The 72,089-nt window shown below is 40.6% G+C and overlaps 2 protein-coding genes and 1 pseudogene across 3 annotated transcripts; 2 read left to right on the top strand and 1 right to left on the bottom strand.

The window, feature by feature from the left end:
• Nucleotides 1-7,123: 7,123 nt before the first annotated feature.
• LOC143602866 (uncharacterized) lies at nucleotides 7,124-11,707 on the top strand. Its single transcript, XM_077079842.1, has 8 exons — nucleotides 7,124-7,294; nucleotides 8,035-8,140; nucleotides 8,252-8,376; nucleotides 8,470-8,528; nucleotides 8,602-8,700; nucleotides 9,233-9,723; nucleotides 11,165-11,377; nucleotides 11,458-11,707. Exons 1-8 carry the CDS (start codon nucleotides 7,161-7,163, stop codon nucleotides 11,569-11,571), a joined length of 1,341 nt encoding a protein of 446 aa, XP_076935957.1. The 5' UTR covers nucleotides 7,124-7,160; the 3' UTR covers nucleotides 11,572-11,707.
• Nucleotides 11,708-27,561: 15,854 nt separating this feature from the next.
• On the top strand, nucleotides 27,562-48,955 carry LOC143602868 (cytochrome P450 Tp4149 pseudogene; annotated as a pseudogene). The gene is made up of 3 exons (XR_013147932.1): nucleotides 27,562-27,923; nucleotides 28,784-29,117; nucleotides 48,326-48,955. The product of XR_013147932.1 is annotated as a cytochrome P450 Tp4149 pseudogene (transcript).
• A 7,333-nt stretch (nucleotides 48,956-56,288) lies between these two features.
• On the bottom strand, nucleotides 56,289-59,969 carry LOC143602867 (protein neprosin-like). The gene is made up of 7 exons (XM_077079843.1): nucleotides 59,546-59,969; nucleotides 59,370-59,456; nucleotides 59,068-59,280; nucleotides 58,595-58,759; nucleotides 58,447-58,500; nucleotides 57,866-58,012; nucleotides 56,289-56,816 (listed from the first exon to the last, which is right to left on the bottom strand). The coding sequence occupies exons 1-7, from the start codon at nucleotides 59,792-59,794 to the stop codon at nucleotides 56,439-56,441; spliced, it is 1,293 nt and encodes a 430-aa protein (XP_076935958.1). The 5' UTR covers nucleotides 59,795-59,969; the 3' UTR covers nucleotides 56,289-56,438.
• Nucleotides 59,970-72,089: the final 12,120 nt, after the last annotated feature.

The raw sequence follows: 72,089 nt of genomic DNA, 5'->3' as shown, positions 1-72,089 counted from the left end.
TGGAGCCGGCCTCTTGACACCGGTAACCGTCGTTGCCGCTGCCTCTCGGAGGTGACACCTGTAGCCTCCGGAGCGGTGGTCTCTTCACCACCGGGCTTCCCCGCCACCTCTGCATTATCTGACTCCGAGTCAGATAGGACTACGCGGTCGGCCGTAGAGGCCACCTTCTCCTTGCCCTTCGCGACGGCAGCCTTTCTCTTCCGCACCAGTGGAGGACCTTCTGCGGATTCCTCAGAAGAAGAAATGTCATGAACTCCAGCAGCAGGCACAGCTTTGAGAGGTTCAGGGTAGAAGATAGGCTTACCTGGCCGACGGTGGCTCAGGATCTCTTGGCCTGGCGGGTAAACCTCCACGAACCGACCCGCAGTCTGCTCGAGGATGGGCAACTCGTTCTCGTCCAGAGCACGAGTACCCATCCGCGCAGGACCATCTTCCTCCCGCGATTCAGGAGCGACTGAAGATCGTTACCCTCTGAAATCAACAAGAAAGTTAGAAAAAATCGTAGTCAGCAAAAAAGAAACAAGACATACCATAAGGGGTAGAGTTCGAACCATATTCAAGGACGATCGGAACCTTATCCGCATTCGCCGCCTTCCACACCCGGCTCATCCCCAGCATCACCATCGCCGACTCCGGAAAACGGAAAACCGGGGACTGGACCCCGGGATATCTTCGAAAACCATTCCGCTCCTCGTAGTTAAGGGCGGGAAGGTTCGGAAGCGCCTGGCCATTCTTAAACTTCATGGCGATGGGGACGGCGCGAGCGGATATGAAGAAGAACTCTCTTCTCCATGAGCGAAGACTCCGCTCGGTGGTACAAATCTTTAAACCCTTTATACGGGTTGTAAGAGTGTACCACCCCTGGATGCACCTCCAAGTGTAGAAGGTCATCAGACGGTCAACAAAGGGCTCAAGGCCCAGTATCCGCACACCCACTCAAAGTGCCGACCTTGGCAATGGCCATGGGGTGCACCTCTGTCAGGTGCACACCGTGCCTCTCCAGGACACGGTACACAAACTTTGTCAACGGAAACCTAAGGTTTCCGTAGACAAAGAATGCAGCATAAACCCCGATCTTGCCACTAGGGGCATCGTACACAGTATGGTGGGGTTCAGGAAACTCAGGCTCGAGAGACTCGAGCATGAACTTCCTGACGATATACTGGTACAGATCGACAGGAAGAGAACACTGGCATTCGCCAGCAGTCTTCTGATCATCAGTATCATGAGAAGACATGGTGGAAAAAAGAAAAAGATTTCAGAGTAAGGCTTTACTGAACAGAAAAATTTGCCGGAAATTACTTGAGAAGAAGAAGAAAGGTGAAAGTGTGAATTACAGATAACTCTCTTCCCCTTTATATAGTAATCGCAATTAATGCGGTGAATTTAATGCGGAGGAGAGAGAAATCAAAGGTGCAATGAAACTATGACACGTGGCAAAAAGCAGGCTGGGCAACAGCTGTTGAAAGGACGTGTGCCAGTAATTTCGCGGCCACGCGCCAGAAAAATCACGCCCACGCGCCTGAAAAAGCGACTGGAATGACCATGTTCTGTCACGTCACCATAACTTCCTGCACGTCCTGACACAGTCAGAAGAAACTGTCGCGCGACGTTTCAGAGGTTTGGACTGTTCTTATCTTTTCACCAACTCTTCGAATTTCAAAATTCAAAATTCGAAAATATTAAAAAGTAAGCGGGAAAATCCCCCCTTACCTTGGCAAACAAGTAACCGTAAGACGGATGCGGGTACAGTGTTAAGGCGAAACCCTTCACATACCTAGCACCCGCAGGGAATTGAAGCCAAGTATTCCTCGGCAACCAAGTAACTATAAGACGGGGTGCGGGTACAGTGTAAAGGCAAAATCCTTCACATACCTAGCACCCGCAGGGAATTGACGCCAGGAATACCTTGGAAGTAAAGTAACCGTAAGACGAGCGCAGGTACAGTGTTAAGGCAAAACCCTTCACATACCTAGCGCTCCGCTGGGAATTGAAACAAGAAGGATCTTCTGGGCAATGCTTGCGGAAACGGAAATAACATCCCCGCATAGCGGGAGCGTCGAGAACTACGTTGTTTGAAGCTCCAAGATGGAATTGGTGGTCTTAACATAATTGATCACTATGTTCGAACTACCAAAACCTCATGGAAAATACATACAACTGGGACTCAATGCTCCTGACTTGCGAGGAGGTTACAGACCTACCCGCATCATACCCAAAGACCAAGCAGGAAACTCGGGCATTTCTGCAAGTGACAAGGACTTCCCATGGAAAACCTTACAAAACCCTTTTCAAAACCCTTTGCTTAAGTCCAAAAGTTCACCTCACTTTATTAAACACGCATGAGAAGAACATTGGACTGGGGGGGACTTGAAGAGGTAGGTCCCAGCAGAGACCAGTTGGTCCCGCAAGACTCACCTTGAACAGGGTTGTCTGCGCAAAGGCCATCTGCTCCCGCAGGACCCACCATGCTCATAGAATCTTACGCGCAGTACGCAAGCTGTACACGCAGGGAAAGCCTCCCAATGGTGAAGTACCCCGCCTGTTCCCGCAGTTGCGGATACAAGCCATCAGGGAAGGCTACCCGCAGACAGCAGGGCTACACGTACAAGACTAGCTACTTCAGCAGTCACGTGAAGGCAATGAGCAAGGCGGGAACAATCCCGCCCAAATGAGCCAGTCTGATTCTGAAAGATCTTTTGTACCATACCTACCAAGGTATGGATAGGACAGACGATCTGACCAGAACAGCCCATGAGCCAATCACAGGGTGACAGCTCACCGACAACAGTGCGAGGAGGAGCACCCTCTAGTACTGTTTGTCACTATTAGCCGCTGCCTACTCACCAACCCTCACTGTGGAGCAGGCGCAGCCTACAGTTGGTGGAATAGTATTACTGTTGGCCGTAACCTATTCACCAACCAGCATGGCCTGCGTACAATCCACAGTCAGTGGGACGGCATGGTCTACAGTTGGTGGAATAGTGCAGCCGACTTTATTACTGTTGGCTGTAACCTACCCACCAACCAGTATGGCCTGTGCGTAATCCACTGTTGGTTGAACAGGAATACTATTCAGCCGGCTGTACCTTCTAGAAAACCTACCTTCGGCTATAAATACTCCAATATCTTGGAATGGTAAGATCATCTACAATCTCGTATAACTTACTTGATAACTGCTCTTATAGTATTCATATACTTTTATATTCAAAGAGCAATATAGACTGATTCTCACGCCGGAGGGTGGTCACAAGGAGGAACCCCCCCTTCTCAGTGACGAGCTTACGGTGTCTGTTTTGCAGGTTCCCTGAAGTACAACTTACTCTGCTGGACCTAACCTTCGTGGGAAACATTACCTGGCCCCCAGATTACCTATAATCTGCCCGGGGTTACTTAGTGTTTCTTCAAAAGAGTAAATTACATGGTTGATATCGTGTATTTAATTAAAATCTTTGGATTTGGTTTCTAATTGATAAATTTGTGATGTTAACTTGGGACTTCCAAAGGTAATAATGTTATATAGATGTAAACACATCGTTGATAATCCATGTTTCATCGATGTTAAGAAGTAACAGTCTTATCAATGGCGTAAACACATGAGCTAATGGTTTAACGCTCTGTCGAACTTCTGTAGTTGCATTGGTTGCTGGCGGTAAAATCCTATTTTAAGATTGGTAGCAAAGTAGTTACTAGTTTTCGTAAACGTCAACGACGTGCACTTAGACCACCACGTGAACACGTTAGCGAAAACTTGCTTGACGCCGTCAAAAAGTTGATTAAACAGATTGAACTCAAATCACTCAGCCGTGATGGCCACCTGGGGAAATATGAATAATGAACAGCAGTGTGTCGATAGTCGATGCAAATTTTCCAGAGTTCATACTAGTAGATTTGTTAACAATATCTAGAACTCAATATCTAGGTAGCTTTTAGATTGAAATTTAGTTAGTGTTAATCGTGGATTCAAGCACATCATAGAAGTCATTAGTGAAGTTGTCGTTGTTACAGATGTATCCGAACTAATAGAAGTTGTAGCTTTTGATGATCGGGTCCTTTAAAAAGTTAATAATAAGGGGGTGGAAATTACCAATTGGCCTCCGCATAACGAGACATTTTGTTATTTGAAGGACAAAAAATGAAATTGAACTTAAAAAAAAACAAGATATATAAATTGGCTTTGTTTAATTGACAAAAGAATATAATTTAGTCAAATATATGGGTTGTATATAACTCTCTTTTATACATATCCTCATAATCGTGTATGTGTGGGAGAAAAAAACGATAGAGAAGTCGCTTTTCGCTTGCTAAGTTCCTGTTAATTAGAATAATAGTTGATGTTTGAATGGTTGGTTTTCTACACTTATGAACTCACATGTTTTGATGAATATAAATTGGCAAATAACAATTATACATCAACAAAAAATAATGTGAGATTTACATACAAGATTTGTAGACCCCTTTAGAGTTTTGTTGTTTTGCCTCAAAACAGAAAATTGAGAGCCAAAAGTAGCCTTTTAGTAGGTTAATTCAATGATTATGATCATGATACATTGATACCCCAAACCCATTAGCAACATGATATTATAACTTAATGTTAGGATCGTAGGTATATCCAAATTAGATTTTAAGTACTCTCATTATTTTTTTGTTGATAGCAGAACGAAAACTTGCTAAGGATATTAATGAATTGAATATGAATAGTTAAAATAATTACACCAATTAAAACTAAATTAAAGGTACATTATATGATGAACCTTCAATATTGTTACCTTTTGGACATCTACAACAGTTAAGAATTTTGTTTATTGGATAATGACTATGAAACCAAATTTCAATATAAATTATACAGTTTTAAATGGTTTTATGTCATATGATCTACCTATACTATTAAAACAAAACAATTATTTCATGTGTCATTTAACTAAGATGCCAACTAATATTACTATTTATAGAATTTTTAACAAAGTTATAAATATGAATTTAAATGTTGTATTAAAGTTATAGGTTTACAGTTTGGTCTATTAAAACCGGTTAGTAATCCGAAGCGGTTTGGCCCATTGGGCTTTTAAACCGAGTCCGGTTCGTAACTCAAGCTAGTTTGGGATAAAACCTAATTTGTACACGTCAATATGTCACTTGGGCTGTCATAACATGTCGGATATGACACGATGACCTGATTTACTAACATGAACACGACACAATAACTAATCATGCCATTTTTTCAAACACGAACCTGTTTAGTAACATGTTAACCTATTAAGACCTGTTAAGAGACATGTTTAAAGACGCAATGAATAATACATGTGTAATGTAACCAAAATTTTCAAAACGAACATAAAAGTCTTAATTAGTAGATAATCCATAACATATTTGAAACAATCAATCAATCAATCATATCCAGTGAAGTCCCACCAATAGCATAGCTATAAGTAGGGTCTGGGGAGGGTGGGATGTAGGCACATCGTACCTCTATCCACATGGATAAAGAGGTGGCTTCCAGAGAGGCCCTCGGCTCTAAAGTACATATGTATGAAGTAATACAAGAAAATCAGAGTTCAACAGTAATAATAATAACAATAATAATCATGATGATAGTAATAACAATAATAATAATAATAATATTAATACTATTTATGTAGAGAAAATATTATTATGGTGTGTGACTAAAATAAGGTAAATAGAAGCCCTAAGGTATTTCTTTCTCCCTAAAAATCCTTAACCTTAATTCTACTTCTCTAAAAAATCCTATCCTCAACCATGTCCTCGGAGAGGTTTAGGTATATCAAATCATGGTTAATCCTCTCATCCCAAGTCAATTTAGGTCGTCCTCTACCCCTTTTCCCCTCTATAGTGATGTTTTCTACTGATCTAACAGGAGTCGTCGTTTGTCTTCTCTTCACATGTCCAAACCATCTCAATCTCCACTCTCTTATCTTGTCTGCTATGTTCGCTACCCCTAATCTCTCCCGAAACACAACGTTTCTTATTCGGTCTAACCTTGTGTGCCCACACATCCAACGTTGCATTCTCATTTCTGCTACCTCCATCTTCCGCACTTGTGCCTTCTTGATGGCCCAACAATCTTGTCTTCTATGTTCCATATTTGAAACAAAAACCAAAAATCCATAAACATACTAGAAACAAAAGACGACAAATATATAATATATTTGAAACAAAAAAAACCATTAAATTAAATCATAACATACATAAAATATATAATATCGGCATCTGATGGACATTAGTGAAATGTCTTTTGTAAGTATGATTTTAGGTTTAAGACTTTAGGAGTGTATATATATATATATATTTTTAATATAAAAATCTACACATGTTACTAACAGGTTAACAGGTCTTTAACCTGTTAGTAACAGGTCTTTAACCTGTTATGACACAAATTTAAACATGTTTTAAACAGATCAAACATGTTTAAGACACGAAACATGTTAAGCTTAAACCCAAACTTGTTATATCTCGTGTCGTGTCGTGTCGTGTTAACAGGTTTGTGTCTTAAATTGACAGCCCTATATGTAGAGGTGCACAAACTGGGTTTTTCAAATCCCGTGTTCGGGTATGGAACCGGGTTCGGGTATGCACGGGTATTGGAAAATCGGGTATTGGTAATACCCGGGTCGGGTTCCGGTCGGGGTATTGTCTCTAAAAACCATACCCTATGCATCGGGTTCGGGTCGGGTATGGAACCGGGTATTCAAAAATCGAGTATTTTAATACCCTATTGGTCGGGTTTTTTTCCGAGTATTTTTCGGGTATATTGGATTTTTTAAAAGTATGCACTTTTTAGGGGTATTTTTCGGATATTTTTATGGTATTTTTCGGGTATACATCAAGTATTTGAAATACCCTGTTTTGGGTATTAGAAAAACCCGGTTCCGGGTATGAAACCGGTTTGGGTTTTCGGGTATTACTGGGTATAAATCGGGTCCGGTTCGGGTTTTAGTACCGAAATGCATACCCTATCCGTACGCTGCGAGTAGAGTCGGGTATTAAAAAACCGGTTTCGGGTGGATCGGGTTTTTTTGGCACCTCTACCTATATGTCACCATAAGTCAGAATATGCTCAACTACTGAAGCCCAACTCCCGTATGTTTACTTAATTTGGGCCTTCGTATATTTTAAGGGGCCAGTATTTTACATCGTACAAAATGCACACGGAAGCAGCACCGGTTCAAAATTCTCCGACGGCGACGGCGGATGGCGGAGGAGATCTACAAATGGCGGGAACCAACGAAGACTCGTTTCAATGGGACGAACAGTCACAGTTGTATTACCATGCCAGGTTCCAATTCAATTCACCAAATTTTTAGCTTATTTGTTTGTCACCATCAATTCAGTTGCTTGTTTGTTTAGGTTAATCAATTTCATGTTAAATATATTCCTGTTAGATTCATATTTTGAATATTGATATATGGATTTTGGTGATTCGTGTATATGAGTAGGTTAGGGTTTAGATGTGTTTGAATCTTCCGTTTATAAATTAAGTGATGTTTCAATAGACTTTGTTTCGACATCAAAATCGATCTTATTTTGTTGAACATAAGTCAGCAAGTATGCAATAGTTTCAATTCTTCAGATGAGAAGTGATTTATTATAGTTTTCATTATCACTAAACTTTTACATACCATTAAATCATGATGTTGTGATACAACTTTTTAGGTTGTGCATATAGGGATTAAGTTCAGTAGAGAAATCAAGTTATTGCGAGAAGTGTGAGTAGTCAATCCAGCCAATAACAAAAGGATAAACAGAACTAAAGATATATATGAAAAAAGCTTCCAATAACAAAAGTAGCGATGTAAGAGTTGTATGGTAAAAAGAGACATAAATAACGTCAGAAAACAATATATGGACATAAAACAAGAAGACAACGGTCCACATAAAGTGTAGGAGAATTTAAGTCTCTAGGTTATAGCTATGACTATCTGTGCCCTTCCCTAAAATATGTTAACCTTTATCCTACGTCTCCACGAACTCCAATTGGGTAAGTAATGCTAGTGGAGATACTTTGTTTTCTTGCAGTAGTGGATTTTATCATGACTCTGCTGCTGGCTGGTATTATAGCAGCAAAGATGGTCTCTATTACAAATTTGAAAATGGAAATTATGTGTCATGGGAAACTGAGCAAGTGAGTTGAATTCGCCTTTTTAATTGGATTTTCAGTTAGGTTCTTTGTCTGTCATCCAAATTTGTCGATTTGGTAGTTATTTATTTATATTAAGCTATGTTAATGATTCAGGTTGATGTATCCAATGCTGATCAGAGTGTAAGCAATAAGGGTACAGATGAAGTTAAGTTTGAGGACGGTAATATAGAGTGCTCAACGAATGACGAGCCTGAAAATCTACCACCACCTTCTGAATGGTATTACTTTGACTCAGTCATCATTCGTTTATTTTGAATTTTGATTATTTAGCTCTTGTGGTTAATGTCTTTTTTTTTTGTTTATATATTTAGGCTAGAAGACACTCTTATTGAACTTTATCTGTCTGGTTATACCACTCAAACAATAGATGGTTTGTCAAAAATCTTTACATTGCTACGGTTTGACTTTGACCAAGACTTTAAACAGGTTTATGTTTTTTTCAGGTGTAGAGAATGATAATGAAGATGAGCTGGAAGAAGGAGAATGGGTCCCGGATGAGACTCATGAAGTAGTTGATGAATGTGGAGTAACTGCAGATGAAGGTTCTTAATATCCCTCAGTATTTAGACTGTTATTGTGGTTATTATTGCAAATAGATTAACTTTAGTGATTTAGTAAAACAATGTAGCAGGTTAAATGGTTTGAAAGTGTGCATCTTAAATGCTATAACATTTTAGAGTAGATTAATATCTTAATTTATATTATTTTAATCAATTGCATACGTTAGTTATTTATAAAAATCAAGGGAAAGAACAACAAAAGGATTATCCCATTCTATCCCGTATCCCGTATTAAAAGGTTCAAGTATTGAGTCTTGACCTGTTACCCATTTATCCCATTCTATCGATTTTACTGTTTTTCAAGCACGCTCAATGACACTTTTTTTCTCATATAATGGCGATTACACCTAAACATATTGTAACCATTTCTTTATTAGTATTATTCTTAATTTCTTATTATATATATACAAGTTTTAATTCTTTTTTTTCCTTCTTTTTTTGTATTTTGACATCTTATTCTGTAATGCACCGTTAATCATCTATATTTTTTTGTGCCTATTCTATTTTTTTATAGATGCTTTTGGGGAGGAAGAAATGTGGCGTGCACAATACGGTCAACCGATCCATTTAGACAAGGAAATTGAACCTGATTACCCAGTTGTTGACTTGTGGGATTGGTCTACGGTAAAAGAAGCCAAAAGGATAAGAAAACGTCGTATACGCAGATTGGTGGGCCGATTAGTGAAACGGGATGCTAAACTCCATCCGTCAATGCCTTCAAGTGGCTGGGTATTGAAAACCGCCCCAATATGTGAAGTGAATCTTGATCTTGTTAAAGTTAGATCGGGTCGGGTTTACAAGTTAAGAACTCCAAAAGCTGCTTATTTAGCTTCTTTGTCATGTTATGATTCCTCAAACCCGACAAAAGATTGGGGATTTCCGGAACTATCGATGGTCAAAGAAAGTCAAACATTAGTTAAGTCGAGTCAGCAAGTTGAGCCCAAAAGCGTTGGTGTTAATGTTAAAAACAATGGATCTGGAAAGGAAGTTTCTTTAACCGAAAAGGTGAGTTTTATTAGTAAAACTAGATCATAGTTGTAACAATTGGGGTTTTAAATCACATTTAACACATTAATTTAGGCTTGCAAATGAACCGCTCTAACACAAACGGTTAAACAAATGGGGTTTTCTTGTTCATGTTCGTTCGTTAATAGTATAAATGAATGGTTCGCGAAACTAAACGAACACAAATGATCAAAAATAAATGAAGATAGGTGAAATAACATAACATACATAATTGAGCAAACACCATATAAAAGCAAACGTGAACACCAAATTGTTGGATTTAAAATGTTAATAAAACTAGACAAAATAGTGATAATTTAATTTCATAAAACTATACTAAATTGCAATAAGCGTAAGAAATCTAAATGAATGTATAAACGAAGGTAAACAAATAAACGTTAGCAACCTAAACTAAGGGATGGGTGTAAAAAAATTTAATTGAACAGACATTAATTAACGTTCACTGACATAAATGAAAGAACGGGGCATGTGTTCATATTTGCTCGTCTAACTAAACAAGCAAAAGGTTTAGTTCATGTCCGCAAGGTTTAAAAAGGCGGAAACGAGCCTCGAGGCGTTTTCCGTTAGACTCTCGAGGCGTAAGCCTCGAGGCGGACCGAGGCGTAAGCCTCAAAACATTATTAAAAAGTATTAAAAATATTTATATAATCTACAAAAATAGCACTTTAACATAAAATAAACATTATGAATATTGTAAAACCTTATTTAGTAATAAAACAAACATAATAAAATAGTTTAACCACTAATTTAATACAAAACAAACATCATAAAGTAGTTTTTTTGTTGTTGTGTCTGTGTTGCTGTTGCTTGGTGTTGTGAAAGGAGGCACACCAATTAAACCCTAACCATTATAGGGTTAAACGATGATGTTTTTAAGTCCACTTGCAGTAAATGTTGGGCTGGCCCACTAATTAAGTTCACTAAGCACTAAATGGGTGAGAAAAAATGCCCGGAAAATAATCTTTTTGGCATATTTCCGTATTTCACAACTTCTAGTGAGGCTTAAGCCTCACCGCCTCGCCTCGAAGCCTCACCGCCTCACAAAGGTCGAGGCGTAGGTTTCAGTAAACCCTAATGAGGCTAAGCCTCTTATGCGTTTTTCCACCGAGGCTGCCGAGGCGTAAGCCTCGAGGCGCGCCTCAGAAAGCCTTTTTAAACCATGCATGTCCGTTTGCCTATTAAATAAACAAACTTCCCACTGAACGGTTCACTGAATGTTGGTTCGTTTAAAGCCCTATATTAATTATTTTTTGAATTTATAAATTTAATAGTTATTTCTAGAATTCATAAATAGGAAAAGAGTGTTTGTGGGTTGAAAACTAATGTGTTAAGTAGCTATTTAAAAGTAATATTCAGCTATAAGTTAATGATTTATTTGTTTTTATTGATCTTCATGTCTAATCGCTCGTTGTGTTTATAGTGTACATATAGAGACAGAGCTGCAGAGAGAAGAACTTTGCATGGTGGCTTTGGCGTGGGACCTGGACAAAAAAGGTCAACAGAGGATATTGACTCGGGATGTTCGTCTCCTATTTCTGCTACTCCAGAAGAAGCTGCATCTGAGGCTTTGAAAATGTCGTTTGGGGACGGTAGTTACGCGAGAAGAATTCTAGAAAATATGGGTTGGAAAGAAGTAAGCATAAACATTTTCTGCATTTTACAATATTATAATATATATTTTTTGTTTAACATTTTTATTTTCACACACTGCAGGGTGAGGCACTTGGAAGCAGCATGAAGGGTATAACCGAGCCGTTACAGGTAGTAGGGAATAAAGGTGTTTCGGGTTTGGGATGGAATCATAACACTAACTGGAAACACATTTGATTTCAACTATTATCGGGTAGTCACAAAGTGAGTATTAAAAATGTATGTGAAAAATGTCATTTGTTTAGTGTATATATGACAGATTATAATCAAGATTAGTTTTTTTACCAATATAACTAGGATGGTCTATTTACACTCTTATGTTGTCCACATGTTGACAAAACATGCCATATTGTGTTAAAATTTAAAAATGCCATGTTTGACATGACATAAATCTATATATCCTTTTAAATATGCATAGATGAAAACTAAAAACACTATGATTGTGTTAAAAACACTCTGGAAGCAGCATGAAGGGTCTAATTGATTTTTTTTGGCTTTTGATCGTAAGGAGAATACGAGACGATTGATGTCAAACTTAGTTTGAAACGATATTCCAAACAACTTAATTAGTGCTTCAAATTGGGTGTTTGAACTTCCAATTAACAAAATTAGGCAGTTTGTAGCATCGTTTGAAACCAAGTTTTACATCAATCGACTCGTATCAATCTTCTGATCAAAAGCCCTAAATAATCAATTTGAAACTTGGAAAAAAAGTTAGTGTCGTTAAGGTTTTTTAACGGGGACCCACTGAAATCCAATTATTTGAAATGGCTCCATCAACTACACTCATATTAGCAAAAAAAAAAAAAAGGAAAATTGGTTTTAAATAATCCAAAGTATATCCTATTGGTAAATATCAGTCCCAACTTTACACTTGGCTGCTAGCAGTACCAACTATTTGTGTATTTGTTTTTAACGGGCCGCGACTAACGGATGTTAACTCCATTAGTCTTTGTCTGACGTGACCATCCCAGTTGGCAAAAACTTGATTACGTGAAACGTTACGTGGCAGCTGACTGTGTCCATCCCACCACTAAACCCATCATCTTCAACCTAATACTCTTTACAACCCACAACACCACCAGTCCACCACCCCTGCAACCATCGTCGGAACCCCGACCACCACCATGCCCATCTACAACAACCACCACTGGAACCCACCACCTGCAACTGGCCATCTTCTCTGACCCCCAACTTGCCGGAGTTCTGCCATAATCTTGCCGGAGTTCACAAAACCCAGATCCGATTGCTTGTATTTAGGGTTTGAGACAATGGTCCTTTAGTGAGCAGGGTAGCGGCGGTGGTGGCCCGCGTGAGTAGAGTTGCGGTGGTCGATGGGTTAAAATCCTTCGGATCTGGTCCAGTTATATCACTAATATCCGATTCCGGCGGCGGTTGCTTCTCCTCCGCCGTAGCCGGCAGAACCGGAACCCTAACCTCCTTCTTCTGATTCTTCGATTTCTTTGGCGTGAGTGAATGATCTCGTCCTCGGTTTTTGACGTTTTTGTTGATCCAAATATTATTTATTTGGACTGCTAAAACTACGAGTTATGTTCGTGTTTCGATAATTTATCGGTGTTATATTCGGTAGAGGAAGAAGCGGCGGTTGTTGACGATAGTGGTGGAGGTTATGAGGTGGCCGGAAACCTGAAACCGCCGGTGGCAAAGACATAAAACCGCCACCGGCACCGAAAAAGTGGCCGCCGGAGAGATAACTTGCTAAAAGCATATTATCAGATGGATACGGAAATAAACTACGGTTTGAACCGTGCCTGTTATTACCTGTTGATGGTGGTGGGTTCCAGTGGTGGTTGCTGTGGATGGGCATGGTGGTGGTCAGGGTTCCGACGATGGTTGCAGGGGTGGTGGACTGGTGGTTTTGTCGGTTGTGGGTTGTAAAGAGTATTAAGTTGAAGATGATGGGTTTAGTGGTGAGATGGACACAGTCAGCCGTCACGTAACGTTCCACGTAATCAAGTTTTTGCCAACTGGGATGGCCACGTCAGACAAAGACTAACGGAGTTAACATCCGTTAGTCGCGGCCTGTTAAAAACAAGTATACAAATAGTTGGTACTGTCAGCAGACAAGTGTAAAGTTGGAACTGATATTTACAAATAGGGCGTAGTTTAGATTATTTAAAACCAATTTTCTAAAAAAAACCCTATGATGATGTGGCCCCACATGATACAAAACGCTCTCATATGAGCTCCAACCACTACACATGTTTTTTCTAAATTTTAAAAATGAAGATAAGTATGGAGAACTCGTTAGAAATGCTCTTATATTAAAAACTAAACGTATAAAACTGAATCAGACACATGATTAAAATATCTCTAGAATATTTTAAATATTGCATATTAGAGTTGTTCATTTATATATATATATATATTGAACGGCGAATTTTAATTTGGAGTAGAGTTCGCATACCCCACTCGAGCCAAGACTATGTTGTCTTAACCGGGCCCACGCTTGGCGTTCGAGTTTGGCATCGTTCCCTGAGAAAATTTCAGGCCACCTGCCAGTAGACAGATGTTGTACCTACCACAGAAGGGGAGTCCCTCTGCTGCAAATACACTCTAATAGAAAACTCGGGCGACCTCCGGACTCGAACTCGTGACCTCATAGAGGCCAGAGTCTTATCCATCATTGGACTGGCCATTGAGGGAGACCCAATGGTTAGTTGTTCATTTATATATGTATGGGTATCAGACTTAAATGAAAATAAATAGGTTACTTTCTTTTACTTACGCCTACTTTTTGTGCTTTGTTGGTCTTTGGACCACAACACATGAATCCCACCACCTTAGAATTAATTGTTTCTGGTTTCACTTCTGAAACAAAGGATGTGATGGAGATGTTGCTGGCATAGAGGTTTGCATATATGGCTATATAAAACTATTCCAAACCATATATTTAGCTTAGATAATAGGATGTGGCCATGTGGGAGTAAATTAAGTGTTTCTCTTGAAGTTCTCTATATAATTTAGAGATGAACTAGCACCAAAACTATGTTTTTGAAAATTTAAGGAGTTTATGATATAAAAAGGATGAAAAAACATCATAAATGATGTTTATATCATTTTAAAGTTCAACTATGTAAACAATAATAAAAATATATAACATGTGAAGAAACACTAACCGGACCCCGGGCAGGTTACTGGTAACCTAGGGGTTGGAGAGCTGTTTCCCACGAGGGGTTAGACCCTTGGAAGATGGTTCTTCTGATAACCTGCAAAACAGACACCGTGAGCTCGTCACTGAGAAGGGGGGGGGGGGGGGGTTCCTCCTTGTGACCACCCTCCGGCGTGAGAATCAGACTAGATTGCTCTTTAAATATAAAAGTATATTAAGAGATTGCTAGAGCAGATATCAGGTATATATGATGATAATATGATAAGATATGATAAGATGAGATGATCATACCATTTGTGGTATTTATAGCCGAAGGTAGGTTTCCAAGGGGTTTAGCCGGCCCAACACGCTACCAACTGTAACCTATGCACGTGCCCTGCCTGTGAGTGGTGGATAGGTAGCGGCTGACACAGAGCAGGCGTGTCGTGCACTCTTCCTCTTCTGCCAACTACAGGCTAGGCACGTGGTATGGCAGGAGTTGGTGGGTAGGCGGCGGCTATTGGTCACAGTGCTGTGGCGTGCTGTCTGCCATGCTGCTGTCAGTGAGCTGTCGCATCTCTGATCAGATCTTTTGCCCATACCTCGTCAGGTACAGTAAAAGATCCTTCAGTATACGGACTGGCTTATTTGGGCGGGAGTATTCCCCCTCCCGCCTCTGTGCGGGATTGCTCCCGGCTTGGCTCATTCCTTCAGGTGACACTGAACGATTGAGAGCTAAGTGCCTTGTGCGTGTAGCCATGCTGCGCGGGTGGCCTTCCCTAATGGCTTGTATCCGAGGCTGCGGGGACAGGCGGAGTCCTTCACCATTGGGAGGCATTTCCTGCGGGACCAGCTTGCGTACTGCGCGTAAGGACGTCACGTCTCTGAGCATGGTTGGTCCTGCGGATCCAGTTGGTCTCTGCGCAGACGTCCCTATTTAAGGTGAGTCTTGCGGGTCCAACTGGGCTCTGCTGGGACCTACCTCTTCAAGTCCCCCCAGTCCAATGTTCTTCTCATGAGTGTTTAATGAAGTGAGGTGAACTTTTGGACTTGAGCAAAGGGTTTTGAAAAGGGTTTTGTAAGGTTTTCCATGGGGATTCTTTCCGCGGAAGTCCTTGTCACTTGCAGAAATGCCCGAGTTTCCTGCTTGGTCTTTGGGTATGATGCGGGTAGGTCTGTAACCTCCTCGCAAGTCAGGAGCATTGAGTCCCAGTTGTATGTATTTTCCATGAGGTTTTGGTAGTTTTGAACATAGTGATCAATTATGTTAAGACCACCAATTCCATCCTGGAGCTTCAAACAACGTAGTTCTCGATGTTCCCGCTATGCGGGGATGCTATTTCCGTTTCCGCAAGCATTGCCCAGAAGATCCTTCTTGGTTTCAATTCCCAGCGGAGCGCTAGGTATGTGAAGGGTTTTGCCTTAACACTGTACCTGCGCTCGTCTTACGGTTACTTTACTCTCAAGGTATTCCTGGCGTCAATTCCCTGCGGGTGCTAGGTATGTGAAGGGTTTTGCCTTAACACTGTACCCGCATCCGTCTTACGGTTACTTGTTCACCAAGGTTCTTGGCTTCAATTCCCTGCAGGTGCTAGGTATGTGAAGGGTTTTGCCTTAACACTGTACCCGCAGCCGGCTTACGGTTACTTGTTTGCCAAGGTTTATTTGGCTTCAATTCCCTGCGGGTGCTAGGTATGTGAAGGGTTTTGCCTTTACACTGTACCCGCATCCGTCTTACGGTTACTTGCTTGCCAAGGGGTAAGGGGTATTTTCCCGCTTACTTTTTTAATACTTTCGAATTTTGAATTTTGAAATTCGAAGAGTTGGTGAAAAGATAAACCTCTGAAACGTCGTGCGACGGTTTCTTCTGACTGTGTCAGGACGTGCAGGAAGTTATGGTGACGTGACAGAACATGGTCATTCCAGTCGCTTTTTCAGGCGCGTGGGAGCGATTTTTCGGGCGCGTGGCCGCGAAATTACTGGCACACGTCCTTTCAACAGCTGTTGCCAGCTTGCTTTTTGCCACGTGTCATAGTTTCATTGCACATTTGATTTCTCTCTCCTCCGCATTAAATTCACCGCATTAATTGCGATTACTATATAAAGGGGGAGAGGGTTATTTGCAATTCACACTTTCCACTTTCATCTCTTCTTCTCAAGTAATTTCCGGCGAATTTTTCTGTTCAGTAAAGCATTACCCTGAAATCTCTTTTCGTCTTTCTTCCACCATGTCTTCTCATGATGCTGATGACCAGAAGACTGCTGGCGAATGCCAGTGCTCTCTTCCTGTCGATCTGTACCAGTATATCATCAGGAAGTTCATGCTCGAGTCTCTCGAGCCTGAGTTTCCTGAACCCCACCATACTGTGTACGATGCCCCTAGTGGCAAGATCGGGGTTTATGCTGCATTCTTTGTCTACGGGAACCTTAGGTTTCCGTTGACAAAGTTTGTGTACCGTGTCCTAGAGAGGCACGGTGTGCACCTGACAGAGGTGCACCCCATGGCCATTGCCAAGGTCCGGCACTTTGAGTGGGTGTGCCGGATACTGGGCCTTGAGCCCCTCGTTGATCGCCTGATGACCTTCTATACATGGAGGTGCATCCAAGGGTGGTACACTCTTACAACCCGTATCAAGGGTTTAAAGATTTGTACCACCGAGCGGAGTCTTCGCTCATGGAGAAGAGAGTTCTTCTTCATATCCGCTCGCGCCATCCCCATCGCCATGAAGTTCAAGAATGGCCAGGCGCTTCCGAACCTTCCCGCCCTCAACTACGAGGAGGCGGAATGGTTCTCGAAGATTTCCCGGGTCCAGTCCCCGGTTTTCCGTTTTCCGGAGTCGGCGATGGTGATGTTGGGGATGAGCCGGGTGTGGAAGGCGGCGAATGCGGATAAGGTTCCGATCGTCCTTGAATATGGTTCGAACTCTGTCCCTTATGGTACGTCTTGTTTCATTTTGCTGACTTCGATTTTTACTAACTTTCTTGTTGATTTCAGAGGGGAACGATCTTCAGTCGCTCCTGAACCCGCGGGAGGAAGATGGTCCCGCGCGGATGGGTACTCGTGCTCTGGACGAGAACGAGTTGCCCATCTTAGAGCAGACCGCGGGTCGGTTCGTGGAGGTTTACCCGCCAGGCCAAGAGATCCTGAGCCACCGACGGCCAGGTAAGCCTATCTTCTACCCTGAACCTCTCAATGCTGTGCCTGCTGCTGGAGTTCATGACATTTCTTCTTCTGAGGAATCCGCAGAAGGTCCTCCACTGGTGCGGAAGAAAAAGGCTGCCGTCGGGAAAGGCAAGGAGAAGGTGGCCTCTACGGCCGACCCGGTAGTCCTATCTGACTCGGAGTCAGATAATGCAGAGGTGGCGGGGAAGCCCGGTGGTGAGGAGACCACCGCTCCGGAGGCTGCAGGTGTTACCTCCGGGGAGGCAGCGACGACGACGGTTACCGGTGTCAAGAGGCCGGCTCCATCGGGTTCGCCCCCGCTCGTCCGTGCGTTCAAGCTCAAGAAACCCCGTAAGTACCCCCATAATTCTTGTCTAGATTTGTTGTTTCAAATAAATTTTTCTAACACTTTTGCTTGTGCAGGTGTGGATGTTGACGCATTCCAGGGTGGAGTTGGAGTAAGTATTCCCCCGCCAATGACGGTAGGCTCGGTCAGCCTTCCCGAGGCGTCGACCCAGGCGTCTACGCTTGCTTCCGCTGGTTCCAGCCTTCCTGAGGCTGTTCCAGCTGAGAAGGTGTCTCCGCCGGCCGTGAGTGCAATTTTTACAGCATCTTTCACGGAGCCGGCGGTTACTGTTGCTGAGGAGGTGGCGCCAAACATGGCTACCACAGCGGCTGCCACTATACCTGCGCCACCGGCACCGACGGCCGGACCATCAGGTATGCGCCAGGCTTCCCGCCGATCTATGCCACCTTCCCGTCTGCCTGACCTGTTGGATGGATTTCCTTTAGGTTCAGGTGATGGGTTTGGCGGCTATCGGCCTGTTATTGACCCTACAGGTACGTAGGGTTCTTTTTCCCTTATATATTTTTATCATCTTTTCCTAACTGCCTTTGTTTCTTTTGCAGTGTCGGATTCCAATGAAGTGTATGTTCCAAGATGGAACATACGCCGAGGAACAACCCTTCGTACCCCTGTGGAGTGCGTGGACTGGGCTCGCCACGCTGCTCCTCATGGTGCGTTGGGGGAAGCCATGGCTAGCTACCAAGAGGGTAGGCTAACCAATGAGCTTCGGGTTCTCCAGGCCCGGACGCAGCCCCGCGTCGAGCTGCTTTGTCGTGAAAACGACAAGTTAAAAGCAGCTCGCGCCAAAGATGTATCTGAAGCGCGGGCTCTTCGGGAGGAGAACCGGCAGTTGGCCGCTGCCGCAGCCGAGAAGGAGAAGGCATTCAAGGCCCTCGAGGTTGAAGTCCAGGCGCGACTCAAGGCCCGCTCCAAGGCTGCCCAAGCTGTGAATGAACAGCTTCGGCTGGCCAAGGAGACTGCGCGAAACTCAACTGAGAGGGCTGCCAAGGCTGAAGCTGTTGTTGAGCCGCTTCGCGAAGAGAATGAGCAGCTTAAATGCAAATTAAAGGCTCTTCAGCATGCTCATGACGCCTTGGCAATGGAAGATGCCAAGAAGCTGCAAGAGATCCTTGACCAGAGGGGGGTGCTTGACCGCACTGAAAGGAAACTCAAAAGCGTCGAAGAGGCTGCCGCCAAGGAAGTTCAACTTGCCAACCTTGATAAAAACGGAGCTGAACGTGCTTACAAAGAAAGTCAAGCTACCCTCCAATGGCTGCTTCGAGAAGCGTTGCCTCAGGTATCTTTATCTTTTTCTTTACGCTTTCCGCTCGTAATTAGAAAATGTTCTAACTTGTATTCTTTTGTAGGTTGCGCGTCGGGTCCTTTCAGAGACCTCTTATGACGATGCGATGAGCGCAGCCCTCAACGCTTCTCATGAGGATGGGGAGAAGACTGGCTTCCTGCTTGGTCTAGGGTTTGCTGAGAGAGGCTTTCCGCCCTCCAACTTCCCTTTATTCAATGTTAATACTGAAGCTGCTTATGACCAAGCTGTGAACCAGTACGCTGCCTTCCCGCATCCAGTGGTGGAGAAGGTGAATGAGGCTGCTGCTGCTGATGATGGGCTAAACATCCTTAAGGCTTTCCTTGGGCAGCCACGCTCAGACGGTGCTGGTCCAAGCGGAGGTGGCCCTGAAGCCTGATCCTGAAGATCTCTTCCCACCGCTAGGATAGACTTAGCTTTGTATAGATTTCTTTTAGGCGGGTAGTTACCCGGCCACTGTTGTAATACATCATTGAAATATTAATCTTTTTGCGTATAAGACTGTTATTTCCTTCTTTGGGTTCCTTGCTTTATAAACTTATGACTTGCATACTTAGTTTAAATTAGCAATTTTCCAAGTGTTCAGAATAAGAACCTTTGAACGTGGTTGATAGTGGGTTAAAGTTTCGCTTCCTCCTTCGTGATTGTGCGGGTAGAACCGTCACTTGCACTTGGTAGGATGGCTAAACTTTAACTTTTATCTAACCTGCGTGCTGGTTTTTCTTACTTTTTTAGGATAAGTTAACCTTTGAACGTGGTTGATAATAGGTGTGAAGTTTTGCTTCCTCTTTCGTGATTGTGCGGGTAGAACCGTCACTTGCACTTAGTAGGATGGCAGAACTTTACCCTTATCTGACCTGCGTGTAGGTTTCTCATCTTTTGAGGATAAGTTAACCTTTGAACGTGGTTGATAATAGGTGAAGTTTTGCTTCCTCTTTCGTGATTGTGCGGGTAGAACCGTCACTTGCACTTAGTAGGATGGCAGAACTTTACCCTTATCTGACCTGCGTGTAGGTTTTTCTCATCTTTTATAGAATTTTGTTTTGAACCGTTCGACGCGCGGTTGTCGATAGGTTAGTGTTCATTTTCCTTTCATGATTCATGCGGATAGACCGGCACTTTCATTTAATGGGATGAACTCTTTCAACTGACCTGCGTGAAGGTTTGCCACGTTATTGGGTTCGTGCGGGTAAGACCGCCTTCCCACGCAACGACTTCACGTAATGTGAATGTCGTCACCAGTGTTGGATAGTTTTAACCGTTCGACGCGCGGTTGTTGACAGGTTATTATTCAGTTTCCTTAATGATTCATGCGGATAGACCGGCACTTTCATTTTTGGGTGCTGAACTTTTTCCCCTTCAACTGACCTGCGTGAAGGTTTGTCACGTTATTGGGTTCGTGCGGGTAGGACCGCCTTCCCATGCAATGACTTCACGTAATTATGCGGTGAAAACCGGCATATTAGTGTCCAGAAAAGTATAAATGTAAAATCATCAGCTTCGATATTCTTAAAGAGAATCATTTCCATTAGAAGTGGCTCTTGGCCTTCTCTTTACAAATTGGAATTGATTACATGCAAACTGTGTAATTGAACTCCCTTCCATGTTGGGATGGGAGTGCCATCGAGCCGATACGCACCTGGTTCGGGATCTCGTTCTTTACGCAGCATGTAGTCTCGTTTTTGAAGCTGGAATTGGTTCGTGTTTTCCCCAGCTGGGGTTCTATACGCACTCGCCTGCCTAGCTTTTATTTCGCCACGAGGTGCGCGAGCGTCCCATCTCTGACGAATGTTTCGACCATGTCTTTTACGTCTATGCATTCTTCAGTGTTGTGGCCTTTTGTTCTGTGATAGTCACAGTACTTGCTCCGATCAGCATCGTGACGATGCCGGATTACTGGAGGCTTTGGCCATGGGAGCTCCTCAGTAGCAAATATGTCAGTGACGCTTTTGGTAAGTGGCGTCCATCTGGAGTTCCGGTGCGGCTTTACATTATCCCTTTCACCCAATCGGTGCTGTAAGCCGGATGAGGTGTCAAAGTTTACCCTTGACTGCCAAATGCCTTGCTTCCGTTTTTTGTTCAATCGGGCGGTGAGGACGTTGTCCTCTCTCGTCCTCTGGGTGTAAAGGTTTGTGTTCTGCGGAAGGTCTCTACCCAGTTGCTTCTCCGTTTCCGCATAGCGTTTGGCTGCTGTCATGATGCCATCCCATGTGGATGGCATTCCATCTTTACCCGTTAGGGTGCGGATAAGCTCTGGGTCTTGCGCGCCCTGGATGAAGGCTGCGCGAACAAGATCCTCGCTGATATTGCCCAAACTTAACTTCTTTGAGTTGAAGCGAGTGATGAAGTTTGGCAGAGATTCATCTTCTTCCCGTGTGCATTTGAGGATTGTCCATTGCTCCTCGGTATACTTTCGCTGCTGGCTGAAGTGTTGGCTAAACTTCTGCTGGAAGTCTGCCCAGTCGTAAATGTGGTTAACCGGTAAACGATCAAACCAAGCCCTAGCAGCCCCCACCAGCGTCATTTGGAACATGTAACACCACGTGGGTTCCGTCCAATTGCTAACGGTTGCCCCCGCTATGAACCTGTTCAAATGATCGTCTGGATCAGATAGGCCGTCATATGTGCCTATGTTAGGCATTTGTTTAGCACTTTTCGGGGCAATTGCTTCAGCAATGTCCCTTGCAAATTTGGACGTTCCTGCATTTGTAACGTTTGGTCTGAACGTTTTAGAGAAGTCTCGTGGACTTCCATCTATGCTTTTTGGTTTGAAGGCTTGTCCAAAATGCCTTTTCGGTTGGGTTTCCGTTTCTTTACGCTTCCCTTTTGCTTTATGACGAGGGTTCGCGTCGGAGTCGGATTCCTCCGAGTCATCCTCCCAGTATTCGAATTCGTCGGCCTGTTGCACGGAACGCAAGCGTTCATTTAACTCAGCCTGGAATTCCTTTTGTCGTGCCTCCGCCCATGCCTTGACTTCGTCGAGAGTCTGGCGGGGGAGTCTTCGTTTTTCAAACTGGGTATCGGTGGATCCCAGTAGGCGGTCATTTACTGCACTTGCCCCTGCTTTAGTAAGTGGGGTAGTGTTCGTAAAATTTACTTCACTTGCTCCGGCTTCGGTAGCCGGAGTAGTGTTTGTAAAAACTGTGTTGCCGGTATTCCCCCCAATAGCTGGGGTTGTGGTTACCGGAATTTCTCTAACCATCTTTTGTATAAAGTTTTGAAAAAACTGGAGAAAATTGTAGTTCTAGCTTTATGCACGGATGGCGCCAATGAAGAAACACTAACCGGACCCCGGGCAGGTTACTGGTAACCTAGGGGTTGGAGAGCTGTTTCCCACGAGGGGTTAGACCCTTGGAAGATGGTTCTTCTGATAACCTGCAAAACAGACACCGTGAGCTCGTCACTGAGAAGGGGGGGGGGGGGTTCCTCCTTGTGACCACCCTCCGGCGTGAGAATCAGACTAGATTGCTCTTTAAATATAAAAGTATATTAAGAGATTGCTAGAGCAGATATCAGGTATATATGATGATAATATGATAAGATATGATAAGATGAGATGATCATACCATTTGTGGTATTTATAGCCGAAGGTAGGTTTCCAAGGGGTTTAGCCGGCCCAACACGCTACCAACTGTAACCTATGCACGTGCCCTGCCTGTGAGTGGTGGATAGGTAGCGGCTGACACAGAGCAGGCGTGTCGTGCACTCTTCCTCTTCTGCCAACTACAGGCTAGGCACGTGGTATGGCAGGAGTTGGTGGGTAGGCGGCGGCTATTGGTCACAGTGCTGTGGCGTGCTGTCTGCCATGCTGCTGTCAGTGAGCTGTCGCATCTCTGATCAGATCTTTTGCCCATACCTCGTCAGGTACAGTAAAAGATCCTTCAGTATACGGACTGGCTTATTTGGGCGGGAGTATTCCCCCTCCCGCCTCTGTGCGGGATTGCTCCCGTCTTGGCTCATTCCTTCAGGTGACACTGAACGATTGAGAGCTAAGTGCCTTGTGCGTGTAGCCATGCTGCGCGGGTGGCCTTCCCTAATGGCTTGTATCCGAGGCTGCGGGGACAGGCGGAGTCCTTCACCATTGGGAGGCATTTCCTGCGGGACCAGCTTGCGTACTGCGCGTAAGGACGTCACGTCTCTGAGCATGGTTGGTCCTGCGGATCCAGTTGGTCTCTGCGCAGACGTCCCTATTTAAGGTGAGTCTTGCGGGTCCAACTGGGCTCTGCTGGGACCTACCTCTTCAACATGACACGCAAGTTTTGATGAAATTTGGCTCATTTTAATATAAAGTGAAGTTTTAATAAAACAGGCGTTTTAATCAACACCAAATGATAAGAATAATCAAATATCACCGAGGAAATATGAGGTTATACTTATAATGTGATGACCTTAGATAAAATGGTGTTTTAAGTTACTTATACTCCCAATATACTAAATTTGAAATTTGTGTTTTGTCCGACTTAGTTTGTAAAAGGATAGTTAAAGAAGATCAAACATGCCTATATTGACTTGTTTTAAGTGTTGAAAACAAAGATTTGTTTGTTGGTACTAAAGGTATATGCGATATTAATAATCTTTATTGAATAGTATTACCTGATAATAGTCCCTATTTATTTTATAGTTATTGGTGGTTCAAAATTTAAAAAAGTTTGTCCCTAATGGTCCCCTGTTAAAAAGGAATTAACGGCGATATATATTTTTTTAGAATTTCAAACTAATGTTTTAGGGTTTTTGTTTGGAAGAAGGATACAAGTTGATTGATGTAAAACTTCGTTCGAAACGGGCTCCAAAACGGCGATATAATGCTTTAATTCGGGTGTTTGAACTTACAATTAACAAAAATCAAGTCGTTTGGGTAACCGTCTGGAGTTAAGTTTTACATCAATGACACATATCCTTCTTCTGATCAAAATTCCTAAAACATTAGTTTGAAATTCATATATATATATATATATATATATATATATATATATATATATATATATATATATAACGTCGTTAAGTCCTTTTTAACCGAAGAGGAGGGGGGGGGGGGTGTTTGTAGGCTAACTTCTTAAACTTGTGACGGCTAATGATGATAAAATGAACATAGTTTATTATCAACTAATAACATTTAATAGGAATTATCAAAATCTAATGAACCAATACTAAATAAAAAACACTATGCAAGTCTTGGTTCTGACTGGGTCAAAGTCAAACTAACACTCAATCATTCAATGGTAGGGTAGGCTATATCACGTGATTTATTTTCAACACAATAGGCCAAATCACGAGATTTATTTTCAGCACAACTCTCCGACTTGATCTTCCTTATTCACAACCCGACCAAACCAATCTTTCAATTAAAAAATTATCTCTCTTTTACGTATACAACACAACTCTATTCAAATTTTCATTTTCATTCACAACCTAAACAAAGTTTTTTATTAAACAAATATGCTTCATGACTTTTTAAAAAATATATATTTTTTAAATAGTAAGTTTACAAACCAACAATACAAATATCAGCACTGTTGGGGTATTTTTTGCCTATGAGAAGCCAAACAAATATTTTATCGTATATGGGCTATTACTATTATTATTTATTATTAGTAATAAATGGAAAAGAAAAAAAATATTATTATTGTTTATTTTGTTCACGGATGAACAAACAATTTGTGAGGTTGGCTTTGGGCCCACATGTGGCCTTTGACTTCTTAAACAAGAAAAAGAAAAGTGTTTATATGGGGGGCTAATACATTCTGCCGAATCTCAACTCATACGAAAAAGAAAATTAATATAACTTTTTTCTTTGGAGCATTCCTCTTCGGCCGGTCAACAGATTATCAAGAAGGGAAGTTTTTCTGTTCCATTATTTTGGTGGTTTATTTTGAAGACCAGAGACGTTCTAGATACTGTGTATTTTCTTGTTGGTGTTACCTCTTACTCTTTGTTTTATTCCATGTACTTAATGTTAGTTTGTATCAAGTATATGATGATTTGTGTATGCCTCTAGTTTTACCTAGAGAAGAACTTTGTATTGCTCATTATTGGTGATAGTGGATTTGAAGCGGCTCTAGTAGTCCCGTGGTTTTTACTCTCGTCTTGAGAGATTTCCCACGCTAAAATTTTTGTCTCTTTTACTTATAAATTACCCTATTTGTTTGCATCCTCATTGGTTCATTCGGGTCGGGAAAAAGTTTAGCCAAACGAAAATTAATTCCGCACTTTTTGTTTACCGTTCGTGGCTAGGTGGTCGTTTTTACACTACAGACCTAGTTAAACACTTTTTAAATTAAGTTTTTGGCAAACACTAAAGTATCTAAATTAAATCAATAAGAATGTAAAAATAGTAAGAATGTAAAAAGATACATAGTTATGTATTACGGGAGAGGTAAAATGTTAAATGTGAGACACGACTTCGTTACGTAGACATCATGTAAACGCCACTTAAGCATTCCGCATTTAGAGCCCTCATGTGAAATGTGAGATGGCTTTAAATGATTGCTTCTAAGTTGAATTATTAATTAGTATTAGCTTCCATCACCCACACACAGTTTGGGTATTTACCGGTGTTTCTTGAAATTTTTGTCAAGGGTCTCGTAACACACAATCTTATCTTCTGAAAGTAGGTATTTGAATTTTTATTTTTTTAACCATGAAAACAAATAAATCGCAACTCAGGAAAACAGGTGATTTAGCAAAAACAAAAATTAGTAAAACTATATTCTAACATTAACTACTTAATTAAAGCAATATTCTTCTGGTTGATAATACTGTAATACGTATTAAAGTGGTAACTATTTATTTTTAGTTAAAGTTGACATCTTTTATCGTGTTGCAATAACTTGAATACCCGCTAGCTAATAGTAGATGTGGACATGTGGATCCACTTATTTAAAAGTGACTCGCTTTAATTTTTACGCTATGTTTCTGGGTTCATTTATGAAAAGAAAAGCAAGGAAAAGAAATTTTCTCTTCATCTTTTCTTTTGATATCTTCTCTTTCTTTTCTTCCAAATCTTTTCAATTTAGAAAGATACAAATTCTTTTATTTTACTCATCATTTATACTCCTCTCCCCTCCTTTTATTTCTTTTAATAAAACTATTGAACACCTCTTTTAAAATTTCCTTCTTTTTTCTTTCTTAAATGAAACTCGGGAACACAACATATTTTTTTCATCTCTCGTTTTCTTTCCCTTTCCTCAGTTAAATGAAACTCGGGAACACATCGTTATTTTATCCCCAACGATTAAATATGTAAATTTTAATTATTTTATCTTAAACTAGTGTTATACCTGGCGTGTTGTGCCGTGATAAGTTGGTAAAATATGGGCGGTGGTAAAATCCATGTGTTGTCAGTCCCATAATTGAGGCAGTAAATCGGCACGAATTCAGTTACTGCTTTAAGATATTGGAACTAAAACAAAAAAAATATATAAAAACTGACGTGGTCCAATGAGGTGACGTCGGTCGGTAAATCCCGATCGGTTTTTATCCCGGGCGTTGAGACAGCGAGTCTACATAACTTCGCTTAGTCTCTGGCACATTCGTTTTGGTACCTGATCTAAAAAGGGAAAATTGGTATTCGGTCGGTTTTCATTACATTCATTACGGTAGAGGATCTAAAACAAAATGTGTTTAGTCTATTCGTATAGGGTGTGAGGGCACGAATGACCAGAGTGTCATGTCACCCAGAGCCGGCTATAGGGTATGACGGAGTAGTCGACGGCCACACACCTGACACTCCGCTAGGCCCAAAAATTTTTTTAAAAACAAATTATATTTACTTTTATGAAAAATATGTATATTCAATGTTTCAACACAATTAAATGACCACTAGCTTGGTCTAGTGGTAATGGGTATGACATCTAACCAAAAGGTTGTGTGTTCTAATTTTATTTGAAACGCTTATTTTTATACAAAATTTTTTTACACAACTCAAGTCATAATAAAGTAATTCCATTTGGAATTAAATTTTTTAAACCTAAAAATATTCCTTTTACTAAAGGCTCAAAAAAAATTTCGCCTTCGATTCAAAAAAATTTTCGTATTCTCGAAGCCGGGCTGTGTCACCTCTTTTTAACTCCTCCATTAAACTATACCCACTGTTCTAATAACCATCCACATGACATCCCCACCGAAGTCATATTACTACAGTACAAAAATTCCATCTTTATAAATAAAAGATGTTTTTGATGAGATAAACTCGAAAACCATCATGGAAACTATTCCATCCTTCCAAACATGGTCCGGTCATGCTACTTCACCTCGGCAGTATACCCACACTCGTAGCCTCGTCATCCGAAGCAGCCGAACAAATCATGAAAACCCATGATATGTCATTTGCTAGTCGGCCTTACTCTGGTATCTTAGATATATTGTTGTATGGTTTTAAGGACCTAGCGTTTGCGCCTTATGGGGAGTATTGGAGGCAGTTAAGGAGCATTGTAGCATCACAACTTTTAAGCAGTGCACAGGTGAAGTCATTCAAGAATGTGAGACAAGAAGAGATTGGGCTTATGATTGGTATGCTTGAGAAAAGTTGTGGTTCGGTCGTTGATGTTACTCCGTTGTTTGATTCGCTTGCGGAAAATATTGTGTGCAGGTAAGTAAGGGTGTTTATCTGTTCGGTTTTTTTATTTATTTGGTTTGAAAATTATTTCGGTCGAAGAAAACATATGTGAACCGAATTCTAGTTCAAACCGAATAAACAAAATAACCTTATTTATTATTTTTTTTACCATTATATGTTATTTAATTTCGTTGGGCTAATAAGACTTAAAAAAATCGGTTCATGATTCGAAACTGGTTTTAGAACCAATTAATATGATCTTAGCGAAACCAGTGTTGTAAAAATCGCTTGTTGGGGCGTGGGGTGGGGACTAACGATTAATCGGGATTAGTCGAGATTAATCGGATCGGACTTTAATGTGTAATTTTCAGTTTTATATATACATGCACACATTTTATATGTAGTTTTCAGTTTTATATATACACTAACATATTTGGTTGGAATTTCGTTTGAAACCAGGGGTTTTTGCTGAAATCTCCCGTGGAAAACGGCTGATTTTGGTCGGAATCACACCGAAAACCGTTGTGTTTTGTCGGAATCTTGCCGGAAGCCGCCGGTTTTGGCCTAATTTGACCGGAAACCGCCGATTTTGGCCGGATTTTATCATTGACCGGTTAATTCTCCGACTAGCCCGAAATTAATTAGTGAAGTGGGGACTGACTAGTCGGGATTTTTGCAACACCGAGCAAAACTGGTGCGCACAGTTCTAAATGACAAAAATTAAAAAACCCTTCCTACTTTTATTTATTTCGTTTGAACCAAATTCAAATTATATGAAACCAAAAACCAAGCCAGTTTCTTGTAACTAGGTTCGGATTTAATTGGTTTCGATTCGATTCAGTTTTCAATTATCGGTTTCACACTGAATGATGAACACCCGGCCGTTTGTGTAGGGTGTCAATTGGGAGGACATGTGATGGGTTAGTTCTCACAAAGATTTTGAGAAAGTATCTAACCATGTTTACTCGGTTGAGCGTTGGGAGCTATATTCCATGGTTGTCGTGGGTCGATCGAGTGAGTGGCCTATTGGGGCAAGCTGAAGAAGTTACTAAAAAATTGGATGAGTTTCTTGAAGATGTTATTGAAGAACATGTGAACAAGAAGAGTACTGGGGACAATGATGGAAATGATGAAGCTAAAGATTTCATTGACATCTTGTTAAATGTCCAGAAGGATAACACAACTGGATTTAGCTTTGGGACAAATACCATAAAAGCTTTAATCACGGTAAGTAAGTTCTTGTCTTTGAGGTACGATGATGTGGTTTGGATTTTATGATTTAACCTAAATTTTACAGTGAACGATGGTCTAATTCGTATTACACCGAATTAATAAATAACCAAGATTAATCGACGGTTATGATTAAAATTCTTTTATTAACCGATTAGTCGGTTATGGTTATGGAAGGTTAAGGGTTAACAGAACCGAACCGAAAAAGAATTAACATATGATTACGTAGAGATGGAATATATATGTATTTATGAATTAGGTATATGTGTTCCATAACCGTATTTTTTTAATTTATAGTAAACTTTTAGAAAGAATTTCTAAACTACGACTAAAACAAGAAGATATTATGCTTATTTCCTTTATTATGAACTAGCGTTTTACCAAGTGCGTTGCATCAGGGTCGGTAGGTAAAATCCAAGCGGTGGTAAAATCCAAGCATTGCCAGTCCCAATCGTTGAGGCAGTAAGTCGACGTGAATTCGGTCGGTTTCGGTTACGTGCGTTATTGTACACAAACAAAAATCAAAAATAAAACAAAAAAATTATAAAAATTGAGATGAACCAATGAAGTGACGCCGGTTGGTAAAACTCAACCATTATCGTTCTCGGGCGTTTAGGCGGTGAGTCTATGGAAATTCGGTCAGTTTCTATCAGGTTCATTATGTACACAAACTAAAAAACAAAATCAACATTCGGTCGGTTTTCGTTACGTTCGTTACGGTACATGAACTAACACAAAACATGGTGAGTCTATGTGAATTATGTCGGTTTCTGTCACGTTTGTTACAATACCGGAAAAAAAAGAACAAAATAAAAATAAAAATTGGTACTTGGTCATTTTTCGTTACATTCGTTATAAACCGAAATTAAAACAAATATAAAATGACTTTAATCAATAAAATCTGTCTAAATTTTCTAATATGGTCGTTGAAACACCAAAATTGTCAATTACTATTAGTAGTAAATATAGTAACATGTCTAGCAAAATATCATTGGCCAATTCACTCAATTGTGCTTAACATGCCATGTGCTTGTTGCATGCTAATTAAATAGTGAAGTTGCTATTTAATTGCTAGTTTTTCAAATTAAAGTTTGCTTTAAAGGATTATGAAAGTTTGGTAGCAAGATATCATGGGTCAAATGTGCATCATTCAAGTAGGTTTTGTCATATTTTCATCCATTTTTCTTTAAATGTTTTTTTTAAGTGTATAATTAATTAAGAACCACATTTTAGGCTTCGATTTAGGGTTATTTAATCAGTTGTGTATGAAAACTTGTTGGGTTAATTAACTAAAATTAACCAAAACTAATCATAACCGATTAAATCCAAACCGAAACTAGCGGTTATTTGATGATTAAAGGTAAAAATTGTATCGAATCGTCATTTGCATTTTGCACACTTCCACTATTCAAGCTAAGTCCACCTATTTACTTTTTTGTTTTCTTTTTCTTTTTATCATAATTGATACATCAAGAAAATAACCGACAAGAAAAGTCCAAACATGGACACGCCTATATTTGTTGAGACTGACTGACAACATCAAAAAAATTTTTAGACGTGAATTTATTTTATTAAATAAAGTAAAAGTTAGTATTTTTCATCTAAAAAATGAAGAGTCATGTTCCAATCCATTAAAGCTTAAGGTTTTATATATTAAAAAGCATATTCTTTTAGTATCAATTTTAGTTATTTTAGTTTAAAAGGATGGAGTATGAATGCGCAATAGCTCATATTTTCATCTAAAATATGTATCGAATTTTAGCATGTTGACGTGTGTGAATATATATACAAAAGTCTAAGTAAAAGTTCCACACAAATCGGGTTTTAAAATAGGTTTCCACTTACAACAAAACCACACACGAAAGACAAGTGTACTTATCGTTTGTAATAAAGTGTCGGTAAGAACCAAGTATCAATCCATGGACATGGCAACTTTCTAGTACTAAATCTTTGTAAATGACCAACCGAACAAATAAATCTTGATTTGAATATTTAACTAATTAAACTAGCATATAATGAAAACAAAGCAAGTAAAAATACAAGAAAAACAATCAATCCAACAAACTACCTAGACAAGAATCCACTCTACTAACATGATAAAATAGTAATGATATGACAAAACATCATGAATCTAAACATAAATACTAGATTTTAATAAAGCAACCTAATACTAGCAAATAATCATCATGATGGGTTTTCAATCAAAAGATAAACATAGACTAACTTGTTTGTCAAAACAACAAAGTCTCATAATCAAAGGAAAGCTAGCATGAACAACATTCTAACCACCTAAGATTACTCTAAAGTAGCCAAATTAATGAAATTAATATAAACTTATGAACCTTTAACTAGCAAGTCATCACCAAGTCAAGAATCATAACAACACTCATCAATTTTCCAATATTAAGTGTAGGGTTTCATACTCATCAATAATTATATAACCAAGTTAATTTTTACTAGTCATTCCTAACTTAATAATATAAACACAGGAAAGATAACATTCAAAGTTTACAAACAAACATCAAGAACATAGTTTTCCAACATAAATGCCTAAACATTTGCAAAACTAACAAGGTTTTGTAACATAACAAGCATGAACACCATCAATATCAACTTATAAACTCAACCATATTCTTGAAATAACACCAATTTACCAAAATCATGCATAGATAATATATCACATTAGCAAAAGCTTCAACATTGTCTAGATAGCAAAAGTAACTAGCCCATAAGACTTAATACAACTACAATCAAACTAGAAATAAGCTTAAAAAACATGTTCAAGAACAAAGGAATGCAAACTAAGATCAAGCAAGGATTGAAGGATGCAATGATGAATCTTGTGTTGGTGGAAGCCTCCAAGAATCCCCAAAAATTGATGCACTTGGTTGGGAGAGAATCACCAAGACTCCACACACCAAAATGAAGTGAAAATAAGTGTTTATAAGCTTCTGGACAAAGTGCACGGTCATGCACAAAAAGTGCATGGTCGTGCACTATTTTGGGTATGTCAAACTTTCACTTTCGGCGGCTTAGAGTTGCAGGTTCCAAAAAAGTGCACGGTCATGCACAAAAAGTGCATGGTCGTGCGTTTCCGGGACTAGCTAGTGCACTTTCAAAATTAATGTGTCTTGTCCTCGGGATCGGATAGTGCACGGGCTCGTGCCCTCGGAAGTGCATGATGGTGCATAAAAAGTGCATGATGGTGCAGTTTCACTTTTGGCACGATAGTAGATGTGCACGGGTTCCAATAAAGTGGCACCGTCATGCACATAAGACGCATGATGATGTCGTTTCAGAGCATGGTCATGCACTTTCTTAGCATGGTCATGCACTTTGGCACGGTATCAGATGTGCACGGGTTCCGATAAAGGTGTACCATCATACCCATAAAGTGCATGATGGTGCAGTTGCTCAGCATGGCCATACACTTCCTTAGCATGGTCATGCACCTGCTCTCTGCATGGTCATGCACTTTCTTAGCATGGTCATGCACTTTTGGCAGATTCTTGATTTTTGTCCGAAAAACGCCATCTTTTCATCGTTTGTTCGTCGGGCGGGTGCCCGGACCTGCAAATTCATAAATAACTCAATTAAGTACCGAATACAACGAATTTGCATTGAGTTTTACCAAAATAAGAGGATAATTTGATACTAAAATGTGTACACTTTGTGTTACATCAAATATCCCCACACTTGAACTTTGCTTGTCCTCAATCAAATGAAACAAACTCCACAAAAACAAGAATAACCCGCAAGCAATAATCATTCAAAGTTTTTAAAAGATTTACAAGCAAACACTATTGATGTTTCCAAACAAGCCTATTAAAAATGAAGACATAGTATAAAGAACATTACATTTGTTGCCATCACATTCCCACCTTGCAAACCTCACAATGTTCACTCATACACTCGGCTATATTTAGTGATCATACATGTAATATTGTATGTTGAGAACACTCGATGCCAAGACGATGACCAAACAAAGCATAAGCTTGTTTAAGGCTCAAATCTAACCGACACATATATAGCATAAAACACGAGTACTTGAGGGTTGTAATTTGGCTTAGGGTTAGGGTGAGGAATTTTTGGGATGTAAGGCCCCATTACCGGTAGCCCTACTTTAGCGTCGGATTTACTCATAAACACAGTTCTACAAATCAGAGTTTATTAAAACTTTCGCGGAATATAAAAATGTAACTGTTTATTACAAAACATTTAATCTTTTCTTTAAAACCATAACATATATCATCACATTAAAACATCATTTCTTCCATCTTCAAATGCCAGCCGTTCGATCCATGCCATGTGCCAACCTCATGCTAGCTCTTTAATCATATTCACCTGCGTGCATACTAAAAGTCAGCTACGCTGAGTGATTTCTAGTTAATCAGGCGACATACAATACATACACATATATTACATACATACATATCTTAACCTTGTATAATTATCCATAAGAGGACGTCACATAATATCTATTAAAAGAACTATTACTATTTCCCTACTATTTATATTCTCCATAAAAGGACACTCTATATGTATATTCTCCATAGAAGGAACATCCTATATACTTCCATAGGAGGAACACTATGCTTTCCATTAAAGGAACACTATGCTTTCCATCAAAGGAACACGGGGCTTTCCATTAAAGGAACACTATGCTTTCTGTGACATCTGCCCCGAATCCGACCCGACCCAGGTACCCGTTTCCCTTATCCGATCTCTTTCTTTTATGATTTAATATTTATTTATACTTATATTTTACTTTTAATAATAATAATATATTTTCCTTCCCGCCTCTTTCTCTCTCTTTCTTTCCGCCTTCCTTTTCTCTTGTCGCCGTCTCGCCCTCCTGTTTAACCCCTCAGCCTTGTTTCCCTCTTTTTCTCCTAACTCTCCTTGTCCTTTGTTTCTTCCCGCCTAAGGTTGTCTGCGCAGCTCCACGCGCCAGACTCCTTTCAAGGAAGCCTGCGCGAAGACCAGTTGTTCCTGCGATACGCGAGGCGAACTGTTCTCGCAGCGCGCTAAGAATTGTAGTTCTTCTCGCAACGCGCTAAGAATGGTAGTTCTTCCCGCGACGCGCTAAGAATTTTAGTTCTTCTCGCAGCGCGCTAAGAATGGTAGTTCTTCCCGCGACGCGCTAAGAATTGTAGTTCTTCTCGCAGCGCGCTAAGAATTATAGTTCATCCCACGACGCGCGAAGAATTATAGTTCTTCCCGCGACGCGCTAGGAATTGTAGTTCCTCCCGCGGCGCGCTAAGAAATGTGATTCTTCCCGCGGCGCGCCTTAGCCTTCTCGCGCGCAAGCTTTCTCGCGCTATGTCTTGTATCTTTTCTTCTGTTATCCAGCCTATTTGCTTTTGTGATGTCTTATCTCCTGTGTTGTTGACCTGACCTATCTTATGTCTGAAAAGCCACTTTTGGCGCAGCATGCGCACCAACCCCATTGGTTGGCAGAAAAAGTGACTGACATTATCTTTTGAGATCTGCTTTTTCCATGCTTGACCTATACCTTTATCTGACCCGCCCATGCTTTTACTGTTACCTGTCAGCTTTTCCTTGCCCCCTGCAGCTGCCATATCTTTTGATATCTTTTGCTTTTGGAATCTTTTACTTTTTGGAGATCTTTTCCCCTTTTCTAGGGATTGTGTTCCCTAGGGTTTTCCCTATAAATAATAATGCTATTTTCTTAACACTACACACACAAACACTTATTATCTTTATCTTCCTTTGCTCTCTGCCGTTGTCCTCGGTCGCCTCCTCTCTCTGCCTTCGTCCTCTCTCCTGTTCTGCCCTGTTTTCCGGTAATATATAATATATATAATAATTTGTTTAATTTACTTATTAATTATGCTAACTTATAATCAAGACTTAGAACCAATCGTTAAAACAATAATCTTTAATTATAGGTTAACTTGTGCTTGTTTAAAGTTGGTTCTTGCTTTATCTTACACCGCATCGTTTATCAAGTGAGTAATCTCGTACCTAATCCCTTTTTATTTTAATGTTTTGGGATGTTCATGTGTTCATACAAACTTAGAGTCTTAAACTTGTTTATGAACTTTAGTCGCGCAGTATCCCATGTGTTGAGGACGTTTACTTGGCTGTTTATTTGTATGTGTGTATCATTAACCGCTTTGTTCGGCCTATTCCGAAGTTTTCATGGATCCATTAGATGAACACGGGAGACCTATCGTTTACGGTTTTCTTTGTTTACACTTGCACAGATGTTTTCTTGTTTTTTTTTGCTCATTTGGGAGCACGGATTGAACTATGAACTATGATCTATTTAGGCTTGATCACAATCTGATTACACCCTTGTTAAACACCAGACATACACGTGTTGCGCGCAGTGATTATTGTTATCTATGTATTGTATTAAACTTGATTTCTCACCAACACGCAAGTGTTTGACGTTTTATTTTAACACATGTTCAGGTTTGCTATAGCTACATTTGGAGCTTGTGGACACGTAGGACGTTTTTACTTTTGGACCTAGATTAAAATGTATCAAGACAAGTTATTATTGTTCGAATATTTTGTCTTATAATATATTGATTTATGTTGATTTATGTTATCTTGTGTTTACGTTGCGCGTGCGCGAATGAATATATTTATTAAATATTGACACCCAATAGTGTCACGAGTAATGAAACAATATGTGGCGCCCCGATGTATAATCCGCCTTTGGTCGGGGTGTTACAGATTGGTATCAGAGCTCGTTGACTTTAGGATAGGTGGTTAGACGTAACGGCCTAGAATATCTAAGAGTCCCTTCTCGCGCATGAGAGAAATCTCATGTTTGCGCGCTTATTGTTAATTACTCGTTATTTATAAATATGCTTGCGCAGACGCAGCGTATGGTTTTATGTTTTATTTCGCGATATTTCGATTTTTGCTGAATTTCGATTTTTATTGATTTTACTTACATATTCGTTTGTTGGGATTGAAAATCCGAAAAGTCATGGTGATACATGAATAGTTGATTTTCAAATTCCATTTACGATTATGTTCTGAGGTTGGAGACTTGAAAAGTCATGGTGATACATGAATTGTCAACCTCCAATACTCATTTTCTTGTATATTTTATATTGAGGATTGAAAAGTCATGGTGATACATGAATCGTCAATCTCCAATACTCGTTTACTCGTCATTTTAAATTGAGAATTCGGAAAGTCATGATGATACATGAATTGTCGATTCTCGATTCGAATTTGTTATCTGTATTAAGTTTGCATTCAAATTCATGTTTTACTTTAACTGTTGATGGTATCTAACCCCGCGAAACCAAGCTTTATAAGATTAAACTTTGCGCTAAGATATTAACAAAATTAAAACTTTTATAGAATGCCTCCGCTATCTCGCCGTCATCAGAGGAGAGAAGCCTCGCGCATTCGTAGACAGCAACGTTCCCAGGAAATGGCCGCCGCAATAGCCCAAGCTTTGAGCCAAAACAATACCTCCGGTTACAACATTAAGTCCTTTAACGCGGGTAACCCCCCAAAGTTCACAGGTCTTGAAGGAGCCACCGTGATGCTCCAGTGGCTTGAGAAAATAGAAAACACTTTCCTCCACACCCAATGCCCCTCAGACAGACGAACCCTATATGCTTCCAGTGTCCTGGAATCTAGAGCGCTTACATGGTGGAATGGAGTAGCTCATGCGCGTGGCGCAGAAACTGCTTCTAGCATGCCCTGGGGGGAATTCAAAGAAATTCTGACGCGAGAATTCTGCCCTCCCAACGAAGTTAAGCGCCTGGAGGAGGAATTTTGGAATCTTAAGCAATACAGCGGTGAAGCGCGCGAGTACGCGGCGCGCTTCCATGAACTAAGCCTGCTTGTCCCTCACCTTGTTACCCCTTCCCGCCGAGCCATAGAGAAATTCCTTGGGGGTCTCCCCATGGAAATTCAAGATTCTGTATGGGCCAGAAACCCAGCAACCCTCTCTGACGCCATCGAGTTGGCCGCTGTGCTCAGCGACAACCATGTCAGAGCAGGAACCCTGTTCCTGCGGGGATCTGAAAAGACCAAACCCACCAAGACTGTCCCTGAACCAACAGAAACCAAACCAGAACCCTCAAACCGTAACAACCTCAAGCGCAGGCGCAAAGCCTATGCGCTTACCAGCCCGCCCATTGTCCAGCAACCCATCTACCAACCTCCAGTTTACGCGCCTAACCCACTGTCAACCTACCCAACACCTCCTGTAGTCCATAACTATGCCTTAACCAATCCGGCACTCCCTGCCCCGCCACCTAAGAAACCTTACACAGGAACCCAACCCTTTTGCCCAACCTGTAGACTTCACCACCCAACCCAAACCCCTTGTCGACAATGTAACCGATGTGGCCGCGTTGGTCACTCAGCTGAGTACTGTAGGGTCCCTTCCGCCAACCCAATCGCACAAACACCACCAACCTACCCGCAGAACCCACAACCAACCTACCAAAACCCACGACCCAGATCGTGCTTTAACTGCGGTGATCCCAGTCATTTCCGGAACGCGTGCCCGAGACTACAAGTGCAAATCACGCAAGCGAATCCGGTGAACCAGATTTCGAATCAAGTGACGCGCGGACGAGCTTTTAACATAACCGCGCACCAAGCGCAAGCGAATAATGACGTAGTTAATGGTACATTTTTGCTTAACGGATTTTATGCTTCTGTACTTTTTGATACTGGCGCCGACCGAAGTTTTATTTCTCGCGCGTTTGAGCAGAAGCTTGCGCGACCGCGCAGCGATTTAAAAGAAAATTTTTCAGTTGAATTGGCTAATGGTGAAACTGTTTTAATTAACTCCGTGATTAAGGATTGCACGCTTAACCTTAACGAAAACGATTTTCTGATCGACCTCATCCCCATGCCTCTTGGAAGCTTTGATGTTATTATTGGTATGGACTGGCTCTCGAAGAATCGCGCCGAAGTTATTTGCGCCAAGAAGTTGATTCGCATTCCTCGAGAAAATGGTGATCTTCATATCTACGGCGAGAAACCCTCCAGTGGTCTTAAACTTATGTCTTGCGCCGAAGCCCGAAGGCTCATGCGGAAAAGGTGTATTGCATTCTTAGCCCATGTGGTTAAACCCGATGAAGGAAAGAAGAAGCTTCGCGATATCCCTGTTGTGCGTGATTTCCCTGAAGTTTTTCCTGATGATCTTCCTGGTATCCCTCCCGCTCGTGAAGTCGAGTTTCGTATTGATCTTGTCCCTGGTGCTTCCCCCGTAGCCAAATCTCCTTACCGTCTTGCACCCGCTGAAATGCAAGAATTGGCAAGTCAACTTCAAGAGTTGACCGCTAAAGGATTCATTCGCCCTAGCTCTTCGCCCTGGGGTGCTCCGGTGTTGTTCGTTAAAAAGAAAGATGGTACGTTTCGCATGTGTATCGATTACCGCGAGTTGAACAAGCTCACCATTAAGAACCGGTATCCCTTACCACGTATTGACGACCTCTTTGATCAGCTCCAAGGTGCCTCTTGTTTCTCCAAGATTGATCTCCGCTCTGGCTATCACCAGTTGCGCATCCGCGATGAAGATATTCCCAAGACTGCTTTTCGAACTCGTTATGGCCACTTTGAATTCTTGGTCATGTCCTTCGGTTTAACCAACGCACCCGCCGTTTTCATGGATCTAATGAATCGGGTGTGTAGGCCTTTCTTGGATAAATTCGTGATTGTGTTTATCGATGACGTTCTGATTTATTCTAAGACCAAGGCCGAGCATGAGCAACATCTTCGGTTGGTGTTGCAAAAGCTTAGAGCCGAGCAGCTCTTTGCCAAGCTCTCCAAGTGTGAATTTTGGTCGGATGAAGTACAGTTTCTTGGCCATGTTGTTAACAAGATGGGTATCCATGTCGATCCATCCAAAATTGAAGCAATCAAGAACTGGATTACGCCATCCACTCCTACCGAGATCCGTTCCTTTCTGGGCTTAGCTGGTTATTACCGGCGCTTCATTTCGAACTTCTCGAAGATCGCTTTGCCTTTAACAGCTCTAACGCACAAAGGTAAACCGTATATTTGGGGCTCGAAGCAAGAAGAAGCCTTTCTGACGCTCAAGCGTTTGTTGTGTGAAGCTCCTGTCCTTGCGCTACCTGAGGGTAATGAAGATTTTGTCGTATATTGCGATGCATCCAACCAAGGTCTCGGTTGTGTTCTTATGCAACGAGGCAAGGTTATCGCTTACGCATCAAGGCAACTCAAGGTTCATGAAAAGAATTATACAACTCACGACCTCGAACTAGGCGCAGTGGTATTTGCCTTGAAGATCTGGAGACACTACCTTTATGGTACTAAGTGTATCCTCTACACTGACCATAAAAGCCTTCAGCATATCTTTGATCAAAAGGAACTCAACATGAGACAACGCCGATGGAACGAACTCATCAGCGATTACGATTGTGAGATCCGGTATCATCCTGGTAAGGCTAATGTGGTAGCTGATGCGCTCAGCCGTAAACCCAGCCAGCTTAACTGTATCTTGCCGCGCACGCAGCTTCACTTTGCGCCGATTCAGAGCAATCTTGAATCGCGCATTCGTGACGCGCAGCGCGCATCCATCAGTGATGGTAACCTTCGCGCCGAGTTAGCGTGTGGCGCAGAAGCGCATTTTGTGCCCAATCTGAGTGGAATTCTCTGCTATCTCAATCGCATCTGGATTCCCTTTGATGAGAATCTTCGCGCTGATATCCAGAGTGAAGCGCATAAATCTCGATATTCCGTTCATCCTGGCGCTGATAAGATGTACAAGGATTTGCGCATTACTTATTGGTGGCCCGGTATGAAAAAGGATATTGCTGTGTTCGTAGCTAAATGCCTGACTTGTTCTAAGGTAAAAGCTGAACATCAACGCCCATCTGGTTTGCTCGAACAACCAGAAATTCCTACGTGGAAATGGGAAGGTATAGCGATGGACTTTATTACCAAGTTACCTTTGACAGCAAGCAAGCATGATAGCATTTGGGTAATAGTGGATCGTTTGACTAAGTCTGCTCACTTTCTGCCCATTCGTGAAAACTACCGTGTTGAGCAACTCGCGCAGCTTTATGTCAAGGAAATTGTCTGCCGCCATGGTACTCCTTTGAGCATCATATCCGATCGCGATGGCCGTTTTATATCCCGCTTTTGGAAATCTCTCCAATCTGCGCTAGGAACTCGCTTGGACATGAGTACGGCATATCATCCTCAGACTGACGGTCAGTCTGAGCGAACTATTCAAACTCTTGAGGATATGCTCCGATCTTGTGTTCTTGATTTTGGAGGTAATTGGGATTCACACCTGCCTTTGATCGAGTTCTCTTATAATAACAGCTATCATTCCAGTATTGGTATGGCCCCATTTGAAGCACTTTACGGTCGTAAGTGCCGCTCCCCGATTTGTTGGAGCGAAGTGGGTGAAGCTCAAATCACAGGACCCGAACTTGTTCAAGAGACAACCGATAAAATCGCCAAGATCCGTGATCATCTGCTGACTGCCAGAAGCCGACAGAAGAGTTACGCAGATCGCAGGCGAAAGCCTCTCGAATTTCAAGTTGGTGATCTTGTTCTCCTCAAAGTGTCGCCCTGGAAGGGTGTTGTCCGCTTTGGGAAGAAAGGTAAGCTTGCTCCTCGATATGTTGGACCATTTAAGATTCTCGCGCGTGTAGGAAAAGTTGCCTACAGACTTGACCTGCCGCCCGCGCTCAGTAATGTGCATCCAACGTTCCATGTATCCAATCTCAAGAAGTGTTTAGCTGACGAGAACCTTCACATTCCACTTGATGAAGTTCAAGTTGATGAATCTATGCATTTCGTTGAGAAGCCTGTTGAGATTATGGATCGCGAGGTTAAGCAAACCAAGCGCAGTCGCATCCCTATCGTGAAAGTTCGCTGGGAGTCCAAGCGCGGAGCCGAGTTTACATGGGAAAGGGAAGGTCAAATGAAGATCAAGTACCCGCACCTGTTCTCTGCGCAACCTACTTCGAGATAAATTTCGGGACGAAATTTCTTAAAGTAGGGGAGACTGTGACATCTGCCCCGAATCCGACCCGACCCAGGTACCCGTTTCCCTTATCCGATCTCTTTCTTTTATGATTTAATATTTATTTATACTTATATTTTACTTTTAATTATAATAATATATTTTCCTTCCCGCCTCTTTCTCTCTCTTTCTTTCCGCCTTCCTTTTCTCTTGTCGCCGTCCCGCCCTCCTGTTTAACCCCTCAGCCTTGTTTCCCTCTTTTTCTCCTAACTCTCCTTGTCCTTTGTTTCTTCCCGCCTAAGGTTGTCTGCGCAGCTCCACGCGCCAGACTCCTTTCAAGGAAGCCTGCGTGAAGACCAGTTGTTCCTGCGATACGCGAGGCGAACTGTTCTCGCAGCGGGCTAAGAATTGTAGTTCTTCTCGCAGCGCGCTAAGAATGGTAGTTCTTCCCGCGACGCGCTAAGAATTTTAGTTCTTCTCGCAGCGCGCTAAGAATGGTAGTTCTTCCCGCGACGCGCTAAGAATTGTAGTTCTTCTCGCAGCGCGCTAAGAATTATAGTTCATCTCACGACGCGCGAAGAATTATAGTTCTTCCCGCGACGCGCTAGGAATTGTAGTTCCTCCCGCGGCGCGCTAAGAAATGTGATTCTTCCCGCGGCGCGCCTTAGCCTTCTCGCGCGCAAGCTTTCTCGCGCTATGTCTTGTATCTTTTCTTCTGTTATCCAGCCTATTTGCTTTTGTGATGTCTTATCTCCTGTGTTGTTGACCTGACCTATCTTATGTCTGAAAAGCCACTTTTGGCGCAGCATGCGCACCAACCCCATTGGTTGGCAGAAAAAGTGACTGACATTATCTTTTGAGATCTGCTTTTTCCATGCTTGACCTATACCTTTATCTGACCCGCCCATGCTTTTACTGTTACCTGTCAGCTTTTCTTGCCCCCTGCAGCTGCCATATCTTTTGATATCTTTTGCTTTTGGAATCTTTTACTTTTTGGAGATCTTTTCCCCTTTTCTAGGGATTGTGTTCCCTAGGGATTCCCTATAAATAATAATGCTATTTTCTTAACACTACACACACAAACACTTATTATCTTTATCTTCCTTTGCTCTCTGCCGTTGTCCTCGGTCGCCTCCTCTCTCTGCCTTCGTCCTCTCTCCTGTTCTGCCCTGTTTTCCGGTAATATATAATATATATAATAATTTGTGTAATTTACTTATTAATTATGCTAACTTATAATCAAGACTTATAACCAATCGTTAAAACAATAATCTTTAATTATAGGTTAACTTGTGCTTGTTTAAAGTTGGTTCTTGCTTTATCTTACACCGCATCGTTTATCAAGTGAGTAATCTCGTACCTAATCCCTTTTTATTTTAATGTTTTGGGATGTTCATGTGTTCATACAAACTTAGAGTCTTAAACTTGTTTATGAACTTTAGTCGCGCAGTATCCCATGTGTTGAGGACGTTTACTTGGCTGTTTATTTGTATGTGTGTATCATTAACCGCTTTGTTCGGCCTATTCCGAAGTTTTCATGGATCCATTAGATGAACACGGGAGACCTATCGTTTACGGTTTTCTTTGTTTACACTTGCACAGATGTTTTCTTGTTTTTTTTGCTCATTTGGGAGCACGGATTGAACTATGAACTATGATCTATTTAGGCTTAATCACAATCTGATTACACCCTTGTTAAACACCAGACATACACGTGTTGCGCGCAGTGATTATTGTTATCTATGTATTGTATTAAACTTGATTTCTCACCAACACGCAAGTGTTTGACGTTTTATTTTAACACATGTTCAGGTTTGCTGTAGCTACATTTGGAGCTTGTGGACACGTAGGACGTTTTTACTTTTGGACCTAGATTAAAATGTATCAAGACAAGTTATTATTGTTCGAATATTTTGTCTTATAATATATTGATTTATGTTATCTTGTGTTTACGTTGCGCGTGCGCGAATGAATATATTTATTAAATATTGACACCCAATAGTGTCACGAGTAATGAAACAATATGTGGCGCCCCGATGTATAATCCGCCTTTGGTCGGGGTGTTACACTTTCCATTAAAGGAACACTCTGTATATTATCCGTATAGGGAACTCTGTATATAAGTTATCACTTAATATCCATATAAGGATACAATCATAGCTATCCTTGGCAATACATGCAATATCCGAAGATCGTTCACGTATCGACAAGTAATCATCCCTGCATTTCATAAAATATCCATATCTTTATTTATAACCTAACGGTACATGCAGTATCCGAAGATCGTTCACGTACCGACAAGCAATCATTCATACCGTAAACATATATCACATAGGGCATACACTTATCACTTAGGATAAGTGTATTAACTGATCACATCGAGTATGCACACAGCCCCGAAAACATAACAAGGAAATGGGGCTAGAAACTCACCTGAACTCGGTTACTTCTTCTGCTAACGGTTACTCCTTCTTGAGCTGTGCGCGTCTAACTGTTTAATAATTACAGTATTAAGTACCGCTCTAGTCATCTCATTGCTACTTAATTAGTCTTACACGTCTAAGCTGTTTTACTTCATTAAATCATTACCTGGTTAGTTAATCGTTACTCATTAACCTTTAAAGGTATCTTTCATAAATTGCAAACTCCAAGGGCTGTTATGTAATTATATAATTCTTTTCTAAGTCCAGGGACCATTCTGTCTTTATATTAAACTCCTAGTTCGTTACTTTTCCCTTAACGAATTGGGTAAAGAATCATCCTCTGATTCGCTAAGCTCCCATAACGAACTAGCTAACGAATCACCCTCTGATTCGCTAAGCTCCCATAACGAACTAGCAAACGAATCACCCTCTGATTCGCTAAGCTCCCATAACGAACTAGCTAACGAATCACCCTCTGATTCGCTAAGCTCCCATAACGAACAAGCTAACGAATCACCCTCTAATTCGCTAAGCTCCCATAACGAACTAGCTAAAGAATCACCCATAACGAATCACCCATAGTTCTTATCCAGAATTTGACTCAAGGGTCAAAGTCAAAATCGTCAAGAACAGCAAATAGTCAACAGATCTTAGATCTGCAATTAAACCTTCGTTTCTTAACCAAATATCACGATTTTGGTATCAACGGAATCGTCTGACCAGCGCCTACAAACCCCAACCATCAAATCGGCCTAACTTCGATGTTTAAGGGGTGCGATTTAGGCATATAGGTTACGGGTTCTTTTAGGTTAACAATTAACCTATCAAATGCTAATCAATTCCAGTAATATTTGTTGTTTTGGGTTCGTTTATAACAAACTAACACAGATCTATGATTTCCCAAATCAAACCGAACCTATACGAACGATTTCTAACTATAAACGTACCTTGAACGAGTCGAACTACGAACACGGTTAAGCCTTGATGTTGTTTTGGTCCGTCACGACGTTCCAGCACCAACAAGCACGGGTTTTCGCCTTCGGATCTTGGTTCGGGTTATAAGATGGTGTTGTGTGTGTTTTCTAAGGTGTAGGCTATGGTGTAGAGATTGATAATAATGGAAAGGATTAGGGTTTAAGGGGTATTTATCCTCCCTTAAGCCCATGGACCTAAGGCCCATCTTTCCCTTTTGGTCCATAATTAAGTCCATCTAAAAGCCTACTTATCCTATCATATTTTATAATTATTATTATTATCCGAACGAAAAATTGGGATGTTACATGAGAAAAGTGGCTAAAAAGGCTAGAAAATCCGGAACTAAGCTAGCTAAAAATAAAAACTAACTAAACCAAGTGGTCTAAACGAACCAAGAGCTAACAAACCAACAATTGCTCTTTGAAATCAAACTTCATCAATATGGGATGAACTAAATTTCTTATTCTTTTCTTCTTTTCTTGTAACATTTTTTTTTTCTTTTTTTTTTGCGTGTTTTTTTTTTTTTTGCATAAAGACTACAGAAATGAATACAAACTAATAAAACACTTTGGGAGATAGCATTGTGCTTCTAATATTCCCAAGTGATAAAATACATGAAAATTAAATGAAAAACAAACTAACTTAGCCGAACCGGATTTCTAACCAAAAATGGGTGAAAAATAAAAGGCTTTATGACTAAGTGGGCGATAAAAATAGGGCGAAAAAGAAAAACACGGGAAAAGGCTAAACATGGGCTACTAGGGGAATAATGTGGGTAAGGGAAATATAAGTGAAAAATGGCTTGACATGGGTTTATCCTAAATTCCTCAAATGGTTTATACTATGTATGTGTATATGGTTTGAAATGCATGCTAAAAACAAGTTCCACTTTGCAATAATCACCCGGCTCACTCAATTGCCCGCAAAAACATGAGCAAAAATAACTGGCGAGGCTAACTCACGGAAACGGGCGGAATGGGTAATTTTTGCAAAGTAAGAATGTGAATCTTTTTGTATGTCATGTTTAAAGGTATGTCTTTTTAAAGATTTTAGGTTTGAATGTCTTATAGATTTGTGCTTCAGAACAATGCAATTAAAGTTTGAATTGAAAATTGCTTAATGGCTATTATTTGTTACAAAAATTTATTTAGGAGTTTTGCAAAAAAAATTAATTTTAGACAAATAAAGTTCAAATTCCCTCCCCACACTTGAATTGTACAATGCCCTCGTTGTACAAAAAATAACTATAAAAGTAAGTGCAAAAGAGAGAACAGAAAAACTCCCCTGAAATCCAGAAATCTGCCAAAACCAAAGACCCGACAACGCGTGAAAGTATCCAAAACCAAAACATGCCACTGACATACTAACAAACACATTATAAACCCATCATATATAATAAAAGCATCCAACAAACATCATACCACAACCAACATAATCCAAACCATCAATATATAGTTTGCAACAAAACAAAGTACTTAAAAAAACACACACAAATGGGTTGCACCGACGAGGGAAAACGGTGCAACCCTACATACTACCATAACCAAAACACATGAAAATCCTAAACATGCTACATTTCGCAATAGTCGATAGCTAGACTCATAACCCCTTAATAACGGGTGGCTCTTTGATATTGAAAATTGTTATACGACCCGTTTAGTTCGATGAGTTTACCATGGGTTTGTAAGAAATTGATGGTAAACATAAAAAGTGTTTTAGAAAAAATAAATAAACGGGTCATGCCACCAACACTTAAATTTACCCGGACCAAACCTGATACAATTTATGTAGTGAAGAAGGCGATCATCTCGACACCCCTTTATACTTTTGATGTGTTCATATGACCATTGACACGCCCTGAACTGTAGTTGGTACGGCTTTCTCCATGCCCTCTCCCGTGGTGTTTTTGATTTGGGTGGCGATCCACCATCATGCTCATCCATGTCACACCCCGGCTTAGGGCCTAGGCGTATGACCAATAGTTGGTACCTGTTTTGTAAATACATCAGAGTTGCGGTTTATTTTAGCGGAAGACTTTGGTTGAATAAAATATTAATTTATTTGAAACTTCTCGGATAATAATTACCCGAGTGTTTGATTCATAAATCGTATTTTGAATCTTGTTTATAAGTGTTTGATTCATAAATCGTATTTTGAATCTTGTTTATAATATTTTAATGATTTAATATTGAGCCATCTTTACCTTGAAAGCGTCTATCATCATGAATGATTATGTTCCTTGCTACCTGTACTAATATGTTTTCCTGAAATGTGGGGAAAATACGTCAGCTATATGCTGGTGAACATGTATGACTCTATAAAACATTTGAATGACATTACAATACAAATATAGTTTTCTCTACAAGCTCAGCGGCATCATTTCTACTTCCGGTTTATGTACCACTGCCCTACACACACAATTATTCCCGAGCCACGCAGCCCTTAATGGGAAGCTAGTTATGACCATTAGCCCGCGGCCACGTAGCATTTGAATGATTAGGCTGAACGGTTATGGTTGGATCCAGACACATGTGTATTCGGTCTGAGTTGCTTTTAATTTCTATCTTGTATTAAAACGTTTTAGAGATAACATAATCTCGTGTAAACATTGACTGACTCGTTAAGACAAACACCCATTCATCCTATCGAGTATAAATATGTTTTGACTGATTAAAAAGGTTAACGTATTCACGTTATAAAAGGTTTGAACGTATTCACCTGTGATTGTCTGTTCTGAATGATATGGTGATCTCGTTTGAAACCTTGACTGTGAATGAATGAATGATTGATTGATTGACCTATAATAAAATAGGTATATAAATATCTAGATTCTTACTTGATCCGGCTACAGACCCTTAGTCTGGTTTTGATAGCTTTGAACCTTGATTGATCATTTGTTTGAATAAAATATTGAGACATATAGTCTTTTTATTTATTTACCAAATCATATGCTGAGTTTCGGACAAAAACTCAAAGTGCACGGTCATGCACAAAAAGTGCATGGTCGTGCACTATTTTGGGTAAGTCAAACTTTCACTTTCGGCGGCTCGGAGTTGCAGGTTCCAAAAAAGTGCACGGTCATGCACAAAAAGTGCATGGTCGTGCGTTTCCGGCACTAGCTAGTGCACTTTCAAAATTAATGTGTCTTGTCCTCGGCATCGGATAGTGCACGGGCTCGTGCCCTCGGAAGTGCATGATGGTGCACAAAAAGTGCATGATGGTGCAGTTTCACTTTCGGCACGATAGTAGATGTGCACGGGTTCCAATAAAGTGGCACTGTCATGCACATAAGGCGCATGATGGTGCCGTTTCAGAGCATGGTCATGCACTTTGGTACGGTATCAGATGTGCACGGGTTCCGATAAAGGTGCACCATCATACCCATAAAGTGCATGATGGTGCAGTTGCTCAACATGGCCATACACTTTCTTAGCATGGTCATGCACATGCTCTCTGCATGGTCATGCACTTTCTTAGCATGATCATGCACTTTTGGCAGATTTTTGATTTTTGACCGAAAAACGCCATCTTCTAATCGTTTATTCGTCGGGTGGGCGCCCGGACCTGCAAATTCATAAATAACTCAAATAAGTACCGAATACAACGAATTTGCATGGAGTTTTACCAAAATTAAAGGATAATTTGATACTAAAATGTGTACACTTTGTGTTACATCACATGCCCCGATCACCCTTTATTCCCCCTTGTAGTATATTGAAGTGTTCAAATTCTCATTTAACTCTCCCATCGCGAAACAAGATCCATAAATGTTGGAGTACATGTTGTTAGCTAATTGCCAAACTAAAATAATCTATTGCGTATTTTATTAAAGGATGTGTTTTAAATTGTAGGATATATTTGGCGGTGGAATTGATAACACATCTACAAATCTAGAGTGGATGTTGTACGAGCTAATAAGAAACCCAAGAGTAATGAAAAAGCTACAAAAGGAAATAACGGAAGTAGCACAAGGAAGATCCATAATTACCGAGGAAGATTTAGACAAAATGCAATATCTAAAAGCCGTCATAAAAGAGAGCATGCGATTGCATCCTCCACTTCCGTTACTTCTTCCTCATATAGCAATCCAAGATGTCAAAATAATGGGTATGATGTTCCATCTAGCACACAAGTTTTGGTCAATGCTTGGAAAATAGGACGAGATTCAAGGTTGTGGGAAGAACCAGAAGAGTTTATGCCTGAGAGGTTTTTGACAAACTCGATCAACTATAAAGGGCATCACTTTGAGTGGCTCCCATTTGGTGTTGGTAGGAGATCATGTCCCGGTGTTCTGTTTAGTGTAGCTATCTTCGAACTTGCAATAGCGAATATTGTATACAAGTTTGATATGGCGTTGCCTAATGGAGTTAATCATGAGGATTTGGATATGAGTGAGAAATTTGGTATAACGGTTCATAGGAAGTTCCCATTGCTTGTTACCGCAACTCCTCGGTTCTAGTGGCTGCCTATATGTATCATAATGCTAAATAAATGATTTTCTTGGCGTAGTTGAACGGCATATTAAACAAAAGCTTGTATTCAATGGAGAAATATGAAGAAACGTGAAAAGGATCACACAAGGAATTCATTTTAAAAAAAAAGAACATGAATTAGTGGAAAATATGGAAAACCGTAATATTTAGTGGTTTAAGATGAATGGATTAGAAAACAAAACGAATTCATTCCTCTCTTTTTTAACAACAAGATAGATATTGATAGAGAAAAAGAGCTAGCAAGCTAGAAGCTAGACAAATACATCAAAACATTGAAAGATTACATTATATGAGTAGTGAGTATCAATCTTCCCATACTAAATATCCAAACCTTGCCCCATTCTTAATCTCCTTTATAACTTTGTCCACATTCTTTTTGTAGTTGTTGAAGATTCTATCATAGTGTGCTCTACAAATATACCAAATTGTCGCCATGATAATGCCCATACAGCCATACTCATTTTCTAGTACACCTTATTTCCTCGAGTTACCTCCATGAACTTCAACCTATCTTTAATCGAGTTCATTGTATCAAATTTCATTTTCGAACTTGAGCTAACACTTTTTCAAATCTCATTCGAGAATTACACGAGGTTAATTAGAAGGTGATCTACATATTATAAAGCCCCCTCACAACCCATTACAAAAGGTATAAGTAAATATAGATGAATTTTTTTTTTCAACTATTAAAAAATTGCGATATGTGTCTTTTAACAAACTTAACCCAAATTGTCACTCCTAAATAAAGAATCTGGCCCACCTCCAATTGAGACTTCTGTTAACTTCGATAGAGCAATATCCATAACTCTCCACTGATACTACCGAATCGGTATCAGTACTCGTTTTTCTCATCCTTCCCTAAGTCTCCTTCCAACACGCACCAATTTCACAAAACTGACCCATAAATCTGACGAATGCGCCTTAAACCTCCAAAGCCACTTTGCCAACAACGGTAAGTTCGTAGCTTTTATGCTGCCTACACCAACCCGCCAATTTGTTTCAGTTTCAACCAATGCGTCCCAAGCTACATTTAGTTCTCGAGCCGACTTGAGAACTACATTTAGTTAATTCATCCATACCCATAATGAAAAGAAAATGAGCAAGGGGGTTGCCTTGATTACATGGAAAATAAACTTTGTTTTTCTAGTATGTATTTTGGTGACACTATTTATATTTGTATGCTACAAAGTAAGATATTATCTGAGATTTACATTATATTGAAATTAACCATTTTTTCTATATATTTTAAACATTTTATAATGAGGATAATATGTATATTGTAATTTATCATTTTTTGCATTATTGTAGTTCTTAAAAACATTAAATTATATAAAGTTAATACCCAACATGTATTATTAACAAACTAATAAGTGCATGATACTCAACTGTAATTACCCGATAGGTATTAGACCTGATATGAAACATAGTTATACAATCGTACATGAGACCGAGATTAGTGGTACTCGTATCATTGGCTGTATCCATGAGCTAGATTCCATTAATCTCTGTAAACTTAAATGTCTACACTCTTATTTGTCAGTACTTGACCATATAAAAATAATTTTATATAGCTGTTACTGCCATATTGACTTGTTATAATTAATACTAGCATATATATGGGTTGGACATTGTGGTGCTTTGATTTGCGTTCTTATAATCAGTAACAGACAAAAACATTCCTGAAATTATCTTCAAAGTCCATTGTTATGCATGCCCTTAAATAACGTCATCATTAGTGTTGGTTAAAAAGCATGTTTTGTCTTTGTTATATACTGTTCTTATACAGTCAATTTTTATCGTATATCTGATAGATATATATATATACTAGTAGATGCCCGCGCGATACGGCGGCGACAAGAATTTACAACGCGTACTTGTTTCTATTAATTTATCAACTCTCTCGTGATATATTGTACAATATTTTCTTAGTTTATGCTCTTTGAGCTTTTAGCATGCTGAGCACTAACTCATTTACACCATAACAATACTTTCAACCACCACAATTATATATATTTTAATAACCGGGTTTTTGTAATAACTTATACCACAAATTTTCAGTTGCATCAACTCGAGTCCCAATTATTTTCAACCAAGCCTCATTATCCTTATGAATTTTTACCTCGATAAGAACCCAAAAACACATCAAATTTAAATACACCTCAGTAATGTGAGAATTCCTACAAAATTTGTAATATTGATTCATACATGTCCATATGAAGTTGTGTAATTAGGCATATTGAAACTCCATGTCGTCATCCGGTACCAACTAAAAGAAAAAGAAAGAACAATTATGATGGCATAAGAGTGTTCAAAACGCCCGTGGCTCGAAGCTCGCCCAAAAAAAAAAGCTCGAAAAAAGCTCGCTTGAAAAAAGCTCGGTTTAAAATCGAGCCAAGGCGAGCCGGCTCGTTTTGTAATCGAGTCGAGCTCGAGCCTGGGGTGGCTCGGCTCGTAAGCTCGACTCGATAGCTCGTTTTCTTATACATATACATATATATATATATATATATATATATATATATATATAAGGTGCATTAAATACAAAGAATTTGCTCACTAATTTTGTTAACTAAATATTGCCCATCATTTATTTTTCGTTTAATTTGGCATTCTATATTTATAGCACGTTGACCGTAAGCCTATTTACTATTTAGTATTTACCATATAGGCATACAAAACTATTTGCGGTAAGTATATATTATAATTATTAATTAGTTAAACAATAATATATTGGTCTCCCTATGATGTTTTACACTTTGTTGTGGTTTCTTTATCCGAATAGGTTACTCCATTTTGATTGGAATTAAAGTTTATTAGTTATTACATATCAATAAGCAATTTAATTGTTGAAGTGTAAACATGAAAAAAAAAACACATTCTTTTTCTAAATAATGGTGTTAGCTCGTCGAGCTACGAGCTTGCTCGAGTTTTTGTGCGAGCCGAGCTCGAGCTTAGCGCCTTAGCTCGTTAAATAAAATCGAGCCTAGCCGGGCCTAGCTCGGCTCGTTTACAGCCCTATGATGGCATAAAAGTCTCCTAATCAACACACATATATATTCTTTATGCAACTATCAAATAATAAGAGGATTAGCTCACATGGTTTGACACAAAGATTTGAACAGAACCAGCTTTAGCAATAAAATCCATCTGCAATAATTTGACAAACAATTACTTTATTAGGCCAAAAATGTTTTTTTACAAATAAGCATTATGCATAAAGTATATATATAACCAACAATATGAAAATCTTATTTTGACAGACCTATACAATAGAGTAGAGCAATAAGACAAACATGAAAAGTCTCTTTCTTTATATGATATAAGATGCAAGACATGTTCGTTTAAGTTAGTGAATCGTTCGTTTGTGCAATTAACGAATGAATATAGCATAAACAAAAATATATAAATATAAACAAAGCGAAACTTAGTTTTACAACATCAAATGTAAATATTAATAGAAAGCCTACCAGCTCGGATGTAGTACCAGTCAGTGTCGCACGGTGCAAGCTCCGTTAATGCAGCGGTCTTGACAATATCAATCCAATGTGGAAGCTCCATTTATAAGAATGGCAGCGGATGAAAACATGAGCATAAACTGAGTACAATACTCTAATTTTAATACCTAAATTCACAAATGTATATTATAAGTTTAACAGATGCAATACAATTTACATGTAAGCAAAAGTAATTAAAAAAAAAAGATATTATACCTTTTGTTCCCACTTTAGAGTTATTTTCCATATTTGGAGAGTGAAACCTATAAAAGAGTTTAAATGATATTTTTAACAACAATTCACATCTAACTTCTAATCATAGTTTTTTACTTATGTGTGTGACCCCACCTTCTTGACTATGTTGATCAAATTGTACCTTTATGTGCTCAAACTCCAAAATGGAGAATAGAATATTAAAACCAACAGTTTTAGTAAAACCTGCAAGGCTGCAAAAATAAAGTAGCAAAAAAAACTTATGTTAATAAACGTAAATGTGACTTCAATAAGCAATTAAGAAATGAAATTTTTACCTAAAACTCTTTTCCAAAATATAAAGATCTATTCTAAAATAAGATAGAGATAAAGACAAAATTAAGGCTCAAAAACATTTTATAAAGTTCCGGTTTCTATGTTTGAGGTAGTAAAATGGTGCACCCATTGGCCATTGCAGGCACACTATGTTCTAATGCGAACAGAATCTGGTGCTCGTGTATAGGGAAGCAAACGAGCCGAGCTACTCGAGATCGGCTCGTGAAAAAGCTCGATCAAGCTGAGCTTAAATGAGCCCGAGCCCGATCCTAAAAGAAAGCTCGTTTAATAATTGAGCCTGAGCTTCAATTATCGAGCTCAAGCCAGCTCGCGAGCTTAAACGAGCCTATCATTTATATATTTTTTTCATAACTATATATATTAATAGATACATACATATTTAATAATTATTAATTGATATATATAAGCTTATGAAAAAAATTAACTAAATAACATATTATTTTATATATAAAGTTATTATGAAAATAAATATACAAATATAATTATAAATATATAAAAAATTAATTAATAAATATTAAACGAGCCGAGCCCTAGCCGAGCTCGAGCTTGAAAAACTACGAAACGAGCCGAGATCGAGCTTTATAAATAAAGATCAAAACAAGCCGGGCTCGAGCTCCGTATAAGTTAAACGAGCCGAGCTCGAGCCTGGTCGAACTCGGGCTCGGCTCGGCTCGTTTGCACCCCTACTCGTGTACATCTTTCAGAGCAACCGACATCCTAAGAACTCGGGAACTTGCTGCATCGTGTCCAAGATCTAATGCACAACCCCCGTGTGCTTTCCAAACGCAAACTCAGGAACATTTTTCCAAAAAAATTGTAAAAAGGTAAGTTCATCATGCCATGAAATCTGATCCAAATATTTGTGTGCTCCATGAATGAACTGTGTACCATCTTCTGGAAACTTAAACTTGTCTTTTTCTTAAGTAGTCCAATTATGCCTGCCCATAAATTCAACAAGTTGTGCATGTGGAACATCAACCCTAACGCAACACACAAATTTATCACCACGCTTGTGACAAAAAATTTCAACAACTATATTCATAATATCATGTTGCCGTGTTGGTGAAAAATAAAAAATAATAATGTTACCTCATTGGCATTGATAATGCTTCGAGTGCCACCGCCAGTTTACCATACAACCAATGGAAAGTGATCAATTAACTTCCCTTCTACTACTTTTTGTGCAACTTTCATTATTTTTCCCGATAGATGGATCAAGCCCATATTCTCATTTATCAAATAATACATTAAGAAATATAAAGTAAAACTTAATAAATATTGAAACATAAATAAGATTTCTTCAAATAGGTAAAAATATGAAGACGATAAGATCATATGAAAAAATTTGCTTTGAAAATGCAAGAACCTTACCATCACACTTAATAAATATTTCAAAGTTGTGCAAAGATCTTTGTGTTTGAGCGCCACACAACCTGAAAATTGAGAGAACCAATTTCTGAAATAAATCATATGCAAGTGATTTATTATAAATAATTTCGTCACCCCAAACAAAAAAAAAGGTTTAACATGTTATAGATAAACATATTGCAATTAAAATTCTGAAGCAAAATCAAATATGCTTTAGGGTAAAGATCCAACAAACAGTATAGAAAAGAGAAAAAAAATCAAAACAAAAACACTAACTTATCATATGGGACTTAAATTAGTCAAAGTGTGCCTCTCTCCTGTCTAACAGTGGTAGAAAAGTGTCTCCATCGTCTCGTAAATCAAAGATAACCTGCAAAAGAGACTGGTCCACCAAATATCTAACTTTAATGGTCAAAACATCCAAGAACCATGAATCTATTGAAAGTCAGAGGTTGAAAACGACTTATACCTGCATACCAGTGATGACTGTCTTCAATCCGACCTCCGAGCAGCTTTAATCGGGTCCCTTTAAACATTGATTACACCTTCAAAACACGAGTATAGTTCAGTTTCAGTCTACTATCATCATTACCAAACATAATCAAACGAATAAACATACCTCTGGTTTCTCGATCGGAACCCTAGGTCGATGTCTTCACCCTTCCTCGAATATAGCCTAAACCGATGGCAATACATGTACAATTTGATCGATTGCTACCATCATGAATCGATTTAAGGTGTAAATCGCTCACGATGCTTGGATGAGATTTAGGGTTTTATGTAGTGTTACACATTCTCTCTCTGACCTCTTGAACTCTTGTCTGTATGTATGTATGTATGTGTGGAACTTAGGTTTTAAAATTTGAATTTTGGATGTTTCGCGAGTTTTCAACCAGGGTGAATCAGGTGTCAAAACAACTTGTACACAATGCTAAAATGACTTGTACCTCTTAATTTTAAGAGTTTTTTTGGTAAATTACCATCTTGCCCTTCCTGTATGTATTATAAGATAGTATAGACATCTATTAATCCATTGTCTGTTAATTTGTTGAGTTGGGTTTCCAAAGTTGTGAATTATTAATGTTTAGAAGTTGAAATTTCAACTCGTATTGATGAAAACTGGACAATTTATGTTGTAAGACTCAAATCGGTTGAGAGGTGAGAATGTAAACTTTCATTTTTAATCAGTGGAAACATTCTCTACCAAGATGCATTTTGCGTGGTTGAGCAATTTATCATATAAAAACAAAACCGTGAGCTTTTGAATGAGCAATCTATCGTGTGCAAAACGGATAATATCTTAACACGGCCGTTTACTTGGGCCATTATAGTGTATTTGTTGATAATAGTGTATATATATAAGCAACTAAAACATGAATCAAAGGGAACTGTTAAAATGAAAAGAAAAAAAATAATTTGGTTAATAAGTCATCTAATGTCGTATTCAATGGTTTGAAATGGACTAAACCTTTTCATTCTAAAGAGCTTATGTTATTATATTTATTTATATAGTTTGTTTTAGTATATAATGTATTATGTATATACAAAATTCATAAATCAAGTATAGGAAGTATAGTTGATAGTGTTGTGGACTGACCCGAATGAAATCTGTTAGATTTAAAATGCAAGATGTGTCATATAGAAACTGTTGGATGACTGAGACAATATTCTAACTAAATACAGAGAGATCAAATGATATAGCTAGTTTTATAAAAGAATAAGATTAATTCTATTTTGTCAAATTTACACTTACTTTGTTAATAAAAATATATGCAAAGCCTTTAACGTTATTTTTAAGATTGTTCAAATTTATGTTGAAGACTTGCCATGACACATATACGAAAACCAACGTCAATAGTCAATGCAAAATAATATTGTTATAAACCCAGTTCCCCTAATAAATAATAACCCTAATGTTCCAATATACAAGATCCCTCAACCTAACACAAATAAAAAAATAAAAAAAAAATCTTAGAAAACAAAACTCTTCCAAAGCTTTTTTTAGGCTAAAGAAAGAATTAATCATATAAATAAAAAAGATTATTCTATCCAATTATTCTCTATTGACACCCTGCATTTCTTCCTGGACCTCCATAATAAATATAATTCCCCCAAACATTATTTTTTCCGGCTATTATACCATAACAGTGTGGATGATCAGCCAATAAATGTAGATTTGATAAAGGTAGCAAACTATTGTCCCAATCAACAACCTGCAAGTTTCTAAAATACGCCGCTTTCCGGTAACCTTCATGTGCAAAATGACCACTACCCATTTGTGTACTTGTGTGATGACCCCTTGACCTTGAGTTGACTATTTCCCCGCCAAATTGTATCATACTTGCGTGTTTTTGCAAATGGTTAAATAAGAACGACGGCCAATAGCCTATTAGTACCCCAGATCCAAATTGGAGCCACCAGTGTCCATGTTTAGGATCCTACACAAAAGAATGAAAAATGTTATGGTTTTAAAAATGACAAGATGGGTAGGCCGGTAATGAGCTCTTGCTGAATTTTTGACATGACACGAAATTTGTGACTGAAATGGGTCATTTTTTTAGGATCCTTTATTTTTAAAACAATTGCATTATAGCCCGCATAATCTTCTATTTTGTTTGTGTTTCTTTCAATAAACAGTATTGTAATAGTGGATTTAGAAACATCTGAGTAGACAAAAATTAGAAGAAAAATAAGGACATGAAGAAAAAAACAATAAAGACTTTTCCATAACTAGTCCAAATCTATCAAATTAGTTATATCATATATAATAATTTAATTACTTTAGTGACAGTTAAAAGGAAGGTCTACACATGAGAGACTTGAAATGAAGAGAATCTTATACTATAATATTCCATCAACCACGCCCTGCTTGCGGTGCGCGCATATAATGTATATATGTGTGAACCCTTGGGTGGGCAAAAATAAAATTGCACTAATTTTGACGTTATTTTACTAATCAAGTGAAAATAACGTTAAAAGTGGCGGAAGGTTAATCAGGCATCATGTGGTGGCGTTGATAGCCGAAAGACAAGGGCACATGCACCAATCAGCCGGTGTCCCGATGATTGAGTGTTATGTGCCTTATGTCCAAGGCTTGATGCAAAACTACTATCGAGCCGGGGGTCTCACCGGAAGCAGCCTCTCTATCCCTATGGGATAGAGGTAAGGCTGTATACATCTTACCCTCCTCAGACCCTACCATAGCATTGCTATTGGTGGAATATACTGAGTACGATGATGATGATTCCATCAACCATTTTGTAGTGTTTCTTTATCCTCAAGTACAGTCAATTATTAGAATCTAACAACTAAAATAACTACCCTTTATTTTTCAAAGATTAGACAAAGATTCTAGCTGTTGTATATTTTATTTGTGTGTTAAGTTGTTCAAAATAACAAATTAGCAACTCATCAAATAAATTCAAAGACTTTACTCTTAATTAATTAATTAAAATGAAAATAAAATTAAAATTCAGTTAAGATTTACCTTCCATATCATAACGCCGATATCGAATTGTTTACCATTGTAAGATGATCTAGGAGAGATTGCCGCACCTATTGCTATCCTGTCGTTTGTCTGAACAAATCCTGAACATAACAAGTTATAGCACCCTGTTTCTTGGTATGCATCACTCTGTTATATATAAACAAATTAGTTTGATGGTTTTTTTATGTGAATAACTTGTGCACAGATATATAAGAGCACAACTAAACCATAGATAAAAAATTGATCTAAATTTGTATTTTTAATTTTCGTAATAACTTTGTATCTTGTAATACGCACTCTATATAAATATATACACTTATTAATTTGGGTTGTTTTTATTTCATCCATAGTCTATTTTCAATTTGAAAAGCCTCATTTTATTAATGCATTTTAAAAATTGCAACCGGGAAAAGATTTACGGCTCAACCCAACCTGATATGTTTGGACCCGTACTTAAAACTTAAAAGTGACAAGCTTCAACCTGAATCTATTTTGACCCGTTATCCAAAGTTCCAAACCGCCCACCTTCCCACATTTTAGTCCAAAATTTGGGAACAAAAAAACATATTGTTATTACTTACAGTCCAGTAAGTGAAGAATCTAGGATAACCATCTCCATATAAATCTGGGCTAACCTGAAGAATTATGAATGTAAATCCGGTGAATAAATCGTTAAAATCAAAATTGTTAGTATTTTCAAATGTAATACTATTATAGATCATAAGTTACCTGCCAACCGGCTTCTATGGTATTAAGATCATTGCCAAATGAACCTGATATAACCCATAACTGTGACAAACTAAACTCATACGGTTCTGTAACTCTAGGTGTCCATACATTCATGCTGGCCTTTGCTCCAAAGTACCGATCACCGTTTACAAAACCAACTGCATGCTACAATTTAAACTGATTATTATGATTTCAAGGCTGATTAACTTGATAACTAGTTGGCTAAACATATCCCAATATGCTAAATTAAAATGCCCCCTTGTATGCTAAAAGCACCCCCTATATGTTAAACATACCCCCCCCCCCCCCAGCGAGTAAAATGGTAAAAAAAAAAAACAAATAACTAATTTAGTAACGGAGAGGGTACATTCACTAAAAATTACAACGGTTTGTACGTTTAACACAACCCTTTGATAACTGGTCTCAAAATACAAGCCCAAGTTGCCATGTTCTTGTAAAAAGACTAAACTAACCTCATGACCACCATTCATGGTATCATGCCTCACACCTCTAATCTTTCTTCCAAATCTTTTTAGCGAACTTGCACGTAAAATATCTTTTTCGGTAGTTCTTCGAATTGGAATAGTTCCATCGGGGCAGAATTCATTTGATTCTGCCCACTTTTGAATTATTTCAAATGTTTCATCACTTGAGTTATGCCCCTTTGGCCTTTCAGATGGTGGTTCCTGTAATTTAACAAACAATAAAAATTAAATCCTTTAGTTATGGCTTATGTGTGTATGACTATGTATATGATGTATATGTATGTATATACCAATGGTTTTTGTCCTCTAAGTTTAGGATGATCAAATGCTGGTTGAAGATGAGTAGCAACACAATCTATCAAATCACCATCTGGACTCTGCTTTCACATCAAACAAAACAAAAGAAATCCAATTTGTCAAACTCAATAAGTAAAAAGTCAAAATGGAAAGAAGTCAAAAGTCAAACCTGAATGGTCTTGACTGAAGGTTTGTTGATCTTCTTTAAATGAGCTCTAACTGTTCTGAGCTTCCTCAACTCTTCCATTGGCTTGAATATTCTTGTTTCATTAATGGATGCAGATTCAATAACAGAAACAAACAAGAACATGGTACAAACAAATGTGAGAATCATGAGAGATTTGGAAGAAGAAGGAGGCATGTTTGGATTGGTATTTGTGAAACAATATCTGTGTTTGGTTTTACTATGAGTTAACATGATGTTTTCTGGTATGCAGTTGTCTGTTTGCAACTGAGATATTGTGATCAACAAGACAACAAGAACAAGAAACAACTGGTGTGTTCCAATTTTTGGTGCATTTCTTCAAAGACAAGATTTGGTGAGTTTTTAATTCCAGTCTTCTTAATGCAGAGATTACAGATAAATACACAACAGCACACACACACACACCAATATTATATATTATTTTATAATACAACATGATACTTATAATATAATATAATAAAGATTCCTTGGTGTTGCACTGACACATAGAACCAGCTACATTTACATTAAAGATGTGGGGCTGTAACCCCATTCACACCCCAATAGTCAATTCTTATTTAAATTATTTGCTTATACCTTTTTCTTTTTTGTTTTAACGTGTGTACAAAGATTTTGCTTTGTCTCTGGACAATGTTGTTGGTGGTGAACATTAATGACATTAATAATTAGAGAAACTCACAAAAGTTGTGATTTTTCTTTTGTGAGTTATATTTATATGGCTATGTATAAATAAGTAACTGGTATCATAACATATGTAAAGCTTTGGTTGTGTATGTATTTTGGCTCACGTATCTTATTTTAATTCAATTAGTTATGGTTAAATATCACGTCGGGTATCAATTTTTCACTCACGTATCATGCGCAAATATACTTTCAGCTAATAAAATTCAAAATTACATAAAATGAGCTTGCGTGATATGTTTTTTCTTAGGGATATTGGTTTTTAATACTCTCAACTTTTAACACTCCTAACTTTCGATTTGTCACCCACCACTCCCAACTTTCACCCTATTTTCCTGTACCACTCCCCGTCTAAATGAACACTAACCTCGTTAATGTTTTGGACTAAAAATGTCATTCAAATTAATTGAGGGGGTAAAACAAAAATTTTATTTTTAACACACAACCTCCATTTCCGGTGACCTCGTTTTTCCGGCGACCTCTTTTTTTCCGGCGAATTTGTGTTTTCCGACTATCTTGTCTTTCAGAAAATGGAGATGGTTCAGAGGTTTAAAAAGGTGATGGAGATCATGAAGATTGTGCACCGGTGGAGATATGATGAAGATGGTGCTCGCCTGCAACTTGATTTTCCGGCACGTAGGCGATCCCGGAAGGTGGTTGGGTGAGATACTGGTGGTGACGGGGGGCAGGGGTTGCGGTTTTGGGGCGGTGGGCGGTGAAATGATGGATATGGTGTTCGCCGGAAACCTGCAACTCGCCGGAAAACTCAAATTCATATGTGAAGCTCGGTGAAATGATGGATTTGGTATTTTGAAAGACGAGATAGCCGGAAAACTCAAATTCTCCAGAGAAAATGAGGTCGCCGGAAAAACGAGGTCACCAGAAATGGAGGTTGCGTGTTAAAAGTAAAATTTCTGTTTTACCCCCCTCAACTAATTTGAACGACATTTTTAGTCAAAAACAGTAACGAGGTTAGTGTTCATTTAGACGGGGAGTGGTACAGGAAAATAGGGTGAAAGTTGGGAGTGGTGGGTGACAAATCGAAAGTTGAAAGTGTTATCTACCAATGAGGGAAAATTAAGAGTATTAAAAACCAATATCCCTTTTTCTTATTATATCGACTGAACATGAAGCTTACACAACTAGTACCATTTAATTAATTGTTTGTTTAAACATATAAATGGAGAGATTGTTATGTATAGGTGGTTTCTTATATAGGTGACGATTATTCAAACATATTAGAGGTTTTTAAATCATAAGACATATCCTTGTCCATGACTGTATTAGAATATATACGTAACATTATTAACTTTTATCAAAATATGTGAGTGTATACAGTGCCATGTCATGACTCCAAGGTGGGATATACCGTATACATACAGTTTGTTGCTCGCTTAAAGAGGGTTGAGTTTGCTTTTCCCCTAATGAACTTAAAACCACAGTATCATCTTCGTATCACAAAATGTATTGAGGGTTTAAGACTTCTTGGTATCCTAATACGATAACTACTCCCGCACCATATGGAGACATCACAGATGGTATATGGGCCGGTGACCACACGTTATCTTGAATAGACTAACCAACCAACTCGAGATGTCAAAATAAAACAATTCGAACCAAGAATGCGACTAAGAACCCATTTCTAAATCTTCTATTGTTTCTCTTTTGTTTGTGAAGAGGTATGTACCCGCCTCAACACCGAGCGAGGCGGGTCAACCCACAAGATATAGACAAGAGGCTTGAAATCAAGACATTATGAAGGCACAAAGCCAAAACCTATGCGCATGGCGCATATCACATATGCTCATGCATCACATGCTCAGGCATCACATGCTCAGGCATCACAGATGCTCAGGCATCACATATGCTCACGCATCACATGCTCAGGCATCACATGCTCAGGCATCACAGATGCTCAGGCATCACATATGCTCACGCATCACATATGCTCACGCATATCACATCTGCGCGTGGCGCATCCGCGCGTGGCGCATATCACATGCTTGTGCATATCACATCTGCGCATGAAACATCTGCGCGTGAGAATAAAGAGAAGACCTCGCGCATCCTCAGGATAGGCGCATATCACACATGCACATAATCAACCTCGTCCTTATCCAAATCAGGATTAGGGCAACCTTGATTGTGCACGTCAGACAACCTTACAGAAGGTATCTTTTTAAGGAATAAGAATATGCTGATGTTGACAGCTGCCAATGAAAGGTGGACAACTCAGCAAAACCCATGTGCTACCACGTGATTATAACCAATGAAAAAGCACCAGGTGTCCCAAGGACACGTGGCGCAAAGCAATTGGAGGAGGCCAACAAGGCCCTAATTAGGTCTGAGCCCAATCATTGGAAACCCTAGCACTATAAATACAGCATCAACTCCACAAGGAGAGAGACACCCAAACACACCCAATAACAGAGTATTCAGCTATATTAAGCAATACACTCCATTTTCCTTACTCTCATATTATTATCTTCTCCTACAAACTCTTATTCTCACACCGGAGGGTTACCCCAAAGAGGACCCCTCTGTCCCTTTCTGAGGGGTAAGTTTACGGTGCTGTTCATTTTGTAGGTGGAAGAACCCAGATCCCAGAGAACCATCGGTGAAATAGCATAATCACACCCGAGGAAAGTAGATCGTCTACCAGTGAGTCGATCCACGTTTCTTCATTGGCGCCATCCACTGTTACAACGGCAACAAGATCTCATCAGATCTCTACAAAAACAAAAATCTCACCATGGTTTCTGGTGTTCGTAACGTCGATCAAGTTCTGGAGGATATTGAGCGTGAGGATGTTAATGGGGGACAGCAGTTTCTGAGGGTGCCGCGTGATTCTACGCGCACCACCAGTAACCATCCCTTCATCACAACTCCTCATGGCCAGACTGAAACTCCTCCAGACGATCTCACGTTACAAAATCTTGCCGGCGCGAAACAAAAAGGACCAATGGGTCCAGAAGATGAAACCAATGACCCCAAAGAATGGCTCATAAACGAGCAACGACGTCTAATGGACAAGTACAACGAGCTGGTCAAACAAAAAAAGTCAGCCGACTTAACACAAAGGCTAGCGTTTGACAAGCAAAACGTTCATGGAACAAAAAGGGCGCGCGCGCCGGAAGATGGTCATTCTGTTCACACTGCACACACTGAGTTTAGTGATGAAGAAGTGCACAGCATGAGGAAGACGCGAGATACTCATGCAGGAGGCTCACAGCTCCGCGCGCACGTGAACATGGCGCCTGGAGCCAAAGCAGATCTGGATCTGCACATACCGTACAGCCCACCAGTTAGAGGGCAAGTGGACGTAACCACACCGTACAGGCCAGCCATCTTGGTGAAACATTCAAAATTCACTGAGCGCATCGCGAAGGCCCCCATTCAGCACAAAACCAAGATGCCAAGTGGTTTGGGTAAATATGACGGCACAACGGATCCAGACGATTTCTTACAAGGTTTTTACAACACTGGAAACCTAGAAAGCTGGACGATGCCAACATGGTGTCACATGTTTGCTCGCTGCCTCACGAGCGCGGCGCGTGTCTGGTTCGAGAGCTTGCCGACTGGGCAGATCGATGGGTTCGAGGAACTATTGGAAAAGTTCCAAGCCCACTTCGTACAGCAGCGCAGACACACGCGCGACCCTGATGACATCATGCACTGCGTGCGCAAGAATGATGAAACGATTGAAGACTACATAACTCGTTTCAATCAGGAGTCTCTGGCAATCGGAAGTATCACTGAGCAACTCTTGCGCGTGGCCTTTATACAAGGCGCGCGCAGTGATCAACTCCGCCGAGCTCTCGTAAGCAGAGATGGCATGCCAACCACTTGGGCCAAGCTAATGGAAGCATCGCGAGTCTTCGCGAGAAATGAAAAATAAATTGCCCAAGATAGGGCAAGAGAAAGAGGGCATCAAGCTGAGACACCACGCAGCAACGAAAGAAGGGGCAAACAGAACTCTGTATGGTCCAGGTTGCAACCAACCAGTTTTTCTCCCGCAGAAAAGCAGGCGCAACCAAGCTCACCCCAGCCCCAAAAAGACGTTCGTAATTGCGGGGAGGGTGACAAGAGGGAAGGCGGCAGAGATCCTAACAGACCTCTGCCAAGAATATGGACTCCCCCTCACTAAAACGCCTTCACAGGTGTTAAGCACTGAGAATGTCCAATTCAAAAGCCCCAAGCCACTACACTACAAGGGACCATCAGACAGTGGCAAGTACTGTGAGTTTCACAAGTCCACAGGGCACAACACTGATGCATGCCACCACTTGAAGGATGCAATTGAAAAAGATGTGAAATCAGGCAAGCTGGCTCACCTGGTAAAAAACTCAAGACCAGAAAATGAACAATCAGGAGCCTCAGCCAGCAAAAAGTACAAAAGAATCTGTGTAGCCGATGGAGGAAGGCAAGGGAAAATATCAAGAAAGAGAAGCGCGCAAATCCAAGGAGATTGGCGCGAGCAACAAGTCATCTTCCCAAGAATCAGGGGAGGCCCTTCTATCAGCAGTCCCCTTGTCATCACTACGCACATTGCTCATTATGAAGTGTCAAAAGTCCTGGTGGACACTGGCAGCGAATCAGACATCATGTATGAGCAATGTTTCAGGAAACTGGATCCGGCAGACCAAGCAAGGCTTGAAATTGTGAATGCACCAATCTCTGGTGTTTCAAATGAAATCATTCATCCCCTAGGTCAAATACAATTTGAGCTAACTATGGGGGATGAGAAACACAAGCGAGCCGAAGTTGTCAACGTCTTGGTCTTGCCCACCACTTCATGCCACAATATGATCTTGGGTAGAGGAACGATTGCCCAATTCAACGCCATACCGTCGCCAGCGCACGGCGCGTTGGGGTTCCCAACACCAACAGGTGTAACTTTTGTATACCGAGATCATTTGTGTGCAGTGACAAGTACTCCGCGGGAAGGGAGAATGAAACTTCCAATGGCAGACAACGCGCCAGAGGAATGGATTCTCAACCCAAAATTCCCGGAGCAAACAATCACAATTGGCGCTACGATATCAGACGACACGAGGTTGAGAATGAAAAGATTGCTCACAGCATATATGTCGGTCTTCGCGTGGCAACACTCTGATATGACTGGGGTTCCGCTAGACCTGGCGCAACATTCTCTCAACACGTTCAAGTCTGTAGAGCCAATTGCTCAAAAGAAGAGAGTCATGGGGGATGAGAAGGCGAGGGCCATGAATGAGCAGGTTGAGGACCTATTGCGCGCAAACATCGTCCGCCCGATACGATACCAGACATGGGTAGCCAATCCTGTGATGGTAAAGAAAAGTAACGGGTCGTGGAGGATGTGCATTGACTTCAAGGACCTCAACAAAGCGTGCCCAAAAGATTGTTACCCCCTCCCAAACATCGACGCAAAGGTGGACTCTGTGGCGCCATTCAAGCTCAAATGTTTCCTGGATGCCTACAAGGGCTATCACCAGATTCAAATGGCACCACAAGACGAGGACAAGACCGCCTTCAGAACCGACAAGGGTGTTTTTTGTTACACAAAAATGCCCTTTGGTTTGAAGAATGCGGGAGCCACCTACCAAAGACTTATGGATGCTGTTTTCAACGAGCAAATTGGAAGAAACCTAGAAGTCTATGTGGATGATTTGGTGATCAAAAGCAGGGAGGAAAAACAAATGCTCAAAGACATCGAAGAAACCCTTGGGCGCCTAAAGGAAGTTAACATGAAGCTCAATCCGAGCAAATGCACTTTCGGCGTACAAGAGGGAAAATTTCTAGGTGTAATGGTCACCAAGGATGGTTTCAAGGTGAACCCAGAAAAGGTGGAGGCCATCCTTGACATGCCCTCGCCATCCACCATGAAAGAAGTCCAGAAGCTGAATGGTAGATTGGTTTCAATCAACAGGTTCCTAGCGAACCATGCAAGCAAATCTACCCCATTTGTCAACACATTGAGGAATTGCTTAAAGAAAAGCCAATTCAAATGGACTCCTGAGGCCGAGCAAGCTTTCAGTGAGATAAAAGAATATTTGATAAATCTGCCCGCGCTCACAGCTCCACTTCCTGGTGAAACTTTGACATTGTACCTATCAGCATGAGAGCGCGCCATCGGCGCAGTATTGTTGGTGGATCGCAAGGGAATCCAAACGCCAATATACTATGTGAGTCGGGTGCTGACAGATCCTGAGACGCGCTACTCCATCATGGAAAAGTTAGTTTTGTCACTAACACACGCGTCGCGCAAGCTTCATAGATATTTCAATGGTCATCCCATTGAAGTATTGACTGGTTACAACATCCAGCAAGTCTTGCGGCGCCCCGCGCTCTCGGGAAGGCTAACAAAATGGGCGCTGGAATTAGGAGAGCACACGATCGCCTATAAGCCACGTCCAGCAATAAAGGGACAAGTCTTGGCTGATTTCATTGCCGAAGTCCCCGAAGGAAAAATTGAAGAGGCTCAGCGCGAGGTAGACCCTCCGCGAGCCAATGATGAAGAAAATGTGTGGAGATTATTCACCGACGGAGCTTCAAACAACGAAGGATCCGGCGCAGGCCTCAAGCTGGTGGATCCAGAGAATCGTGAATATACTTACGCCATCAGGTTGGACTTCAAGAGCACCAACAATGAAGCTGAGTATGAAGCCTTGCTGGCTGGCCTGCGCATCGCGCACAAATTCGGAGTTAAAAAGCTAGAGGCCCATGTTGATTCATACTTGGTAGCAGCACAGGTCAATGGCCTTTATGATGCCAAGGAGAACACCATGCCTCTGTATCTAGAGCAGGCGAAAAAGCTCATCGAGCAATTTGACTGCTTCAGAATCATTCATATTCCGCGCAGTGAAAACAAATCTGCTGACGCGCTGAGCAAGATGGCATCAACCAGCTTCGATCACTTTGGCAAAGATGTCAGGGTAGAAGTAATGAGCAACCCGTCGGTGGGAGCGAAGTCTGTCCTTGTAACTCATACAACCCCTTCATCATGGATAACTCCAGTAATGGAATTCTTGAAGGAGGGAAAAGTACCAGACGATCGCGCACAGGCGAGGAAGATAAGACACAACTCGCAGAACTATGAACTGCTTGATGGTACATTATATCGACGCTCTTATCTTGGACCGCTCATGAAATGCCTAGATGCTGATGAAGCAAGTTATGTGATCAGAGAGATACACGAAGGAATCTGTGGAATACATGCTGGCCCGCGCATGGTGGTTGCCAAGGCAATGAGCGCAGGTTACTATTGGCCAGGCATGTACTTGGACGCTTTAAAAGAGATCCAAAAATGCAAAGCATGTCAGAGCTATGCGCCAAACACCATGCGGCCAAAGAACAACTTGATTCCGGTGACCTTCGCATGGCCTTTCCACAAATGGGCAATCGATATTGTGGGTCCCCTACCGCAAGCGCAAGGGCGAGTAAAATTTTTGGTAGTGGCAGTAGACTATTTTACAAAATGGGTTGAAGCCAAGCCACTAGCAAAAATCACAGCCGAAGCGATGAAGCAGTTTATCTGGAGCCACATCATATGCCGTTTTGGCTTGCCCATGGAAATTGTGAGCGATAATGGCAAACAATTCACTGACAAGAAGATATCCAGCTGGCTCAAGGAATTGCGCATCAACAAAATTTTCACTTCAGTATACCACCCTCAGGGGAATGGCCAAGTGGAACGCGCGAACCAAAGCTTGCTGAATGGGCTGAAGAAAAGGTTAGAGGGAGAATCCCATTCTTGGGTTGACGAGCTACCTAATGTCCTGTGGGCGCACAGGACATTAAGCAAAACCAGCAATGGCGAATCCCCGTTCAGCCTAACCTATGGAACGGAGGCAATGATTCCAGCAGAAATTGGATGCCCATCCCATAGAGTGCTCATGATGAGCAAGATTGATAACGAGCGCGAAAGAAGGTTGGATCTCAACTTACTTGAAGGGCGCAGAGAGGCGGCTATCATCAGTGAAGCCAAATACAAGAAAAAACTGGAAAAATATTACAACCAGCGTGTGAAAGAATGCCACTTCAAGAAAAATGATTTTGTCCTTCGAAACAATGAAGCTAGCCGCGCGATACCCTCGGGAAAAATGTCCCCTAATTGGGAGGGACCTTATCAAGTCTCGGAAGAATTGGGAAAAGGCGCATACGCTTTAAAAGATTTGAATGGAAAGAAGATCCCGCGCGCATGGAACGCGGCACAGCTTAGAAAATGTTTCATGTAAAAAAATGTCAAGTTTGTAATCAAGGCTTTTTAAGCCATTATGAATAATGATACGCGCTATCTTCTCTTAATGTGGATTCTATTACCTTTTGCATACATGTTTCACACTTCCCTTTATTAATTTTGAGCAATATGACAACATTGTATTGACATCAAAACCAAATAAAAACGAAGTAAAACATACATGCGCGAGCTTCAAGCTCAAACGCGTTAACGAGTCTTAACTCTAAAACGTCAGGGCCTTAGCCCAATTCTATTACCTTTTGCATACATGTTTCACACTTCCCTTTATTAATTTTGAGCAATATGACAACATTGTATTGACATCAAAACGAAATAAAACGAAGTAAAACATACATGCGCGAGCTTCAATCTCAAACCCTTTAACGAGTCTTAACTCTAAAACGTCAGGGCCTTAGCCCAATAATATGAGCCTTAGCTCAGGGCCTTAGCCCAATAATGTGAGCATTAGCTCAAATCACTCACAACATCCATCCTACATGCTGCGCAGCCTGACCATAAAAATACCTAAGCACAACTAAGGCAAAGCAAATGCCAAAACATAGTTGTCAAGGTCTCAGGTCGAGGTCGCGCATGAAATTGTAATGGATATCTGAGTAACACATATTGACACGTAAAGGCTAAAAAAATCATAATTCCATATAAGAAATGCGCGATAACGTCGCGCAAAAGAGGAATAATGAAAACGCCAAGGCACGTGTCAACATAATCAAGATATGACAAAATCACTTACAATATGACAAGGATTAAGTATAATAATTTCCTTACAACCTTGTTCTTATTTCAACGTGCAAGCATATCTTATATTCAACAAGCAAACATGCAATATAAAGAGATGAATGGGGAATGCGCAAGATGCGAAGAAGGGAAAAACAAAATTTCATTCCAAAGCATTGAAATTTACAAGTTTACAAGATGATGAGATACAAACTACAAATAAAAATAAAAAACATGAAGGGCTTCTCAAGTCTCCACGTCGACGTCAGCCTCTTCATAGTCCTCATCACCGCCCTCAGCATCTGGCGCAGCCCGCTCCTCGTCATCTCCAAACTGACCATAGTCAAGTTGTTCGTCCTGAATAGAGTCTTCTATCACAATAGTGTCAGGAGCGGATCCTTTGGCCACACCAGAGCCGCTAGCAGGGGCAGCATTCCCCGCGCCATCATCGCTGCCACCAGCCCCTTCGCACTCGTCAAGTAATTTCTTTAGCGCGCCGAGATCGGGCTGGTCAGCAAGCGCGGATATCTGCAAATCATAAGGAAAAATATGAGTACAAAAAGACTTGGAAAATAAGTCCAGGTAATCTCATTAAGGTTAAAATACCTGCGCAAGGATGAGAATGGGAGTATTCAAATACTTCTCCCCCATCGCGGCCATGTCCGCGCAGGCAACGTCGCTCTGATAAGGGTAGTCGGATGGGTTCTTCTTCAACATGCCATATTCATAGCCATCCTTAAACCCTTCAGCTCGACCCACCAAGCGCGCGGCAGCGTTGCAATCCATCACAAGGGCCTGAAACTCGTCTGAGTATTTCATCGCGTAAGCGCAACGAGTCGTACCCTGTGAGATTAGCCATTGGCGATCCTGCGCGAGGGAAACAACAGACGTCTCAAGAGCAGGAATCTGAGAGTTTAACAACTCAACAGTTTCCTTAGTCTGTTTCAGCTCCTCTTTGTCGGACGCTGCTGCCACCAGGGCTTCTTCCTTTTCCGCTCGCGCAAGCTCGAGTGCTTCCTGGCTAGACGCTGCCGTCGCCAAGGCTTCATCTTTCTCGGCCTGCGCGGCCGCCAGCTCCTTCTTCAGGCGCGCAACCTCACTTTCCAGTGATGATTTGTCAGTTATAGACTGGACGAGAGCTTGGTCACGCGCCTCCGCATCATGCTCCAAGTCGCGCACTCTACGCGCGTACTTGGCCGCGTCCGCCTCGGCCGCCTGTAGCTTCTCCCGCGCAGCCTGTAGCTCATGCCCGCGCTTCACGAAGGCGGTGTTGGCACTTGCTCTGTTCTCACTGAGTTCTGCTTGGAGCTTCTCAGCTCTTTCTCGAGCATCAGAAAGATGCCAAGCAGACACTTTAGCCTCTTGCTTGGCTTCCGCAAGAGCATCACGTACCTTTACGTAATCATAGCGAAGCTCTTGGGAGGCAGCAAAGAAAGCCGACCCAGCAAACAGATGATCGTTGAGCAAGTCATCGCGAGCGCGGCCCTCCTGAAACCTCCTTTCAGCTGGAGGCACAGAATGAGCCCAGAAGTCCTCACACACACCCATGGACTGAAATGAGCTGTCTTCAGTAATGTTCCATCTCGGGCGGTAAATGTGATCGGCTTCCTGCAAACACAAAGTAATGATCTAAGTCATCAAAACACTAATATGGAAGTCCGCGCAGCGGAGCAAAAACGAACCAATACCTGCGGGGATGAAGCAGAAAAGTCAGCGCCTGGCCCACGAGAAGACGGCGACGCGAAACCTCGTGGCGCTACAGGGCTGGCGCGGCCGCCGTCGGAGCCCTCAAGTTGAACCTCCTCATCCTCCTCCGAAACAGGCCTTTTCTCCTGCGACCTAGAACCAAAATCAGTCTCGCGAGGAGGGCTGCGCGCAGGAGGAGGTGAGGGAGGTCTCGACGCCGCCAGGTCGGCGCGTAAAACGGCCTCCTGCTCCTTAGTAATCCCGATGAGGGGAGATTCAGCGCTTGCAGGAGCAGGAGCAGAACCAACGGCGCTGGCACCGGCGCCAGGAGTGCCGCCAGCTGCTTGTACGCCAGCTATGACTCCTATGAAAAAATCAACAAAAAGAAATGGTTCATGACTTGATCTAAAAGAAAAAAGTCAGAAAATAAAAGCACAATACGTACCATGGCGCAACTCCGTTCGCGAGGCAAACATCGCCATGAAGTCCATTCTACTCTTTTTCGAGGGTAAAACAGGGGACTTCGAAGCGACCTCCGGCGCAGCCTCGGCATCTTGTTGCGCTTGAGGTTGATCCACCAAGGTCGCCGGCTCTACAAACATTTGAGAAAGCAAAGATTCATTAGTAATTCTATCAGAATCACGCACATAGAGCCATAAAGGATAAGCAAAGTATACCTGTCGAAGAGGAAACGGCAGGCGCAACGCCGCTTCCCTTTTCCGCCACGCGAAGGGAGGAAGTAGTGGCACCATACCTCGTGTGGACAGGAGGTCTGCCCACTTTTTGAGGCAGCGAAGACAAGGAAAACTTGGTGGTAAACACCTGGGTTTTCTCAAGTCCCTTCGCCTGAGTAGGAGGATCCTGAACAACAGGGGCATCATCTTTCTTCTGTTTCTTACTGGCCCCTGCGCCAGTTTTCCCCTTAGCTTTACGCTTTAGTTGGGGCGCCTCCTCCTCCTCCTCCTCTTCCGCGAGCTCCAGCTCATAGTTCTCAAGCGCGTCTACAATACACGCAACAGAAGTGTTAGCAAAATTTGGTATTATAAAGGCAAATGCATAAGTACAAAGGCTTACCAGGCGCATCGCTGTCAAAGAGAAATCCCAGATCAACAGGGATGAACATGTCATCGAAGCGATCGGGGAAGCCAACCTCCCCAGCGCCCAGCGCGACGGAGCCACCCTCCATAT

This window comes from Bidens hawaiensis, unplaced genomic scaffold, assembly GCF_021521415.1.
Source record: "Bidens hawaiensis isolate Kalapana, Puna unplaced genomic scaffold, B.hawaiensis_p1.1 tig00059965_1, whole genome shotgun sequence".
In the NCBI taxonomy this organism is placed as follows: domain Eukaryota; kingdom Viridiplantae; phylum Streptophyta; class Magnoliopsida; order Asterales; family Asteraceae; genus Bidens; species Bidens hawaiensis.
Note: the sequence above shows the minus strand (reverse complement) of the source record. Positions and strands in the feature narration are given on the sequence as shown.

What these genes read in the sequence shown, in the direction of transcription:
- LOC143602866 (XM_077079842.1), top strand. Translation starts at nt 7,161, where the DNA reads ATGCACACGGAAGCAGCACCGGTTCAAAATTCTCCGACGGCGACGGCG. An exon ending in CAGTTGTATTACCATGCCAG is followed by an intron (nt 7,295 to 8,034) that starts GTTCCAATTCAA and finishes GTTTTCTTGCAG; the next exon opens with TAGTGGATTTTATCATGACT. An exon ending in TGTCATGGGAAACTGAGCAA is followed by an intron (nt 8,141 to 8,251) that starts GTGAGTTGAATT and finishes TTAATGATTCAG; the next exon opens with GTTGATGTATCCAATGCTGA.
- LOC143602867 (XM_077079843.1), bottom strand. Translation starts at nt 59,794, where the DNA reads ATGTTAACTCATAGTAAAACCAAACACAGATATTGTTTCACAAATACC. An exon ending in CTTCAGTCAAGACCATTCAG is followed by an intron (nt 59,457 to 59,545) that starts GTTTGACTTTTG and finishes ATGTGAAAGCAG; the next exon opens with AGTCCAGATGGTGATTTGAT. An exon ending in CCATGAATGGTGGTCATGAG is followed by an intron (nt 58,760 to 59,067) that starts GTTAGTTTAGTC and finishes TTTAAATTGTAG; the next exon opens with CATGCAGTTGGTTTTGTAAA.